This window comes from Panthera uncia (assembly GCF_023721935.1).
Source record: "Panthera uncia isolate 11264 chromosome C1 unlocalized genomic scaffold, Puncia_PCG_1.0 HiC_scaffold_3, whole genome shotgun sequence".
Taxonomy (NCBI): Eukaryota; Metazoa; Chordata; class Mammalia; order Carnivora; family Felidae; genus Panthera; species Panthera uncia.
The window spans coordinates 8,397,514-8,467,399 of NW_026057584.1; the positions used below are offsets into that span (position 1 = coordinate 8,397,514).

Below are 69,886 nucleotides of genomic sequence, written 5' to 3' on the forward strand. Positions count from 1 at the left end.
AACGAAGGCAGAGGAGCTGGTTTGAGGGAAGCTGAGGGTCTGCAGTGGTAGGCCGTGGGTGTCCTCAGCAGGGAGTGGTGCTTTAAGCTGTCTGTGGCTGTGCCTGGAACACCAAAAAATAAGATTCAAAAGTGGGAGTGGCCTGATGGTAAGTGAAAGAAGCCAGGCCCCAAAGGCTACCTGCTGTATGATTTCATTTCCATTACCTTCCTGAAAAGGCAAAACCATAGAGACAGCAAGTGGATCAGGGGTTGTGGGGGCTGGGACCCACTACAAGAGGGCATGAGGGAAACTTAAGGGGGGCTGGCAGCATTCTTTCTCCATTATACCATGACTGTACATGTTTACTAAAACTCATTGAACTGTCACCCAAAAAGGTTGAGTTTTACTGTATGTAAATTACACCTTAGTAGGTGACTTCTTAAAAAATGGAAGGAGGGGGGCGCCTGGGTGGCTCAGTCGGTTAAGCGGCCGACTTCGGCTCAGGTCGTGATCTCGCGGTCCGTGAGTTCGAGCCCCGCGTCGGGCTCTGTGCTGACAGCTCAGAGCCTGGAGCCTGTTTCAGATTCTGTGTCTCCCTCTCTCTGACCCTCCCCTGTTCATGCTCTCTCTCTGTCTCAAAAGTAAATAAACGTTAAAAAAAAAATTAATTTCTTAAAAAAAAAAAAAATGGAAGGAGGGTAACCTGGGTGGCTCAGTCAGTTAAGGGTCCGGCTGTTGATATCAGCTCAGGTTCATGATCTCACAGCTCAGAGCAGAGCCTGCTTAAGATTCTCTCCCTCTCTGTCCCTCCATCCCTCTCCTGTTTGTACGTGTCCTCTCTCAAACAATAAAAAAAAATTAAAAATAGAAGGAAGCCCAGGGGACACTGATGGCTGTGAAGCCGTGAGGAGAGAGCCCAGAGGAGAATGAGGGGAGTCCTGAGACTGTTTAGAATAGAGACCTTGAGTGTCAGATACCAAAGGGGTCAAGTTAAGGTAAGACCCAGGTTTCCAGCAGATGTAACAACCAGGAGGCCACTGATGACCTCACTGGAAAGATTTATTTTTCCCCCAATGTAGGGTCCCTGTCTTTCCCCTGTAGGGTCCCCGTTCTCCCCATGTAGGATCGCCATCCTTCCCCTGTAGGGTCCCCATTCTCCCCACGTAAGGTCTCCATCTTCCCCCTTAACAATTGTTAAGATTTCAAGATAGTGACAGTGAAGCACTAAACCAGTCCCAGGCCGCTCCAAAGTATGTATCACACACCCATGAAGCTGGCCCTGCTGCCACCTGAAAGTCAGGGCCCCGAAGAAGTCGCAGCTGCTTCAGGATCTGTCTGGAGAAGCCAGCAGGGTCTCTATGGAGAACAGGCTCACAGGCTTGGCGGGAACCAGAAATTGCCTTGGCGCTGCCACCTGCTGGCCATGTCATGCCACTGCACCTCCCTTCCGAGAACAGGACCTTGGATAGAGTGAGAAACTCAGCTCCGTAGGACCAAGTGACCAAGGCTGCCCCTCCTTCACTGAAAAGAAACAGTCCCCTGGGGCATTCTGCTGATGTCACACCAGCCACAGCACCCCAATGATGATGGCAGCACCTCACTGTCACGTTTAAACTTCTCTGTTCTTACAACCCCACAAAAGAGAGATGATACCCTGCACAGATGAGTAAATGAAAGGAAGAATTCGAGTTTTTGACTACTGTGTTTGCCTCCCATAACCCTTCTCTGTTGTCTTAGTCCCTAATAATTTTTGAGGGTACCCACTGGCCTAAGTGCTGACTCACTTGGGCCTGGGGCTCGGGCAGGTGGCCCAGGCCCACACTGACCAGCATAATCCCATTACTGGGCCACAGGGTGGGCCTCTAACCCAAGGCCAGTGGAGACGACTTTTTTTTAGCTGGGGCTGCTGGAAAAAATGTTTTTTAGCTCCCTCTAGACTCTAGGATGTATAGACATGAGGTTCTTTTTTTGACCGCAGCAAAAGACACTGACACCGTGATGAAAGCTAGTCTAAGCATGAAGCTGACACAGAACAGTGGGGAAAGAAAGATGAAAAAAAACTGGTACAGGACATCTTTGAGCTGCCGGATCAAGCCAGCCCTGAAGTGCTATGAGACGGGGCACCCAGAACCTTGTGGTGCTGAGAGCCAATGAACCCCTTGGGTATTTAAACAGTTTGAGCAGCTGCTTACAATGAAAGGTATCTAATCTTTCATCTGCATCTCTAGCCCCATCTGCTCTAGCTTTTCTTCCCATCCTCTTGATCGTGAGTCTTCAAGCCCCTCAGTCTCCCTTGAGTCCTCAGCATGGCACCAGCCCTCTCTCTCCAGGCTTTTGCACATTCCGTTGTGCCTGCCCAGGGCACTCTCCCCTTGCCCACCAGGCTGACAGATCCCACAGACCCTTATGGTCTCAGCCTAGATGACATCTCCTCATCGAGGCTCTTTCTGACTGCAGTTCCCTCCAGAAACATTTGCTGAGCTCCTGCTCTGCCAGACAGCAGGCTAGGGCCCCACACCCCATGGGGGCTCTGGAGATGCCGGTGATCTCAGGGGAGGCAACCTGAGTCAAAGACTCACACTCATGTCCTCAGACAGCAGAACGTGGCTGGGTGAATCTGGAGATTTCAGAGAAAACCGGCAGGGCTGGAAAGCAGAGTCAGGGAGCTGGGAATAGATCTTACTCTCACGGGAGTGCCGACATGGTGAGGAGGGTTAGGATTCTAGATCTATTGTGAAAGCGGTCAGCTGGCCTTCCATGTCTGCCAAGCTACCTTCCGATTTAGCTTCCGTTGTCAATTTATGAATAATACAGTCCTGGTACAGTGAGGGCTGTATTTCTCCTTGAAGGTTCATATACATACATTTTTAATTTAAAAAAAAAATTTTTTTTAACGTTTATTTATTTTTGAGACAGGGAGAGACAGAGCATGAACGGGGGAGGGTCAGAGAGAGAGGGAGACACAGAATCCGAAACAGGCTCCAGGCTCTGAGCCGTCAGCACAGAGCCCGACGCGGGGCTCGAACTCATGGACCGCGAGATCATGACCTGAGCCGGAGTCGGACGCTTAACCGACTGAACCACCCGGGCGCCCCTAATTTTTTAACATTTATTTATTTTTGAGAGACAGAGAGAGACAGAGTGCAAGCAGGGGAGGGGCAGAGGGAGAAGGAGACACAGAATCCCCAAACGGGCTCCAGCCTCTGAGCTGTCGGCACAGAGCCCAATGCGGGGCTCCAACCCATGAACTGTGAGAACCTGACCTGAGCTGAAGCTGGGCACTCAACCAACTGAGCCACCCAAAGGCGCCCCGAAGGAATTTTTTTATCATGATATAATTCACATACCATAATATTCCCCCTTTTATAGTATACAATTCACTGTTTGTTTTTTGTATATTCACAGCACAGCTATCCAATTGTAGGACATTTTCATGACCTCAAAAAGAGACTCCATACTCAGTTATTCCCCATTTCCTCCTTCCCTTAGTCCTTGGAAACCACTAATCCCCTTTCTGTCTCTAAAGATTTGCTGATTTTGGATATTTCATATAAATGGAATCATGAAATATGTGTGGTATTTTGCATCAGGGTTCTTTGACTTACCATAATGTTTTCAAAGGTCACCCATATTGTAGCATAGTACTTTTTTTTCTTTTTTTCAGTAATCTCTATTTCCAACATGGAGCTTGAACTCATGACCCAGAGATCAAGAGTCACATGCTCTTCTGACTGAGCCAGCCAGGCGCCCCACTTCATTTCTTTTTATCACTGAAAAATATTCTGTTATATGGATATTTTGTGTATCTATTCACTAGTTGTTAGACATTTAGGTTATTTTACTTTTTGTCTGTGATAAATAATGCTCCTATGAATGTTCATGTACAAGTTTTTGCATGGACATAGTTTGCATTTCTCTTGGCCATATATACCTAGAAGTGGATTTGCTGTGTTATATGGTAACTCTATGTTTAGCCACTTGAGGAGCCGCCAGAATATTTTCCAAAGCAACTGCACTATTTGACATTCCCCTTAGCAGTGTTTGAGGGCTCCAGTTTCTCCGTATCCTCATCAACACTTGTTAGGATCTGACTTTTTTTAAATTTTTTTTTTAATGTTTATTCAGTATTGAGAGATAGAGACAGAACATGAGCAGGGGAGGGGCAGAGAGAGGGGGAGACACAGAATCCGAAGCAGGCTCCAGGCTCTGAGCTGTCGGCACAGAGCCCGACGTGGGGCTCGAACTCACAAACCGTGAGATCATGACCTGAGCCGAAGTCAGACGCCCAACCGACTGAGCCACCCAGGCGCCGCAGGATCTGACTTTTTGATTGTAGCTGTCCTAGTGGGTATGAAGATGTATCTCATCGTGGTTTCAATTTGTGTTTCCCTGGTGGTTAATGATGTTGAGCATCTTTTCATGTGCTCATTCACTATTTGTATATCTTTGGAGAAATGTCTATTCAAATCCTTTACCTTCTGCACCCCCCCCATCCTTTGCCATTTTTTTAAAGATTTTATTTCATTTTTTTAATTTTTAAAAAATGTTTATTTATTTTTGAGAGAGGCAGAGACAGAGTGCAAGTGAGGGAGGGACAGAGAGAGAGAGAGAGAGAGAGAGAGAATCCCAAGCAGACTCCATCCTGTCAGTGTAGAACTCACAGAACCTGACTTGGGGCTTGATCTCACGAACCATGAGATCATGACCTGAGCCAAAATCAAGAGTCAGACGCTTAACTGCCTGAGTCACCCAAGCACTCTGCCTTTGCCATTTTTGTTGTTATCATTAAATTGCAGGAATTCTTTATACATTCTGGATATTAACCCTGATCAGATATATGATTAGCAAATATTTTCTCCCATTGTGTGGATTGTCTTCAACTTTCTTGATCATGTCCTTTGCAACACAAGAGTTGTGTGGCAGTGGTTTGTATTCTTTTTTTTTTTTTTCTTCCCCTGAAGTCCAGTGTATCCACTTCTTCTTTCGTTGCTTATACTTTTGGTGTTCTATCTAGGAAACCATCGCTTCCTCTAAGATCAGGAAGACACACACCTATGTTTTCTTCTAAAAGTTTGGCATTTTAGCTCATTTAGGTCATTGATCCATTCTGAGTTAATTTTTATAAACAGTGTGAGACAGGGGTCCAGTCTCACTCTTTTGCATGTGGTTATCCAGCCGTCCCTGCACCATTTGTCGAAGAGATTATTTCTCTGCTGAGTTGTCTTGGCACCTTTGTCAAGATCAATTGACCATAAATGTATGGGTTTATTTCTGGACTTTCCAATCTATTCCGTTGATCTATATGTCTATCTGTAAAAATGTTTTTTAATGTTTATTTATTTTTGAGAGAGAGAGAGAGAGCATGAGTGGGGGAGGAGCAGAGAGAGAGGGAGACCCAGAATCCGAAGCAGGCTCCAGGCTCTGAGCTGCCAGCACAGAGCCCGACACGGGGCTCAAACTCAACAGACCACAAGATCATGACCTGAGCAAAAGTCAGACACTCAACCGACTGAGCCACCCAGGCGCCCCTGATCTATATGTCGATCTTGATGTCAGTACCACACAGCCTTGGTTACCACAGCTTTGGGGTAAGTTTTGAGGTCAAAGAGTGTGTCCTCCAACTTTGTTTTTTTCCAAAACTTTTGTGGCTATTCTGGGTCTCTTGCATGTTCACATGTGTTTTGGGATCAGCTTATCAATTTCTGCAAAAATCGTTGGAATTTTTACTGGGATTGTATTGAATCTGTATATCAATTTGGGAAGTATTGCCATCTTAATGAAATTAAGTCTTCTAATCCATGAACCCAGGATTTCCTTTAATGGTGCTTTGTGGTTTTCAGTGTACAATCTTTTGTTAAACTTACTCCTAAGTGTTTTATTTTCTTTGATTCCAGCATAAACAGAATTGATTTCTTAATCCCATTTTTTTAAACGTTTTTTTTCAATGTTTATTTATTTTTGAGACAGAGAGAGAGAGAGAGAGAGAGAGAGAGAGAGAGAGAGAAAGAGAGAGCACAAGCGGGGGAGGGGCAAAGAGAAAGGGAGACACAGAATCTGAAGCAGGCTCCAGGCTCTGAGCTGTTAGCACAGAACCCGACGCGGGTCTTGAACCCACGAACTGTGAGACTGTGACCTGAGCTGAAGTCAGACACTTAACCCCCTGAGCCACCCAGGCGCCCCTAATCCCATTTTTGATTGTTTATTGCTATTTTATAGAAATAAAATTGATTTTTGCCCACTGATCTTATACAGTCTTGCTGAACTTTTCATTATCTCTAACAGGTTTTTTTTTTGGGGGGGGGGAATCCTGGTGGATTTCCTACATATAAGATAATCTCATCTGCAAGTAGAGATAGTTTTACTTCTTCCTTTTCAAACCAGATGCCTTCCCCACCCCCATTACCCTGGATAGAACCTCCAATCCAATGTTGAACAGAAGTGGTAAGAGTAGACATCTTTGTCTCGTTTCTGATCTTAAGGGGAAAAGCTTTCAGTCGTTCACCATCAAGTGTGTTAGCCATTTTGTCGATGCCCTTTAGCAGATTGGGGAAGTACCCTTCTATTTCTTTGTTGAGTGCTTTTATCATGAAAGAGTGTTGGATTTTGTAAAATGCATTTTCTGCATCTGTTGAGATGCGTATATGGTTTTTGTTCTTTATGGTTGACACTTTTTAAAAAGCAGTTGCCTGTGCAGGGTAGAGGAATAGGAACAAGGAAAATGGGAGACGGGAGGGCAAGAGACACTTTCTACTGTCTATGCTTTTATATTGTCTGGTTTCTTGAATGTATTTCTTATCAAAAACTTAAATTATCTTTTTAAAAATCATGGTAAAATAAACATAAAATAGAATTTACCATTTTAACATTAAGTTACAGTTCAGGGGCGCCTGGGGGATCAGTCCATTGAGCGTCCGACTTCCACTCAGGTCATGATCTCCTGGTCTGTGAGTCTGAGCCCCACATCGGGGTCTGTGCCTTCAGCAGCTGAGCCCGCTTGGATCCTCTCTCTTTCTCTCTCTCAAAAATGAATAAACGCTTAAAAAAAAAGCAAAGTCTTAAAAAAAAGTTCAGCTGCGTTAAGTATATTCACATCGTTGTACAACCAAGCTCCAGAACTTTTTCTTTTTTTTCTGTTTTTTTCCAAAGATTTTATTTTATTTTATTTTTTATTTATTTATTTTTTTTCTGATGTTTATTTATTTTTGGGAGAGAGACAGAGCATGAGCAGGTGAGGGGCGGAGAGAGAGAGAGGGAGACAGAATCTGAAGCAGTCTCCAGGCTCTGAGCTGTTAGCACAGAGCCCGACGCAGGGCTCGAGCTCACGATCCGTGAGATCATGACCTGAGCCGAAGTTGAGTGCTCAACCAACCGAGCCACCCAGGCGCCCCATCAGAGATTTTATTTTTTAGTAATCTCTACACCCAACATGGGGCTTGGACTTAAAACCCTGAGATTGAGAGTCACATGCTCCACTGACCGAGCCAGCCAGGCCCCCCTGGAACTCTTTTTATCTTGCAACACTGAAACTCCACACTCATTAAACAATAACCCTTCATTCCCTCTGCCCCCCAGCCTCTGGAAACTACCATCCTGTTTTCTGTTTCTGTGATTTTACTCTGGCTGGCTCGTGTAAGTGAAAGCATACTCTCTTTGTGACTCTCGTATTTCACTTACCATAATGTCTCCGAGGCTCATCATGGTGTAGCATGTGTCAGAATTTCCTTTCTTCTTCAAGCCTCAGTAATTTTCCATCGTGTGAATGGGTATGTACACGTCTACAAAATGTGGCGCATGTATATATATTTTTGTCTTTTGTTTGTTTACCCACATTTTATTTATCTATTCACTTACTGATGCACATTTGTGACCTTTTGGCTGTTGTGAATACTAGCCAGACGTGGCTATTGAATATGAGTGTGCAAATGTCTCCGAGGCCCTGCTTTCAATTCTTTTGGATATATACACAGAAGTGGGATCGCCGGCTCAAATGGTAATTCCATCTTCAAGTTTTTGAGGAGTCTCACGCTGGTGTCCATAGCAGCGGCAGCATTTCACATTTCCACCAACAGTGTACAAGGGGTCCACCTTCGCCACATCCTCACTAGCACCTTTTGTTTTTTAAGTGTGAGGGATAAATTATCTTTTTAAAGTTCAGGTTTCTGAACCTACAAAGCTAAGGTCCAGACCCTCGTCTATTTTCAAGCTCACCTTCTTTCAGTCCTTTGCACAGGGCACAGTGCCCTAGACCTGGGAGGACAACCGGAGGACTGGGCGGGAACAGAGGCTGAGGCCAGGTGGGGGCTGGAGATTCGGGAAAGACAGTACCTGTTTGGGAAGGGTGCCCCAGGTCCGATGAGGTGGCCGTGGGCTGGGGTTAGGCTGTGGGACCTGGAGGCAGCTGCCTTATTCTCTGGAGTTCCTGGGATCTCCACAGTCTCCTGGAATACCTGTTGGAATTCTGGGGATCTTCATCAATAATCCTGAAGTTCCTCCGGTGGCTCTAAGGCACATGGGCATCGTCCATGGAATCAGCAGTTATTGAGCACCAATAAAAGGATGAATCCTGGGGCGCCTGGGTGGCTCAGTCGGTTGAGTGTCCGACTTCAGCTCAGGTCACGATCTCACGGTCAGTGAGTTCGAGCCCCGCGTCGGGCTCTGGGCTGATGGCTCAGAGCCTGGAGCCTGCTTCCGATTCTGTGTCTCCCTCTCTCTCTGCCCCTCCGCCGTTCATGCTCTGTCTCTCTCTGTCTCAAAAATAAATAAACGTTAAAAAAAAAATTAAAAAAAAAAAGGATGAATCCTTTTAGGATGAATTCTACGTAGCCTCAAAAACTCATTGCTGAGTGGAGGGACAGAAATGCAAGCATACTCACCCATATGTGTTGTGACAGCTGGGGTTTTGGGGGCAAAGAGGAGCCCTCATCTCAGTCTAGGGGTAACAGGAGGACTCTTGGAAGAAATGGTCGAATCCTGAGAGCTGACCAGGAGGCTGGACATGGGGCAGGTCATTTCAGGTGGGGGAGGGGCACAGGAGAAGGTGCTAATGGGACAGAGACCAGAGGGCCCACTAAGAAAAGGACAGTAGTCCAGTTGGCTGAATCCTGGAGGCCATAGCAAGGCACAGGACCAGGACTAGGTTGAAACAAGTGAGGGAGTTGGGTGCAAAATTTAAGGCCGAAACCTCAGTAATCAATATGATATTTTTATTTTGTATTTTAAAGAGAGAGAGAATGTGAGCAGGGGAGGGGGCAGAGGGAGAGACAGAGAATCTTAAGCAGGCTCCATGCTCAGTGAAGAGCCGGATGCGGGGCTCGATCCCACAACCCTGGGAACGTGATGTGAGCCGAAATCAAGAGTTGGATGCTTAAAAACAAAAAAAAAGAGTTGGACGCTTAACTGACTGAGCCACCCAGGCACCTCCAATATGATATTGTAATGCAAGACTTAAAAACCAAAATTAGGGGCACCCGGGTGTCTCAGTCGGTTAAGCATCCGACTTCGGTTCAGGTCATGATCTCATAGTCCATGGGTTTCAGCCCCGCGTCAGGCTCTGTGCTGACAGCTCAGAGCCTGGAGCCTGTTTTAGATTCTGTGTCTCCCTCACTCTCTGTCCCTCTCCCGCTCATGCAGTGTCTCATTTTCTCTCAAAAATAAATAAACATTTAAAAAACTAATAATAAAATAAAAATAAATAAAATAAAAACCAAAATTAGGGGTGCCTGGGTGGTCAGTCAGTTCAGCATCCGACTTTGGCTCAGGTCATGATCTCACAGTTGGTGAGTTTGAGCCCCCGCATTGGGCTCGCTGCTGTCACCCTGTCAGCAGCACAGCCCGCTTCAGATCCACTGTCCCCTTCCCTGCCCCTCCCCCACGCGCGCTCGCTCACGCGCTCTCTCTCTCTCTCTCTCTCTCAAAAAAAAAACCCTAAATAAAACATTTAAAAGTTTTATGTAAATAAATAAGTAAATAAATAAGAACCAAAATTAGGGGCGCCTGGGTGGCTCAGTCAGTTGAGAGTCCCACTCTTGATTTTGGCTCAGGTCATGTCTCACGGGGTCATGTGTTTGAGCCCTGTGTCCAGCTCTGTGCTAACAGTGCAGAGCCTGCTTGTGGTCCTCTGTCTCCCTCTCTCACTGCCCTCCCCTGCTTGCACTCTCTCTTTCTCAAAAATAAATAAATAAACGCTTTTAAAAAATAAAAATAAAAACCAAAATTAATGCAAGAAAATACATGATGAACAAAACGTTAAATTTTAAGTAAAGACAGGATCAGTAACAGTGGTTACACCAGTTACAGTGGAGCCTAAGGCAAAAGTAACCCCAGTATTACTGATCCTGTGTTTTCAGTCGTGGGCTAAGGCACTCGATTTTATCCTGCCCACTCCCTATGAGAAGTCATTGGAATCTTTTTTTTTTTAAGCTTATTTATTTATTATTTGAGGGGGGAGGTCAGAGAGGGAGAGGGAAAGAGAGAATCCCAGGCAGGCTCTGTGCTGTCAGTGCAAGCCTGACTCTGGGCTCAGTCTCAGGAACCATGAGATCATGACCTGAGCTGAAATCAAGAGTCAGATGCTTAACCAACTGAGCCACCCAGGTGCCCCAGAAGTCATTGTTTGTATCTGTTGATTTGAAAACCGAGGTGCGGGGCTCCTGGGTGGCTCAGTAAGTTAAACGTCCAACTCTTGATTTCAGCTGAGGTCATAAGCTCACGGTTTGTGAGATCGAGCCTCACTTGGGCTCTGCACTGTCAGCGTGGAGCCTGCTTAGGATTCTCTCTCACTCTCTCTCTCTCTGCCCCTTCTCAGCTTGCATGTGCATGTTCTCTGTCTCTCAAAAATAAATAAACGTTAGAAAAAAATTTTTTTTAATTTTTTTTAACGTTTATTTATTTTTGAGAGACAGAGCACAAGCAGGGGAGGGGCGGAGAGAGAGAGGAGACACAGAATCTGAAGCAGGCTCCAGGCTCTGAGCTGTCAGCACAGAGCCTGATGCGGGGCTCGAATTCATAAACCGTGAGATGATGACCTGAGCTGAAGTTGGACGCTTAACCGACTGAGCCACCCAGGTGCCCCGAAAAAGATTGTTTTTAAAACCAAGGTGGTGGGGCGCCTGGGTGGCTCAGTCGGTTAAGCGTCCGACTTCGGCTCAGGTCATGATCTCGCGGTCCGCGGGTTCGAGCCCCGCATCGGGCTCTGGGCTGATGGCTCAGAGCCTGGAGCCTGCTTCAGATTCTGTGTTTCCCTCTCTCTCTGCCCCTCCCCCATTCATGCTGTGTCTCTCTCTGTCTGAAAAATAAATAAACGTTAAAAAAAAATTAAAAAAATAAAAATAAAAATAAAACCAAGGTGGCTACTGTATGGGTAGATCAAGATACAGGGCAAGACTGGTGTCGGGGAGGTGTTAATCCAGGCAGGAAATGATGAAGACTTGAAGAGAGAGAGGCTGTGGGAAGGGTATGGACGATTCCTAAGTCACTGGAAGGCCAGGCCTTGGGAAGCCTTGGCTGCTGGAGCTGAGGGAGAGAGTAGGATCTACCACACATCTGGCTCTTGGCTGGGAGGGTTAGGAGGGCTGCTGGCTGTGTTTCATTTACTGAGGTTTGAAAGATGGCAGTTCAGCATGGAGGAAGAAGCTGAGTTCAGTTTGTGGTGCTCTGCTTTCTGAGATTTATAGGACACCAAAGGGAGACGTCTGGCAGGCAAAGGGTTAACGAGCCTGGAGCCCAGGAGGAAGTTGCTTCTGAAGAGCACCCTCCCCCCATTTGCACACGTTGGGTGACAGTCCTCTGCTGGGAGGCGGCTGCTGCCACCAGAGAAGGTGCCCCAAGTAGAGGGGCCGGAGGCGGGGGCTCTACACATGCGGACATGGAGGTGATCCCGGGAGAGAATGGAATGGAGGCAGGAGGCCAGGAGAACTTGTGGGCAAGAGAAAGAAGCCACAGAAAGGTTCAGAAAGTTAAGGTCTAAAGTGTCCTTTGGGCTAGCAAGCAAGAGGGTGTGTGGGGTCCCCCCAGAGCACGGGGCTGGAGGCCCCTGCGGAGTCTGAAAGGGCCTGGCAGCATCTTTTCTCAATGATTCCGGAGGCTTGCTCCAGTGAAGGACAGCAGCGCAGAGGAGAGGAGGTGTTGAAATGGAAGGTGTGGCTGAGGAGATCACCGCAGTGGCCCCCAGGAGGAAGGCGGGGAGGGACTTGGGAGAAAGGATGTTGTTTTAGAAAAGATTCCGGGCCCTGGAGCCTTGGAGGGGAGCTAAGGACTTGGCTGGATGTAAATCAGGCTGTGGGAGTGCCCTGGGGAGGTCTGTTTTTCTCTGTGAAGTGGAGGGTAGGGTAACAGTCCAGAGTGAGAGGAGGGAGGTGGGGGGCCCCCGGAGAGAGGCATGGGTAGGTGCTAGGGAGGTGGGAATGAGAGCCCATGAGCCCTGGGAGCTCCAGGAAGACTTTCTGGGCCCTGCTGGGAACAGGATGGTTGTCATACAGGATCCCTCCTGGGGGCGGGCTGGGAGCTGAGGTGGGAGCTGAGGGCTGGCTCCGGGCTGCGAGAGAAGACAAAGGCTAGGTGGCTTCCGTGCACAGGTCGCCTCACACATGGGGACACTGGCCTAAACACCATGCAAGGCCTAGCAAGGAAGGAAGAGTTCTGGACAGCATCTGAAGGCCCCACGAAACAGAAAAAGGCAGAAGCAGGGTTCGGGTTGGTAAAGGGAAGTTGGCTCTGCCTGTCTTCACCTCTTCACAGCAAGCTTGGAGCCCTGGACTTGAGGCTGCGAATTCCTCTCAAGGCCAGTAGGGCGCCCTCTGCTGCCTTGCACCCTTCCCTCCCCTCCCCCTACTCAGAGCGCTGACCCTCTGGTTTGGGCATCTGCCCTGATCACTCCACCGTGGCCTTCCCTTCGGTGGACTGGCCTTCCCTTCAGTGGACTAGCCGTCCACGGGCCCCTGGGCTGAGGGTGGCAGCAGTTTCCTGCTTGTGCCTCACACCCCCATTTGCCTTCTCGGCAATTCAGTCAACCAGTTCCCTGCTTTAAACTCTGTTTTAAAACACACCACACACACACACACACACACACACACACACACACCTCCCTCTGTTTTAAATATCTGAGGCAATTTTTCTTTGCTGGTTGGAGCCTGACTGAGGCATTGGGTTCCTGAAGGCCGCATCTGGGAATTGGAGTTTCTCCTTCTGAAGATGCACAGACTTCCTCCGCTGCGCTGTGGGACCCCTGTGCTGATGTGAGGCTCACTGTGGCCGACTGGGCCTCGGGGTGCAGAAGTGCCCGTGGATGCTCAGAGTGGGCACCTCAGTGCAGACAGGTGCAGTGGGAGTGGGGGTTGGTAACGGGGCTGTGCCAGGCAGTGGGTAGAAGAGGTGGCCACTGGCTGTTCAAGGCAGTACCCCAGGCCCTAGGCTGTTGTCAGAAGTTGGTCGGATGCCTAGTATTAAAATTCAAGGAGGGGTGCCTGGGTGTCTCAGTCAGTTAAGCGTTCCAACTTCTGCTTAGGTCATGATCTCAAAGTTTGTGAGTTCGAGCCCCGCATCCAGCTCTCTGTTGGAGCGAGCTCTCACCGCGGAGCCAGCTTCGGATCCTCTATCCCACTCCCCCTCAATAATAAATCAACATTAAAAAAAAGAAAATATTTAAAAAAAGAAAATTCAAGGTAAAGAATTAGAGTGATACCCCGGTGGAAGTGGTGACCTCACACCTCTCTCCCATCTCATCCCTCCTCTGCAAAAATGTACAGTGCTGTCTCAGCCCTGGAGCTCCGAGGGCAGCAGATAACCCCAGCCAGCCAGACAGGGGGATCACCCCTGGCTGGAGCTGCCTCCAAGAACTCCAACCGAAGGCCACACTTGGGAGAGCACCTACCAAAATGTGAAAGGCTGTCCTCTTTGACCCCACTGTTCTACATTTAATTATTCTACAGATACAAACTGTATATGTGCAAAATAAAGTATGTAAAAAGTTTATTTACTGTGGCGGCCTTGTTGTGGAAACATACAGCAAACAATCCCAAATGTCCAGCAATAAGGACAATTGGTTAAATAAAGGATCCTCCCACAGGAGGCACACTCTGTAGCTCTTGAAAAGAGTGAGGCCGCTCTGCGTGCACTGATGCGAGTTACAAGAGAGGGCTGGTTAATAAAAAAGAAGGCCAAGTTAAGATGAGTGTATAGTATGCATATAGCATTTGTGTGAAATATAATAAATACATGTCTATTTGTAAATGCATTGGTCGAATCTGGAAGGATATGCAAGAGGCTACTGCTGGCACTTGTGTTGGAACAGGGTGGCCGGGGGACAGGGAGGGAGGAGACCATTTACTGTGTATCTTTTTGAACTTTATACCATGTGTGTGCTTTGCAATACAACAAATAAAGAAGTCATTTTTAGAAAACTGAAAAAAAAAAAAAAAGGCAGCATTTGGAAACAAAACAAAACTCCTGTGCTGCGGTTACTCTACTCTGGGTAGGTCCTGTGGTCTCAGTTACAGGTTAGGGATAGATGGAGAGGTTAGGGAGCATTGGGATTCTAGCAGCAAGAGAATAAAACTGGAGTTAGCCTTACTTAAGTTTCTGGGTATTTGGGTAGCTAAGGTTTCCTTTCCAGAATTTCAGATTTAGAACCCCCAAGGACGTGGATCTGAGCTGCCTTTGCTTTACTTTTAATAATTAGCCATATTGGGGTGCCTGGGTGACTCAGTCGGTTGAGCGTCCGACTTAGGCTCAGGTCACCATTTCGTGGTTTGTGAGTTCGAGCCCCACATCGGGCTCTGTGCTAATAGCCAGAACCTGGAGCCTGCTTCAGATTCTGTGACTTCCTCTCTGCCGCACCCCCGCTCATGCTCACGCGTGCTCTCTCGCTCTCAAAAATAAATAAACATTAAAAACATACTTAGCCGTATCCTTGGAAAAGGGAAAAATAATCCCTGCCTTCATTTAATAGATGAAAAACACAGAGGCAGAAGATCAGAGTGAAGAGGCAATATTTCATATTTCATATCTGCCACCAGGTTCAGGTTGCAGGTTCAGACTACAGTTTCCCCTCATCCAAGGTCCAATGTATTTGGGCCTTGCTAGGGAGGTCCACCCTGAAGGGCATCATCCTGTGTTCAAAGCAATGGTCTGCTCTGTCTTGTGCTGGCTATAAGCAATTTATTTCACATGGCGTTTACTCACCTTTTATTTTTTAATTTATTTTCAGATGCTCTGTGTTTCTTTTTAATTTCAGTGTTGACATTTAAAATTGTAAGATATTTAAAGTGTATGCATTGTGGTGATTCCATGTACATAGACGTTGTGAAGGATTCCCCCAATTGGTTAATTGACGACATGCGTCATCTCACATACTTGTCTTTCCTGTTTTGGTGAGAACATGAAAGTTCTGTTCTTAGCAAATTTCATTTATACAGTACAATATTATCAATACAGTATTACCAACTATAGTCACTGTGTTTTACATTAGATCCTCAGACCTTCATCTTCTAGCTGAAAGTGTACACCCTTTTACCAACCTCTCCCTATTTCCTCAAACCCCCACCCCCTGGCAACCACTTTTCTACTCTGTTTCTAGGAGGGTTTTTTTGTTTTTGTTTTTGTTTGTTTGTTTTTTGTAGATTCCACATACAAATGATAACATGCATTATTTGTTTTTGTCTGGTTTACTTTACTTAGCATAATGACCTCGGGGTCCATCCATGTTGTCCTAAATGGCAGGATTTCCTTGTTTCCTATGGCTGAATAATATTCCATTGTGTATATATATATATACATATATATATATATATATATACATATATATATATATATATATATATGTATATATATATATATCGCATCTTCTTTATCCATTCATCCATTGACAGACACTTAGGTTGTTTCCATATCTTGGCTATTGTGAATAATGCTGCAATGAACATGGGTGTGCAGACATTTCTTTGAGATCCTGTTTTCATTTCCTTTGGAAATATACCCGGAAATGGGATTGCTAGATCATATGATGGTTCTATTTTTTTTAATGTTTATTTATTTATTTTGAGAGGGGGTGTGGAGACAGAATCCCAGGCAGGCTCCACACTGTCAGCGTAGAGCCCACGCAGGGCTTGATCTCACAAACTGTGAGATCACAACCTGAGTGAAAATCAAGAGTCGGACGTTGAACTGAGCCACCTGGACACCCCAGTAGTTCTACTTTTTAATTTTTTGAGAAGCCTCTATATTGTTTTCCATAGTGGCTGCACCAATTTACATTCCCTTGCATATCTTTTGTTTTTAAAGATTTTATTTTTGGGGCACCTGGGTGGCTCCTTTTCTCCTACTACTCTCTGCTCTATAAACTCCCATCCCACCCCCTCCCTCTCCTTTAGAAGACAACAGACACGAGCTACCATGATTCTCACATCCACACTCCATTCATTGAGTGGATATTTACTAAGCACCTTTTTTTTTAAAAAAAATTATTTTTGTTAGCATTTGTTTATTTTTGAGAAAGAGAGAGACAGAGTGCGAGCAGGGGAGGGACAGAGAGAAAGAGAGACACAGAATCGGAAGCAGGCTCCAGGCTCTGAGCTGTCAGCACAGAGCCCGACAGGGGGCCCAAACTCACAAACTGCAAGATTATGACCTGAGCCGGAAGGTGGATGCTTAACCGACTGAGCCACCCAGATGCCCCTTTACTAAGCACCTTTTATGCACCAGGCACTGTCTGGGCACTCAGGAGGCACTCACTGCACCAGACGGACGGTTAAGCCTTGCTGCCCCCGCCCCTCAGCCTACATTTTGGTTTACACTTACTGGGTAGCTACATAGGTGCTCTTACCTTTACTCTCAAACTGGTCTGTATCAAGGGGTGACCAGCCCCTTTATTCAAGAATTCTTCCTCACTGAGTCTTGTCCTCTCATTTCCTTTCTGACCTCTCATCTCTCCCTCTACCGGCTCTTCCCCACAGGCTGTACAGATATGTTCATTTTCCTCTTCCAGCAGCATCAGTAGAGGGAACACTTCCTCTCCCCGGGGGGGGGGGGGGGTTGTTTCCTACACAGGCACCCTGCACTTAGCGCTGCCAGTTCTCTGTCCAGGGCAGTGTGGCTTCTCCCCCAGCACACTGAAACAAGTCTTGCCAAGATCTCCATCATTTCTCAGTCCCAAATCCAGCAGACTCCTTCAGACCTCACCTCATTTGACCCTTTTATGGCACTGGGCGCTGTTCTTTCTTCTTGAAACCCGCGGATCCCTTGGCTTCTAAAACTCCCGTCTTAGCTCTGCTTCTGCCTCTGGGCCTTCTCCCACTCCGAGACGTCTCTCATCACCGGGCCTGGGCTGCCCAGCCTTCTCCTCTCCTTGTTCTAGCTGCTATTCTGGGCATGTTCCTCATACCACCTGTGTCTGTGGCTGTGTGACCATTCCTGAAACAACGGGGATCCCTCATGCACGCAACATGTCCCACACTGAACTCATTAGCTTCCTCCAAAACCTATGGCCCTGTTTGTATCACTCCACTTACACACACACACACTCAACAGATAATGGGTAAATTATCCTCTCTTCCTCTATTTGGGTCACCAAATCTGTCCATAATGACAATAACTAATATTAGTTGAGGGCTGAGGGCTTAGTATGTGCTCTCGAAAAGTACACGCAGCATCTCACTTAATACACATTATGACCCAAGAGGCTGGTACTATTATTATCCCCATTTCATAGATAAAGCACCTGGGATGACAGAGTAGGGTCCTAGCTCCTCTACTTACTAGCTGTGTGACCCTGGACAAGTTAATTTACCTCTCTACGCCCTAGTTCTGTAAAACAGAGATACCTTTCTTGTAAAAGTAAATGAATCAATATGCAAAGAACTGGAATAGTGTTTGGAGCTCGGGGAACATTATATAAATACTAAGCATTACTATTTTTCTATCCCAGACTGATTCCAAAGCAAGGCACTTGAACACTAAACAACACTGAATCGTCCCATTACTTCTTTTACCTGAATCATTCACTCATTCACTTAGCAAATAATTTTCACCTCTACGGTGTCTGGCAATGCTTTAGGTGCCAGGAATACAGCAGACAACAAAGTCTATGTTCTCAAGGCCAGGGAGGGAGCAAACAGACAATTAACGGCCAAGAAAAATGCCAGTAATAAGTACTTGCAGATGACTCAATTAGGGGGATGTGATAGGGAGTCCCCAAGTGATACCTTTCATTGGAGGGTCAAGGATGATCACCTCTTAAGAGGTGATATAAACTGAGATCTGAATGACAAGAAGCCAGCCACACCAATAAGTTGTAGAATATTGTCACTTGATCATGCCCACCTCTCATCTCTCATCTCTCCAGGCTCTTCCTATGAGTACCCTAATCTTGCTCTGTGCCAAACTGCTTGAAAACACCAGAGTCTTCTTATTCCACCATGTCTGGGCCCATGCTGTTCTTTTTGTCCCCCATAACCCAGTAAGTGTCCCCTTGGTCCCCATCCCAGAGTTCAAAATATGAACTTCCTCAGGGGGTCTCCATAGGTCAGAAAAGCAGGGTGCTGACCCCAGAACTGGCCCCAACCTCCTCCCTAATCAGAGCCCCAGTGGCTAGCTGTGGGTTTCCTACACACTCAGTCCCAGGAGTATGCTAGTTAAGCATTGCAAAATAACTTGATTGCTCTCTAAGAATCCCCATGGGTCCTTGTTAAAATACAAAATCCTGGTCCCCAATTCAAACCTCTTTAATTAGAATCTCCAGAGGCAACTCTGGACATCAGTTCAATTGTGGAAATATCATCATAGCTGAAGGTATCCTGGTTTTGCAGAAACGTTTATTTTTATTAAAAAAATATTTTTTAGTGTTTATTTATTTGAGGGGGGAAGGGCGGAGAGAGAGAGAGAGAGAGATGGAGAGACAGAATCTGAAGCAGGATCCAGGCTCGGAGGTGTCAGCACAGAACCCGATGAGGGGCTAGAACCCATGAACCGTGAGATCATGACCTGAGCCTGAGCAGAAGTTGGAAGCTTAACCGAATGAGCCACCCAGGCAACCCTGAAGAGACATTTAGATACCAGATGCCCAGGATATATCCTAGGCAGGCTCTATACTGAAGGAAGTGCTCTGGGTCAAGTTTGGCACCAACTAAATTTGCCCGCAGTGACCCATCAGAACTGGCAAAAGCACCACCCAAAGAATCTCCTGTGCCTCTGCCATTGAGGAAACCTTTCCTTGCCTCTTGACTAACTCCTGGACCATTTGGTGAGACTGACTTCTAAGTCACATTTTAATTTATGTTTTAGTCCCAAATAACAAAAAGGGGAACTTGTGAGTGGTCAAAGGGTTGGCCTGTGGTTGGCCTCACCAAGTTCCTCTCCCCACCGCAGTTATAATGCCCGGTGGCCACCAGAAAGTTATCTCTCCGGTCTTGTTCCTCGTTGGGAGAAATACCCAGCTCATGAGGCTACTTGACACTAAATGTAATGTTTGTGCACTGTTCACAGACATAGGCGACTGTCTTTATTAACAGCTCTTAGGAGGCAGCTTCAGGCACGTGGCCTGGGAGAGAATCACCTGCAGACGGGGATTTTCTGGCTCGGGTTCATTGGCGGGCCAGGCTGAAGTGCGCCTCCTACGCGGGCGCTGTGAACCTGGTGGTCCCTTTATTTCGGGAGGTCTCGGGCTCATCAGCAGGGAAATGGGGACGAACTACTCTCTCCACGGCCGCCGGGCGGCTCAGCGTGGAGAGCGGGCTGCAGCCGCTCGTGGGGCCGCCCAAGATCTCCACGCACCCCTCCCTCCCCCGAGTAGACAGGACACCGACACGGTCAGGTACCTGAGACTACCCATATGCAGCCGCCCGCGTCTCGGGAACTAGCGGCGCCAAAAGCGTCAGTCCCACGGCGCAAGCGCCGCGAGCGCGGGCAGCGAAGAGGCTCTTTAGGAACCGCGCGCCTACCACCCAATCAGAGCCGGCCTTGCACAAAGCGAATCCCGCCCCCAGGGCGCCGCCACCGAATCCCCTCCCCCTCCCGTGCCCGCCTCGGCCCGCCCACTCCTGCCTGCGCCCCGCCTCGCGCCGTTCTTGGGTAGAGGCTCGCGATTGGTCCATAGGATGGACGCAACCTCTGGTTGGCCGGGACGGAGTCACGAGGACGCCGTCGTCGCCTTTCCAGAGGCGATTACGGGGCAGGCTCAGTCTTTCGCCTCAGTCTCGAGCTCTAGCTGGCAGCCAAGCATACGTGCTCCGGGATATTCTGTACCAGCGGCCGCCATCGCCGTCGCTTGGGTTCCTCTGGACTCGTCTGCGCCACTCGCCCGCCACACACTCCGCCGGCATACGCCGCCATCATGGTGAAGCTCGCAAAAGTAAGAAGCCTGCTTGCGCAAGCATGGACGTCGAGGCCTGCTTTCTGAGGAGGGCGCGCGCGGCGCCGCGAGGAGGAGGGCCTGCGCGCCGTCCCGGGCGCGTTCGAGGGCGCCATGCTGCGGGAAATCTCGCGCGGTTAGCGGGGAGGTCTCGCGTTTTTTGGCTAATCGGTGGCGAGGTGAAGGGCTTCGGCAGGTTCCGCGGGTGGTTGTGGTGGGGCGGAAAGACTTCGAGACTGAGTGGGGAGGGGGCGCCGGGCCTTGGGGTGGAGGGATGATGCCAAACTCCTGCGACGGGCCGAAGCGGGGCCCCGCCTCCTGACGCACGTGCCCCAGCGCGCGGCCCGCCACGTGGGCCGCGCCGCGTGTGTCCCGGCGTCTGCGGAGGGGACCTGGCCGTGAGTTGGGCAGAGGCGGGACTGCTTTAAACGGAGGGCCTGCGGCCTACGGGATGTCGGCTCCGGCCAGACGGGCGGGCACGAGGTGGGCTCCAGGAGGAGGCCCTGCCTCGTGCTTTTTATGCTGTGCTGCGCGCACATGGTGACCTGCGCGGTATCTTCACGTGGCTCCGCGGGGTCTGGAAGGGGCGGGGTTTCCACGGGAAAGAACTTAGGAAGAGCGAAGGTTGTAAGGGCTAGCGTGGTTTTTTGAAAACTTGTCTTAAAGACCCTCACCACCCCGAATTTGGATTCAGGCGAGAGTGTCGGTCGTGGTGCCAGAATTAACGAAAGGCTTTTTTAAGGTAGTTCCCCCCACGCGGTAAAGAGCTGTGGGTTGTTGGCCGTTAAAATGGGCCAGTTGTCTGTAGTGTTAAAAGCATTCGTGATGTTTGTAAATCACAGGAAAAATGGGGGAGCGGGGCTCAAGAGTCTTACCGCTTTACCGTTGACCTCAGTACTAGTTTACCTAGTAGTTCACGTGTCAGTATTTTTATCCAGCAGTCTGAAAAGCGGATTTAAAAAAAGCAGGTGGCTTACTACGCTTAAGAATGATGGGAAAATATGAAGGGTCTGAGATGTTGGAGGTGTGATGTGCTAATTGTTTGTTTTAGGCTGGTAAAAATCAAAGTGACCCCAAGAAAATGGCTCCTCCCCCTAAGGAGGTGGAAGAAGACAGTGAAGATGAGGAAATGTCAGAAGATGAAGATGATGATAGCAGTGGAGAAGAGGTAATTCTATATAGCTTCATGCCGAGTTGTGTTAAACTACGAAACGGAGAGTTAAAACAGGTGGTATCAGATGTCTGAAAATACTGGCAAAAATAGGATGATATTCATTCATCCATGGTCTGTGGAGATTGTTTCCCAAGCTCTTCATTGGCATGTTGAGATACAGGGTAAGTATTTGAATGAATTTAACAGAAAAGATTTAGAGTCCCCTTTTCCTGTGCTCTCTGTAGGGCTTGGTGCCATATGTTGTATTAAATCGTGACGTTTTTCTAGTTTTAGTATGTTAGGCCAACACACTAGATGAATAAACAGCCCGGACTGTTAAGTGTCTAGTAAGTGGCATTGCTGAGCATTGTTTTCAGGTCTCGGTTAGCCTTACCAGATCCTTTCCTAGCCTCCAAGGAGGATTGATTATGAGCTGTGTGATACTAGTTACTGTTAACCTCTTGGTGTGGGTTGACGGTGGCCACCTCTCTGTATTAACTGATAACATGCCTGGCTACTGTTTGCTCACGGTAAAGACCACTAATCCCTATATTTTTGCCTAGATTTGTTGAGGATTTGATAAAGGTTTTACTGTTAATTCATTACCTGATGAAACTAGGAGCAAAAAGTGGCTTTGAGTGTAAAATTAAGGTAGACGAATGGAAGTTTTTATCAAGCTTAAGATGCTCGCTCTTTATTAATTTTGCAAGGGTTGACTGTCCAGTCTGTTTGTTACTCATTTTATTTTCTAGTTCTAAGAATGAGCTTTTTATACCAGCATCCACTGTAAGAATTCTAAATGATTAAGTAGTACTTAACAAGTAGAGCTTTCTGTGTGCAAGAATTCTAATAGATATGCCAACTCATAATCTCTCTAACAGTATGGGAGGTTGATGTTGTTATCCTTTACAGATGAGGAAAAAAAGTTGAGGCTTAAAAGTTATTTTAAGCTTTTCCTAAGGCTGCTAAAGTGGCAGGTAGGATCCAAACTGACTGTTGTCAGAGTCCATATTAAGCTGTGCCACTTTAAATGCAGTTAGAATGTATGAAGTACAGGAATTCAGAGGTATTTTAACTGTTAAGAGCAGTTTTTTATGCTTCAGTATTGTATTTTATCTGAAGAAGAAGGCTGTGACTTCAAGCACATGGGAGGACCCAATGTCATGGCCCTGTAGTTTAACACACTAACATACATCTAATGTGTGTGGTCTTGAGCCAGAACCAGTGTGAGAATTTAGTACTTGCTCATGGGACCAAGGCACTCTTCGGGATTGGAAACAGATTTATGTTTGGTTTTATTTATTCTTCAGGTTATCATTCCTCAGAAAAAAGGCAAGAAGGCTGCCGCAACTCCAGCAAAGAAGGTGATGGTTTCCCCAACAAAAAAGGTTGCAGTCGCCACACCAGCCAAGAAAGCAGTTGTCACCCCTGGCAAAAAGGCAGCAGCCACACCAGCCAAAAAAACCGTTGCACCAGCCAAAGCAGTAGCAACACCTGGCAAGAAGGGAGCCACCCCGGGCAAGGCATTGGTAGCAACTCCTGGTAAGAAAGGAGCAGCCACCCCAGCCAAGGGAGCAAAGAATGGGAAGAATGCCAAGAAGGAAGACAGTGATGAGGAAGATGACGAGGACAGTGAAGAGGAGGATGAGGAAGAGGAGGATGAAGAGGAGGATGAATTCGAGCCGGCAGTGATGAAAGCCACCGCTGCTGCCCCTGCCTCAGATGATGAGGACGACGACGACGAGGAGGAAGATGATGAGGATGAGGATGAGGATGAGGATGACGATGGTAAGGAGTTCTTTTGTTTCCGGACTAGTTTTTAGAAGGTGCATTAGAGGTGAGGTTTTGGCAGTAATGCTACACATTCCAGGACGGTCTAGGAGTTAGATGAAAATCCTCCCAGGGATTTTCTGGGGTGTCTGTGGTACAGAAGTCTTAAGTCACCCAAAATGATTGCATGCCCCTGAGAAAATGTTTAAAATGGCCTATTTTGTGAGTATTTTTCATAAGGTGGGATTTGCTCCCAACAGATCTGTTTACTCCTTTCTGTAACTGCTAAGCACGGTGGCGTTGGTAGGATTGCATTTCTTTTCCTTTAGATTTTCCAAGAACTAAAGTTGGTTTGGGGAGAATTCTCTTGAGTTTTTGAGTAAGTTGCATCTCTTTCAGACTCTGAAGAAGAAGCTATGGAGACCACACCAGCCAAAGGAAAGAAAATCCCTGCAAAAGCCGTTCCTGTGAAGGCCAAGAGTGCAGCTGAAGATGAAGATGAGGAGGAGGATGATGAGGATGAAGATGAGGAGGAGGAGGATGAGGAAGAGGAGGATGATGATGAGGAAGAAGAGGAGGAGGAGGAGGAGGAGGAAGAAGAAGAAGAAGGTAATCAAGTTAGATTCTGAAGTACAGTGATAAAAATTATAGAGGTTACTTGGGGGGAAGAAAAGGCACTTCAATATGTGTGACTACTCACTGGTAACAGTGTTGAAAATCTTGTGTACAGAGCCTATTAAAGAAGCACCTGGAAAGCGAAAGAAGGAAATGGCCAAACAGAAAGCGGCCCCTGAAGCCAAGAAACAGAAAGTAGAAGGTAACTTGCAGAATGGGGGGTAGGGGAAGGGTGTGGCACCTGATCGCACAAGTGATGAACAGCAGAGGGACTTAATACTGAAGCCTGATGTGATATTGTGATGTCTGATGTGCTCTGTAGAAATTTCACACTGGAAATTTAAGTTCACGCCATACTTTATAAATAGACTAATTTGAATTCCTGTTTTGTACAGGTACAGAACCAACTACATCATTCAATCTTTTTGTTGGAAACCTGAATTTCAGCAAATCTGCTCCTGAATTAAAAACAGGCATTAGTGATATTTTTGCTAAAAATGATCTTGCTGTTGTGGATGTCAGAATTGGTGTGTCTAGGTGAGTATGGAGGAATTCTGCACATTACTCCTGGATTTGCAAGTTTTCAAATATTAGACATTAAGGAGTTAAGTTACTAGATTATCAAAACGTAAAATCCCAAACTGAAGTTCCTAAAATCTCCCTTACATTTTGTTACAGCGTTAATTTTTAGTAAGTTACAAGATTTGAATCTTAGGTTTCTAGAAAGATCTGAAACTACTGGATTTGAAGAGATGTAATGGTTCTAACTTCCATTTATTTTGAGAGAGAGCACAAGTGGGGGAGGGGCAGCAAGAGAGGGAGAGAGAGAATCCCAAGCAGGCTCCGAGCTGCCAGCACAGAGCCCAGTGTGGGGTTCGAGCACAGGAAACTGTGAGATCATGGCCTGAGCCGAAACCAAGAGTCAGACGCTTAACCAACTGAGCCACCCAGGAGCCCCTAAACCGGGTTCTTTTGATTGCTGTTAGTATCAGTTGTTAGGAGCAGTATGGCTAATACAGACCTCAAAGGTGAGCTTGCATCAGTTCCCTGATACCTTGCTCTATAGCAGCAGTTTAATAGAACCTTGACTTCTGTTAAGACCATAGGTTTTTCTTTGCTTAATTCTTGTTTGCATCATCACATCATCACATTTTGCCTGCCCGGAAGGGATTGTGTAGTCATGTTTTCATGGGGTTTTTTTTCCCCCATTCGTAATTTTGCATTTTTCATCTTACTGTCTTAAAGGAAGTTTGGCTATGTGGATTTTGAATCTGCTGAAGATCTGGAAAAAGCTTTGGAACTCACTGGTTTAAAAGTCTTTGGCAATGAAATTAAACTAGAAAAACCAAAGGGAAAAGACAGTAAGAAAGGTATGTAAGACTGGGTAATTGTGATAACTGACCTCTAACTTCTTAATGGTTATATATCTAGTTGGGAGCTAGTTGGCCAGGGTAAATAGCTTAACTTTTATTGGTTTCCTTATAATGTGAGGGTTTAAATGAGTTCAAGTGATAAATGTACTGCTTGCCGGTTTTCTAAATTCCCAAGCAAGAATAGACTTCTTTAAAAAAGAATTGGTTAATAGAGAGAGGTCTTTCCTCAATAGAACTAGATTAGATCCTAACTACTCTTTTTGTATTCTTTATCTTTTCTCTCTTTGTTTGTCACGTTTCAAAATGTATGATCGTAATCTTTTTTAATTCAAGAAGCATTTAGCAACTGTTTTAGTTTGAGCATTGCTCTGAGTATCCAACACGCAATTTGATTTCACTGGTGACAGCAGCTTGTGTTTTTGCCATTTGCTGCATCTCTATACTTCCGTGCCATGTATAAGTGTGTGTACGTATATGTACATGCCTTGTATATCGTAGGATCTCAAATTATTTGTTGAACAGAACTTTTCCATTAGTTCTTCGGGGAGGGGAGGGTATGTCTTTCAAGCAATACGCTTCATTTGTTTGTTTGTTTTTTTAACCTAGATCGAGACGCAAGAACACTTTTGGCTAAAAATCTGCCTTACAAAGTTACTCAGGATGAATTAAAAGAAGTATTTGAAGATGCTGTGGAAATCAGATTAGTCAGCAAGGATGGAAAGAGTAAAGGGTATGTTTTGTGTGTAAGGAATGTCGACTTCTATTAAAATTAATGTACTTCTCTGATTTTATAAAAGAAATTTTGATCTCACTTTCCTAGGTGTGTGATTGGTGCAAACTAATCTTTAACCAGTGCCTTAACTTTCTACCTGTGCAGTGGGAAAACATACTTTAGGGTCATTGTAAAAGACTTCAAATATATACAAAGTATTGTGAAATGTACCTAGCTTTGTAAGTAATAGCAGTTGTGCAGTGAGATGGGGTTACCATGAACAAGTTTTCTAGGTGTGCTTGGCAACCTTCTGTAGTGGAAGGAAAATTCTAATGGACAAGTGAAACATGGCAGGAAACCAGAACATTTCAGTTCTTTAAGAACATTTTTATTGTACTCATTTGAAACAAGGTTCTGTTGGTGAGATTAGAACATTTGTGTTAACATGGGTTTGTTTTGTTTTGTTTTGTTTTGTTTTTAATTTTTTTTTAACGTTTATTTATTTTTGAGACAGAGACAGAGCATCAACGGGGGAGGGTCAGGGAGAGGGAGACACAGAATTCGAAACAGGGTCCAGGCTCTGAGCTGTCAGCACAGAGCCCGACGCGGGGCTCGAACTCACGGACCATGAGATCATGACCTGAGCCGAAGTCGGCCGCTTAACTGACTGAGCCACCCAGGCGCCCCTACATGGTTTTTTGTTTTTTTTTTTTTTAAATCAGTGTTTTTTAAGTTCTTAATGTCTTTTTATTTTTTTTCTACTGTTGCAGGATTGCTTATATTGAATTTAAGACAGAAGCTGATGCAGAAAAAACCTTGGAAGAAAAGCAGGGAACGGAGATAGATGGGCGATCTATTTCCCTGTACTATACTGGAGAGAAGGGTCAAAATCAAGACTACAGAGGTGGAAAGAATAGCACTTGGAGTGGTAAGAATTTACAGAACTCCAGGATTGATGGAGGGACATCTTTGCATTTTTACTGCTGTTTTTTTTTTTTTTTTTTTTTAAGTTCACTAGTAAATTAGATATAGCTCTAGATCGGTCAAGTTCTGTACCTCTATGATAGTAATTCAGTGTCTTGAGTGAGGTGTATGAAGTCGTTTTGCATTGGAACATAGATCTCCCTGTGTGTTTGACCCTTTAAAGGACTTCGATGATACGCGTCTTTAAATTAGAATATTTGTTCTAGGAACATATAAACAAATAGCTTTTACATGTTTAGGTAATAGGAATATAATAGTGCATGGTAAGTACTCAGTATGAGTAACAAGTGGAAGTCCACCTGCATGTCCATTGACATGTTAATTCTTCCCAGTCATAGAAGTTCTCGAATAAGGTATAGCTGTGACTGAACTTAGGAACTATTGTTTCAGAGTCTTCATTTGGCTTTTTTTTTCTTTGTAGGTGAATCAAAAACTCTGGTTTTAAGCAACCTCTCCTACAATGCAACAGAAGAAACTCTTCAAGAAGTATTTGAGAAGGCGACTTTTATTAAAGTGCCCCAGAACCAAAATGGCAAATCTAAAGGGTAAAATAATTAGTATGGTTAGGATATTAATTATGGGCTTTAAGAGGCTGAATCATTTTAGCTCACAAATTGGGTATAAAGAGCATCATTTAAGGATCTCTTTGGTGGCATTAGATGTCTGCAGCCCAGCAACTATGTGCTTGGTAACTAACTCTAAGTATTGATTATTATTCTCAGGTATGCATTTATAGAATTTGCTTCATTTGAAGATGCTAAAGAAGCTTTAAATTCCTGTAATAAAAGGGAAATTGAGGGCAGAGCAATCAGGCTGGAGTTGCAAGGACCCAGGGGATCACCTAATGCAAGAAGCCGTGAGTTACGTTTGACATGGTGTTACGTTGAGGGTCGGCACTCCTCGGTGCTATGCTTCATCATTAACGTTTGTGTTTCCTGTTGCTGCTGAGTGAAAGATACTGGATATGATGATTGATTATCTGAGAACATAACTGATGAAATCCCAAGAAAATTCCTCTAGATAGTCAAGTTCTGATCCAGTGAGGTCTTCTAGCAGCACATTTGCCCACAGTTACTGCCCTATGTGGTGATTGCAACAGCTGCCCGCCTGTTTAGGGATTGCTGTCTTTGCATTGCTTCTCCTTCTTCCCATAAAGGATCTGAGACAGGACCTCAGCTGCTCTGGTGATCGGTATAAACTTGAGATGATTGATCTATGCCTTTTGCTTTAATTGAGCACTAGTTTGCTAAGTTGCTTTTATGTGCCTTTTTTCCAGAGATAAGTGAAAGGCTAGCTTCTGCTAAGCCGAGTATTCTTGGCCAGTAGTCCCATACTGGACGTTATTAAAAGCTACCATCTGGTTATTGTGGCTCTAGGTAAAATGTGCGATTTTTCTTCCATAGAACCGTCCAAAACCTTGTTTGTCAAAGGTCTGTCTGAGGATACCACAGAAGAAACATTAAAGGAATCGTTCGACGGCTCTGTTCGGGCAAGGATAGTCACTGACCGGGAGACTGGGTCCTCCAAAGGGTAAGATGAAAGGAAATACTTGTCCACGTAGCGGAGACCTCCTTTGTAGTATACCTTCTCACTGAGCTCCTTTCTGTCGATTGGTGGCAGTTTATGGATTCGCACGAGAAGAAGAGACAATTCACAGTTAGCATTATTTTGCCCTCTGTCTTCACAGAGGTATATTCTGCTGATCTGTGAGACATTTCTGGGGGTCGATAAAATGAGTTCCAGACTCCCACAAGGAAGCCTTTCACTCTGTCACTTGGGTCTTTCCTCCACTGAGCAAATCTACTTCCTGTGGAATCACTGTCCCAACATGTGAGGTTAATCTTGGCACTTGGCAGTATGTGTTCTTTCTATAACGAGTAATCTCATTTGGCATTTCAGGTTTGGTTTTGTAGACTTCAACAGTGAGGAAGATGCCAAAGCCGCCAAGGAGGCCATGGAAGATGGTGAAATTGATGGAAACAAAGTTACTTTGGACTGGGCCAAACCGAAGGGTGAAGGTGGCTTTGGAGGTCGCGGTGGAGGCAGAGGTGGCTTTGGAGGCCGAGGTGGTGGCAGAGGAGGCCGAGGTGGATTTGGTGGCAGAGGCCGGGGAGGCTTTGGAGGTAAGGAGGCTGGGCTTCCTCGATGTGTGCGCTGGACACTGGCACGTGTCCTTCACAATGTGTCCAGAGCCCAGGGCAGGGTTCCTGCATCAACCTCCAGGTTGTCACCGATCACTGTGGGGAGGGGAGGACTCCTGGCTGCTTTGTACTCATTCTTCAATGTCTTGGCTTCCTATAGGGCGAGGAGGCTTCCGAGGAGGCAGAGGAGGAGGGGGAGACCACAAGCCACAAGGAAAGAAGACGAAGTTTGAATAGTTTCTTCCATCCCTCTGTCTTTACCCTCTTCTGTTTGAAAGAAAAGGACTCTGGGGTTTTTACTCTGTTACCTGATCAATGACAGAGCCTTCTGAGGACATTCCAAGACAGTATACGGTCCTGTGGTCTACTTGGAAGTTGGTATAGATAACATTTCAAGGGAGATACCCTGTTGGTTTTGACTGGATATTCATATAAACTTTTTAAAGAGATGAGTGATAGAGCTAATCCTTATCTGTAAGTTTTGAATTTATATTGTTTCTTCCCGTGTACAAAACCATTTTTTTCCTACAAATAGTTTTGTTTTTGTTTTTTTGCGTTGGGGGGGTGTAAAGGAACGCAGAATGTTTTATCATGATTTTTGCTTCAGCAACTTTGGGACAAATTAAAAGTCCTAAACTCTGGTGCCAGACTTGTACTTCCTAGAGTGTCTCCTGGAATACCACTGCAGGTGGAGCGTGGCAGAGCCGGCTCTGTGGCTCCAGATCACCCCACCCCACCCCACCCCACCCCACCCCCTGCCCTGGAAATGCTTGTTACATTGGGTTCAAGTATCCCGGCTACAAGTTTTGGTGAGATGGTTGGTAAAGTGACTTGAAAGACTTGTTGGAAACCTGCTGTGGCTTATCCTGTTTGTTGCAGGCCTGAGGATCAGGTGTTCTGAAGAAGTACTCTGGAGAGGGGCTAGGAGCACATCGGTCAGGCCTCCTGAAACCTGCAGCTGAGAGCATGGATTCTGGAATTGGCGATAATTCAATAGAATTTGTGCTAGATGAATGGAACGGAGGGGGCTTGGGGATTATGGTGAGCCTGGGGAAGAAAAGCAAGTCCAGTAGGTGGGCCCTCGTGTTTTGTAAATCTTCCAACAACCTCTGGTTCAACCAACCAAGTAAGGGCTTTGGTATTACACGATACTCAGTATTCACTAATTTACTCCTTATTCCCTCTAGCACTACTAATAATCAAGGGCCCCAAGGTCTATGCCAGCAGATTAACAGGATTACTGAATGATGCCCTAGATGCTGCGGGGCAGAGATGTTAAAACAGCCATCCAAAAAGCCCATGGACTCTAACCACCTGTTTTAGACTAGTCAGAGTGCCAAATCAAAATGTAGGTGGGTGTCTGGCTGGTAGAGCATGTGACTTTTTAGTTTCAACACTTACTTTGAGAGTGCAAGAACCCCAAGCAGGCTCTGAGCTGTCAGCGCAGAGCCTGACCTGGGGCTTGATCCCACAAACCGTGAGATCATGACCTGAACTGAAATTGAGTGGGATGCTCAACTGAGAGAGCCACCCAGGTGCCCCATTAAAAACCATTAAAAAAAAAAAAAAAAAATCTTGATTTGGCTCAGGTCACGATCTCTGGGGTTTGTGGGATTGCCTGCTTGGGGTTCTCGGTCCTCTCTGTCCCCTGCTTGTGCTTGCTCTCAAACATTTAAAAAACCAACTCTTGCATTTTAGCCAAATAAAATCTTTATTTTTGAGAGCAGGGGAGGGGCAGAGAGAGGAGGACAGGATGGAAGTGGCCTCTGCGGACCGCTTGTGACGCGTAACCAATGGAGTCACCCAGGTGTCTCTTACAATATATTTTTAATGTGAGTGTACAAAGAAAAGGGGCTCCAGGGTGGTTCAGTTAAGTATTCGACTTCTGCTCCGGTCATGATCACGGGGTTCATGAGTTCAAGCCCCACGTCAGGCTCTGCTGACAGCTCAGAGCCTGGAGCTCTCTTTCTGCCCCTCCCTTGCTCATGTTTTCTCTTAAAAATAAACATCAAAAAAGTGTTTTTGTAAGTAAATGTTCGTTTTAGGCCTGGTTGAGTTTCACTGTGGGTTAAGGAAATCTCAGCTGTATGCATGTTTTTTGCAGCTTAAGCTAGTCTTGTGGGTATGGGGGATAGCTATGATGGCCTGCTTTGAGGGTGAGCGCACCAGTGGAAGCTTGTTGCTGCTATGAAGGTCAAGCCAGCAAGCAGATGTTCTTGGATAAACTTAAAAAAAAGCTTGGCAGCCTGTGTTTCTCTGGATTCAAAAGTTGCTGTTCACTCAGTGGAGTTCAGACTGCCTAATGTCAAAATTTGCATCTGGGCAAAACAGTGTCCCAAAACTGGGCTAGCAAGGCCTGTGAGGTTGGTGTTTGCGTCTCCTGAGACCTAGCAAAGGAGGATTCTAGGGCTGTCGTGACCCTACAGCCTTCTCTCGTGTAGGTGCTTGCCCTGGTTGGCTACTCTACCTGGCAGGCCTAGAGGTTTAAATAAACCTGAAAAGTTATTTGGCCATTAGGAACAGAGACCAGGGTTGCTATGAGTCCAGGCCCAGCACAGCCAGTGCTTAAGTACCTGTTACTAAATAGGACTTCACAGCCCTAGAGGTGTGGGGTGTCTGTGGGTTCCCTTGCTGAAGGGAAGGGAAACGTATTCCACCATTAGAATTGCTCTTGGGGTGTCTGGCTGGTGCAGTCAGTTAAGCATCTGACTTTGGCTCAGGTCATGATCTGGTTTGTGAGTTCAAGCCCCAAATCGGGCTCTGCTGTCAGTCCTGAGCCCACTTCGGATCTTCTGTTCCCCTCTCTGCTCCTCCTTTCCTGTCTCAAAAATAAACATAAAAATCTAGAATCACCGTACACATCTACTTTAATAAGCGAATGCTGCTGATGGTGTGCCTTCCCTCAGGCACTTCCCTCAGCCCCTCCATACACCTGATGTGGGCGGAAAAGTAAGGTTCGTTCTCCCTTTCTGCTGTTCGGTTCCTCACCATTAAATCGGGGACAGTCCAGTCCTGTTATTACTGGTTGTTCCAGGGGGTGGTGTGCTGACTTGTGTGGAATGGAGAGGAGGTTGGAGGGTAGTCCGTCACCCTGGAAGGCGAAGGAGGAGCATTAATGCTTACCTTTAGGGACTAGAATCCTGCAAATGTCTTAATTCTTCCCTCCCGGACACCGGTCTGGTCTCCAGGTTGGTGGGCTGGGTGAAGGTTTTGCAGCCATTTTAGAAAAGTAGCTCCCGTTGGCAAATGGTTGTCGCCACTTCTGTCATTCTTCCAGTAGGTGGCAGCACATCCACAAGGATGTGGAAACCTAAGGCTGCGTTTCAGGGCAATGTGTTTTTTTTTCTTTTACTTTTTTTTTTTTTCTTCTGTTTCATTTTATATTAGAGACTCTGAAGCACACTCCAGGCTCCGAGCTGTCAATGCAGAGCCTGAAGTGGGGCTCGAACTCACCAGCAGTGAGATCATGACCTGAGCCAAAGTCGATGGAGCCTCCCAGGTGTCCCGTGGTGTTTTTTTTTTTTTTTTTTTTAATGTTTATTTAACACATTAAAGAGAGCGCACAAGCGAGGGAAGGGCAGAGAGAAAAAAATCCCAAGCAGGCTCTGTGCTGTGCTGTCTGTGCCCACGAACTGGAAGATCATGACCTGAGCCGACATCAAGAGTTGGACACTTAACTGAGCCACCCAGGTGCTCCCAGGCCAATGTGTCTTTAACTTCAAATTTACACTTGGATTAAGTGATGGGGCTTGGGAGTCTGCAGGAAGTCCACTCAGCACACTAAGAGATGCTGTGGAATGCACAGAGAACTCAATTTCATGGAATGGTTGGCCTGTGCCCTTTCCCAGAGGTATCCCATTTTTGTAGGCTTGGTTCACTGCCTCTTTGTATCTCAATCTGTTTCCCCTCAGCCTAAAAAAGTGCCAAAAGTTTTCTCGTCAAAAGAATTGTCCCCTGACCCGACCTCCCCACCCAGCTGTTGCCACTTGCCTTCATTGCCAAACTTTGAGAAGGACCACACTCCTGCGTCCCACTCCTTGTCCCTAGCATTGTGACTTATGTCCCCTTGCTTCCTTGCAGCATTTGACAGATGAGCCCTCCTTCCTGCCTGAAACTCCCTTCCCCGCCCTTAGAAAACCTGGGCAGACAGTAGAGCGGTGTGCGCTGTGACCCTTGGCTGAGGTGGAGAGGGGAGGAGCAAGCAGCCCTCGGCTTAGAGCCTTTCAACAGGCTCATTCTCTCCAGTTTCTAGATAGGAGCCAGTGGCTATCCCCCGCAGTTCAGGTAACCCAGCAACGCCGGGAAAAGGCCTGGAGAGTTCCTCTACTGCTGGGCCCTCCACGTGGAAACATGAAAAGCACACATGTATCCCTGCCAACCTCTGAGTAGAGGGGCTTGATGTCATTGTTCTGTCCCGGGGGCCTAGGACAGTGCCTGACATGCAGTAGGTACTCAGTAAGTGATAAACGAAGGAACCCGGGAGAAAGTCCTTCCCCCAAATGCAGGGAAAGCTGTGATAGCAGCAGGAGAGAACCTAGGCCAGGAGTTCTTAACATTTGCATGTAGGGGGTCCTGGTAAAGACTTTGAACCTCTCAGAATAACGTTCTCAAGATTATTTGCTTTAAAAGAGAGGATTACAAGGGAAACCAATTATATTGAAGTAAATTTATTAAAGTATTTATGCACAACTTTTGTGATAGAATTATATGTGTTCACTAATGCATTAGATAAGATGTATTTGCATTTAAAATACAGTTAAGTTAGGGTTTGATTCTGGTAATGATGGAGTGTCTGAAAACAGACCGTTCTGTTAACAATTATAAACTGTACAAAATATAAATCAGCTTTTAAAGTTGTTGGACAGATAATACCAGATAGAAACTGAAGCAGATGTCTATCACCCTTAGAAGACAAGGGTACTGAGTGAGATCCATGTTTAGTCAGTTTTCTCCTGTTGGGTACCCATGAGTTAGCATGGATCCCCAGACACAGAGTTTAATCAGAAAGGGGGCCTGTCTTATTGCGCTGAGGAGTCCGTTTGGAGTTTAAGTCTGGAAATTTTCCTGAAAATAAAAGAGACACTGAGCCATAAGACCTGCACACTTAACTGCCTTCAAATTCTCAGCCAAGTCCTACATTGTGTATGCACAGGCCAAGATTCTAACGAGCCCAGGGGAAAACAACTGGAAAGTTAACAGAGCTGGCTATAGATGCCAGCAGCTGCCGAGTGCTGGGGAGGCAGAGTTTGGAGTTCAAATTCTGCCCAGTTAGATAGAGGCTTTTAATAAGCACTTCAAGCTTTTCTCTGAGACTTAGAAAGGTCACAATTCAAAAGTAACAGCCACATCCCACACCTAAGGACTGAGCCTAGGATGCGGGGCAAAACGCAAAACCAAAATAGGCTCACCCTAACAAAGCCTCAAGCCTGAAACTGAGCCCCTCCTCATGCTCAAGATGACGTGTTGGGAATTTAATTGCCTACAAAACTCAACAGTGTTCAGAGAAGGATAATAGAAATCAGACTGTCTACAGTGCATCATCCACAATGTCCAGTAAGCAAAAAATTGCTAGGGGCACCTGGCTGGCTCAGTCTATAGGGCATGTGACTCTTCATCTTGGAGTCATGAGGTTGAGCCCCACCTTGGGCATAGAGCTGACTTTTAAAAAAAAATTACTACAGGGGCACCTGGGTGGCTCAGTCAGTTAAGCGTCCGACTTCAGCCCGGGTCATGATCTCAGCTCATGAGTTCGAGCCCCACGTTGGGCTCTGTGCTGATGGCTCCGAGTCTGGAGCCTGCTTCGGATTCTGTGTCTCCCTCTCTCTCTCTGCCCCTCACCCACTCTCTGTCTCTCTCTCTCTCAAACATTAAAAAAAAATTAAAAATTACTAGACATGCAATGAAGTATGAAAATGTAGTCCGCGATCATAAAGTCGATAAACACATAACTCACATATTGAAATATGAAGGCAAAGACTTCAATCATAAATATGTTAAACAATTTGCAGAAGAGGAGTATATATAATAAAGAAATGGAGGTGTTTCTGGAGAGCTATGAAAACTCTAAGAAGGGAACCAAATGGAAAGCCTAGAACCGAAAAACAAAATATCTCAAAAAATTCACTAGAAGGGCTCAACAGCAGAAGAAAGGATCAGTTAACCAGAGGACAGTTCAATAGAAATTATTGACAGAGTTTGGCACACGCTATCCCAAAATACAGCAGCAGCTTGGCATATTGAGTATTTCAAGCGGAAGGAATGTGAGAGCAGATTCCGGAAGGACTCTGTGACCTTCCCTGAGGCGGGTCATAGGCCCTTCAGTGAAAGGAGCACCCTTATCTCTGAAGACAGGGACACTAAGAGGAGATGAAGGAATGGGATTTGCCCCCGTTGCATGAACTCAGGTCATACCTTCTCTTTCTTTGGTCCTGTCACATGTTCCCACAACCCTCCACTCTTTCTTTTTTTTTATTTTTTGAGAGAGAATGAGCAGGGGAGGGGCAGACAGAGAGGGACAGAGAGAATTCCAAGCAGGCTCTGCCGTGTCAGCACAGAGCCCGATGTGGGGCTCGAACCCACGAACGGTGAGATCATGACCCCAGCAGAAAGCAAGAGTCGGATACCAGGCGTGCCCACAGCTCTCCACTCTTTGTCAAACTTAACAACAGTTAGGCTTCACTGCTTAGGTCTTCATTTCCTTGTGAAGGCTCCCGTGGCACGTAAAACTTACATTAAAGAAATTTGCGTGATTTTTCTCTTAACTTATCTGTTGTTACAGGGGCTCCAAGCCCAGAACTTCCCCTACACTATCCAAACTGAAGCTCAAAGAGAAAAAAGATTGGGGAAAAAACTGAAGAGAGCCTCAGTGACCATATCAAATTGCCTCATGTACGTGTAATTGAGTCCACGGAGGACAGGAGAGAATGAATGGAGCTGAAAAATATCTCTTTGAAAAATAATGATTGGAATTTTCTAAATTTGATGAGAAACAACCCCCAGAGCCAAGAAGAAAGCCACACCTCTGCACATCATAACCGAATTGTTCAAAAACAAAGACTAAAACAGCCACTCAATAAAGACCTATTACCTGCAAAGGAACACGGGTAAGAATAATGGCTACATTCTTATCAGAAAAATATAAGACAGTGGATGATATCTTTAAAAACTTTTTTTTAAGTTTATTTATTTTGAGAGAGAGAGAGTGCACAAACATGGGAGGGACAGAGAGAAGGAGAGAGAGAATCCCAAGCAGGCTCTGCACCATCAGCACAGAGCCGGATGCAGGGCTTGAACTCACGAACGGTGAGATCATGACCTGAGCTGAAGTTGGACACTTAACCAACTAAGCCACCCAGGAGCCCCTGTGCAATTTTTACTTTTAAAACTGAGCATCAGCTTTCCAGGGACACAAAATACAAATTTTAAATAAACACTCCACAATGGAGCAGGTCAATTCCAGATAAAATCCTACAGGTTCTGCTGATTGTCTCACCAAGAGGCAGGGCTCAGGTCATTATTAGGAGAAAATTTTATTTCTAAAGTGTCATTTTACATGCAGAGATGTCTATTAAACATCACGATCATACCAGAGAGGAGGTGGGGGGCGGGGGTGGGGGGTGGGGAGATGGGTTAAATAAGTGATGGGGATTAAAAAGTGCACTTGTGACGGCCACTGGCTGTTGTACGTGCATTTTGAATCACTAAATTCTACACCTGAAACTAATTTGATACTGTATGTGAACTAACAAATTTAAAGTCAAAACCTGTAAAAGTAAAACACATCATAATTAAACGTGCCAAAGGAGAAGCCAAATGTCAAAATGCCTCCTTTAATCCACCCAAACATCTCAAATCCACCCTTTGCTGACCTTTCATAACCCCATTTTTTAAAGTTTAAAAAAACTTTCATGTTTATTTTATTTATTTTAAGGGGGCGGGAGGGGCACAGAGGGAGAGAGAGAATCCCAAGCGGGCTCCGTGCTGTCGGTGCAGGGCCCAATGCGGGGCTCAATCTCACGAGCTGTGAGATCGTGACCTGAGCTGAAATCGAGTCAGACGCTCTTAACTAACCGAGCCACCAGGGTGCCCCTAAAAAATTTTTTTCTTACACAAGAGAAGGTGGACTGATACACGTTGGTAAATGCCAACCGTCTATACGCACACATGGAGACGCAGTGTAATCTCTTAGCCCACAGACAGAGATAGGAGGGGAAAAGCTAGACTTCTATGCCCTTCTACACAGGGGCCTAGTGCCCTTCAGCGGCCAGCGAATTAAGGGAGCAGAAGGTGGTTTGGTTTTGTTCCCCGCTCCCCGGTGGTGTTGATTCCATAAAGTTTTTGTTGAGACAGGAAGGGATGAAAATGAATTTGGAACAGAAAGGAGTAGAGATTTTTCCCCCCCAATGTATTCTGCTCAAGGTTTTTTCCTCCCCAGATAGTTGAGAGCCTTTGCTGGTGTAAAAGAGAGAAACGGGACCTCAAAAAACAGGGCGACAGAGCACAAGAGGAGAGGGGGGGAAAAAAGGCTGCAACTTGCTCCCAGGAACTGGAGACGATTTAGGAAGGAAGGCTGGAATCCATCCCTGTTCCATGAGTCTGCTTCTCCCTCCTCGTCCTTCCCCTTCCTCCCGCTCAACATCATCTTCATCCTCACTTTGTCAATATCTTCCATTCCTCCTCCTCCGTCATCATCTTCTCCTTCCTCTTCTTCATCATCCATGTCGGGAGCCAAGGAGTGCTGCCATGGATTTGCCACATGTCCTCTCTGATTGCCCTGCCCCGCTCACCCGCACCTGCGCAGACTGGTCAGTAAACCAGAGGAGGACACCCTCTGGCTCCCACGCTCTCTCCTCCTGCTGGCTTGATTCTGAGTCTGACTTGAACGTTTTGCCAAATCCTTTCCAGATTTCCACTTGACTTCCGTGAGCCCTGGGGGTGGATCAACACTCCGATGAACTTCTTTGGAAAGCACTTTGTTTTCGAAGTGAGGTTTTCACCAAGATAAAAATCTATTCTGTCACCTGATTTAATACCTTGAAGTTCTGTCGCTTCCACTCTTGGCGAACAATGCTCACATCTTCATCCTCCTCCCTAAAAGGTGCAGATACTTGAGGATGGCTGACAAATGTCGTTCCCCCCAGATGTGGAATTTGGGCCACCAGCTCCGACCCCTCCTGAAAAAATGGTTGGCGGGGTTTGTTATGTTTCTGTTGTCTTTGCAAAGTCTCCTTACTGGCTTGGCCATTAAGTCTGACTATTGCATTTTGTACTTCATCCATATGTTCAGTTGCTTCTTGCTGTTCTTTTTCTGAGGGCTCGTGCGCCCCCTTGTGGTTAGCGTCGGGCGCCCTTTCATGGATTTTGGCCCAAGGTGCTGCTCAGGGTCTCGCGTGCGGACCGGAAGAGAAGGGCAGGCAGAGGGGGGGCCCACTCGGCTCTCCAGTCCGCGCACCACCCCGCTCTCGGGCGCCGCCCTGGCGGCCGCTACTCGCCGCTCCCTCCCTCACCACACGCGCGGCTGCTGTCCCGGCGGGAGCCTCCTCCCATGCATCTTCCTCACCGCCAAAATAACTGCAGCAAAAGATGAGAAGACATTGCGAGAACTGAAATAACTAGGGAACTGGAGAGATATACCCCGTTTGTGGATGAGAAGACACAATATTGTTAAGACGTCATCCTCTCCAAATTTATTTATAGATTCAATCCAATCATCATATCTCGGCAACGTTTTTAGTGGACGTTGACAAGATGACTTAAAAGTATGGAAATGCAAAGGACTAGAATAGCTAAAATAGCCTTGAAAAATAAAAGAAACAAAGCTGGAGGACTCACACTAAATGAATTCAAGATTTATTAGAAAGCTGCAGAAACCAAGGCAGTGCCTTACTGTTGTGAGGATAAATATATCAATGAAATAGAGAAGGTATTCTGGAAGTAATTCCTCATATATTGATTTGATTGATTTTTTAAAATGGCATTAAGGCATTCAATGGGGGGAAAAGACAGTCTTCTCAACAAATAGTGTTTAGAAAACTAGGTTATTTATATTTAAAAAAAATGAACCTCAACTTTTACTCCACCCTATATATAAAAATTAATGCACGGTGGATCACAGACCTGAATACAAAACATAGAACTACAAAACTTCTAGAAGAAAACAAAGGAGAATATCTTTATGGCTTAGGGTAGGGAAAGATTTCTTAGGATACAAAAGGCATTAACTATAAATGGGGAAAAATGTTAAATGGGACTTCATCAAAATTAAAATGTCTGCTCATCGGGGGGCGCCTGGGTGGCTCAGTCAGTTAAGCGTCCGACTTGGCTCAGGCCATGATCTCACGGTCCGTGAGTTCGAGCCCCGCGTCGGGCTCTGTGCTGACAGCTCGGAGCCTGGAGCCTGCTTCGGATTCTGTGTCTCCCTCTCTGTCTGGCCCTCTCCCGTTCATGCTCTGTCTCTCTCTGTCTCAAAAATAAATAAACATTAAAAAAAAAATTAAAATGTCTGCTCATCGGAAGGCACTGTTTGTTTGTTTTGTGTTTTATTTATTTATTTATTTTTTAAAGATTTAAAAAACAATTTTTTTTTAACGTTTATTTATTTTTGAGACAGAGAGAGACAGAGCATGAATGGGGGAGGGTCAGAGAGAGGGAGACACAGAATCTGAAACAGGCTCCAGGCTCCGAGCTGTCAGCACAGAGCCCGACGCGGGGCTCGAACCCACGGACCGCGAGATCATGACCTTAGCCGAAGTCGGCCGCTTAACCGACTGAGCCACCCAGGCGCCCCTATTTATTTATTTTTAAGATTTTATTTTTTAAAGCAATCTCTACACCCATCGTGGGATTCTCACTCACAACCCAGAGATCAAGAGTCGCACGCTCCACTGACTGAGTCAGCCAGGTGCCCCTCATCAGGAGACACTGTCAAGAAAATGAAAAGACAACCATAAGTTGGGAGAAAATATTCACAAATGAATTCCCGATAAAGGATTTGTACCCATAAACTATAAAGGATTATAAGTCCTCAAGAAAAAGATAACCCAATAAAAAGACTAGTCTTAAACAGACACTTTATAAAAGAAGACATCTGAATTTGCAAAAAAAAAAAAAAAAAAAAAAAAAGCACATGAAAAAGTGCTCAACATCATTAGCCATCAGAGAAATACAAATCAAAACCACAAAGAGATACCACTGTCTACCCACCAGCATGGCTAAAGTTAAGACTACTGGCAGGGCAAATGTTGTCAAGGCTATAGAGTCAAATCTCTTACTCATTGCCAGTAAAATGTCAAATGGTACGGCCATTTTGGAAAGTGGCCGTTTATTATAAAATTCAACATACAGCTACACCGACAGTTTATAATACTGTAAAGTTAAACATATACCTACGCTATGACTCCAGTTCTGTTTCTAAGTATTTACTCAGGAGAAATTAAAATGTGTCCACACACACAAAAATTGTATGAAAATGTTTGTAACAGCTTTCTTTTTTTCTGGTATAAGTCCAGAAAATCTTGATTTGGATAGATATATATCTAAGCATCCAAGGCTTGCTTCACTAGGTGAAGACAGGGTTTTCTCAAAGAATAGTAACATTCTGGGGTGCCTGGGTGGCTCAGTCGGTTAAGCCCCCGACTTCACCTCAGGTCCTGATCTCATAGTTCATGGGTTTGAGTCCTACATCGGGCTCTGTGCCGACAGCTCAGAGCCTGAAGCCTGCTTGGGATTCTGTTCTCTCTCTCTCTGCCCCTCTCCTGCTCACTCTGTCTCTCTGTCTCTCTCTCTCTCTCAAAAATAAATATTTAAAGACATTAAAAAATAAAAAAGAACTTGTTCTTTAAAAGCCAGTGAGAAGCCCTCTATAAACTGTTTTCCCATTTCCTCGTAAACTTTTTCAAATGCAGTGATGGAGGGACCTGCTTCCGACAGAGTTGATGACTTTGATGAATGTTGACAAGACATCTCGCAGAGATATTGGGCAAGTCTCTACTGCCTGTGCGTAAAAAGCATTGAGCGATGACGACGTGCAGAGCTCTCTTTATCACTCGAGTTTGCAAAATAAGCTTTGCGGGAGGTCCATCTGGCCAGAGAATGAAGCGTTTCTTTCCAGGCACAACCGATTTGGCAAAAAACGTGTTTAGCGCTTCCAAAACGTCGACAGCCTTTGTAGTTTGCACGGGGCGACTCACAAAGTAAGAAAGCGGCAGCGCGTCCCTCGTGACCAAAAGCAAGGAGATGCCCCCTCGCTGAGAGGGGTCTGCGGTTTCGTCCATTTGCCTGCTGGAGGGGAAAGCGAGGCTGTTTCCTCAACGACCTGCTTCCACTGGTAAAAGAAAGGTCATCTATTCTAGAACATATCACACCGTTCGACAAGGAACTGCTTCCACTGCTGTCCTCTGATCCAACCCAAAAAGTAGCTCGTTAATTTCCTCGCGCACGCCCTTGCCTTCCACACGTCTCTCGAACAGTGTGGGAGATTTGTCTTCGGCTGAGCAGTTTCAGAGCCCGCGGCAGTAAAAGCTTATTGTGAGCCCATCCAGTGTCGGGAGTGTTCCAATTTTTCCCGAATTGAGCTCTCCTTAAACAAAACCCCCTGCATCTTTAAATGCATTTTTTTGGGGAGGGCCAGACGTGCCATGCCCTTTCAGTGTCGCCGGTTTTATTCTCCCATTCATTCGCGAGATTTTTCCAGCACAAGAACACTGGCTCTTGTGTTCTGTCATGTTCGTTATTAAACGTGAAGCGGGATAATACGTAGCTTTTATCATAGTCCTCTGTCTTCAGTATTGCAGCTACAGCGTGGTTTCGTCCAGTGACTGTGATGGCCTTTTGATGTCTCAACCTGGCTAGGCTACAGCCCCCAGTTCTGGAGTCAGAACTAGCCTAGGTGTTGCCAGGAAGGTGTTTGGTGAGGTGATGAAAGTTTATAGGCAATTGATGTTAAGAGAGATTATCCTACATAATCTGAGGGGGCCTAATTCAAACAGTTGAAAGGCTTTAAAGAGCAGGGTGGAAGATTCCCGAAAGAAGAAATTCTGCCTGTGTAGTTCAACTCTTGTGGGCGTGGAGTTCTAGCCAGCCCTTCTTGACGGGTTGCCCTTGTGGATTCTGGGCTTGCCAGCCCCCTCTGGCAGCCCCCACAGTCGTGAGAGGCAGTTCCTTGTAATACATTTCAGTATATACAGCTGACCTTCATTATTCTTAGATTTCATATTTGCAAGTTCAACTACTGATTACAAGTTAGTATATCCATGGGGCGCCTGGGAGGCTCAGTCGGTTAAAGCATCCGACTTTGGCTCCGGTCATGATCTCATGGTTCGCGGGTTCGGGCCCCGGGTCGGGCTCTGTGCTGACAGCTCAGAGCCTGGAGCCTGCTTCAGATTCTGTGTCTCCCTCTCTCTCTACCCCTCCCCACTTGTCCTCTTTCTCTCTCTCTCAAAGATTAATAAAAAATAAAAAAGATATAAAATTTAGTATATCCATACAATGAAATACCACTCAACAATGAAAAGGAGCTGTTGAGGGGCGCCTGGCTGGCTCAGTCCATACAGCATACGACTCTTGATATCTTGGTTGTGAGTTCAAGCCCCACATTCAATGTAGAGCTTACTTAGGAAAAAAAAAAAAAAAAACAAGACTGAAAAGGAGCTATTGATATGCACAACAGGGTGGGTGGATTTGTAAATAATTATGCTAGGTAAAAGCAGTTAGATGAAAAAGAGTAGGTGCTATATAGATGATTGCACAGCTATAAAATTCCAGAAAATGCAAACTGATCCATGATGGTAGGAAGCAGATCAGTGGTTGCTGAAGACCAGGGAAGGGAGAGGGGGAGGCAAAGAAGGAAAGAAGGGAGAGAGTGCCTAGGGGCACAAGTGATGGGTGGTCCGCTCTCTTGACTGTGGTCATGGTTTGACATGAGTATGCATGTCAGACTTATTACGTTATCCACTTTCAGTACGTGAAATTATTGTATGTCCGTATGTTTCAATAATGGCATAAAAGACTCCCCACATTTTGGTTAGAATTGTATTAAAACACTAACATTAATTTGGAAAGACCGACATTCTTACAACCGTCAGTTTTCCATCCTGGAACAGGTGACTTATATCACTAAGAAAAAAATTTACCTTTCTTCACACATCTCTTACATTTATTATTAAGGCCAATCCAAATAATGTTTTTTTTATCCTAATAATTTTTTAAAGGAGAATTGCATGTTTCTCCTCTTATTTTATTAAAAAAAATTTTTTATTTCTTTTGAGAGAGAGAGAGTGTGTGAGATAGCGGGGGAGGGGCAAAGAGAGAGGGAGAGAGAGAAAATCCCAGGCAGGTTCTGCACTGTCAGCACAGAGCTCAACTCGGGGCTCGAACTCAAACCATGAGATCATGATCTGAGCCGAAATCAATAGATGCTTAACCAACTGAGCCACCCAGGCGCCCCCTAGTAATGTTTTTTCCTGGTTATTTTGATAGAGTCTTTCCCACCATTATGTAATCTAATTGAATATTATTAACATATCAGAAAACATGTCTTAGGGCACCTGGGTGGCTCAGTGGTTAAGTGTCTGACTCTTGGTTTCCACTCAGGTCATGGTCTTGAAGTTGGTGGGTTCGAGCCCCGCGTTGGGCTCTGTGCTGACAGCTGAGAGCCTGGAGCCTGCTTCGGATTCTGTGTCTCCCTCTCCCTTTGTCCCTCCCCGCTTGTGCTCTCTCAAAAATAAACATTTAAAAAGAACAAAAAAACCCACATGTCTATTCTTCTCGCATTTAGTCTCTTTGCTACACTGTCATAAGTGTGACGTATTTCACTTGATTTGGTTTTTCTGTAGTAGTCAACTGTGTCATCTGCAAATCACATAACTTCCTTTTCACTAGTCCTATTTCTTGTGTCCGTTTTCTTGTTTCACATCTTTTTGCTTTGTGACTTCCAGACCTAGTTAGCTCATGATTGTGGCCTCGAGGGAATACGTTTGATCATGCTGAGAACCACCCAAGTGTTTTACCATTACATAGGATGCCAACTTTTATGTTCAAATTGATGTTTTAAAAAAATCTTTTGGGGCGCCTGGGTGGCTCAGTCGGTTAAGTGTGCAAATCTTGATTTTGCTCAGGTCATGATCTCACCGTCATGAGATCCAGCCCTGAGTTGGGCCATAAGCCAGGCATGGAGTCTGCTTGAGATTCTCTCTCTCAATCTCTCTCTCTCTCCTGTCTCTCCCCTGCTTGCTTACCTGCATGATCTCTCTCAAAAAATTCAAAAAATAAAAATAAAAATAAATTTATTAGAGACATTGTCAAGCACATATTAAAGTAGAAAGACCAGAAAAAAGAACCTGCTACCCCACGGCCCCCAGCTTTGTCCAAATTTGTTTCATTTGTCCCTCATCCTTCCCACAACCCTCAGAAATTTTTGAAATATATTTTCTATATTATATAATTTCATCCGTATTTCCAATTTTCCCAATATTTTGTCCACATATTTCCAACATTATATTAATTTGTTTAAGATATTTCAATATGTATCTTTAAAGGTTAATGATTCTTTTAATAAAACAATAATTCCATTATCACATCTTACAAGTTAAACACTAATTCCTTGCTGTCATCAAATATTCAGTGTTCAGATTTACTTGATTAGCTCATCATTTTTTTTTTTTTTTCACTTCCCTTATCAAACCTGCATTCAAAGGAGGCACACATGGCTTTGGAGTTTCTTTCTTTCTTTCTTTCTTTCTTTCTTTCTTTCCTTCTTTCTTTCTTTTCGAGTTTATTTGTTTTGAGAGAGAGAGAGAGAACGGAGGAGGGGCAGAGAGAGAGGGAGAGAGAGAATCCCAAGCAGACTCTGTGTTGTCAGCTCAGAGCCCATCTTGGGGCTCGATCCCATGAACTGTGAGACCAGGATCTGAGCTGAAATCAAGAATCAGACGCTCAACTGACTGAGCCACCCAGGAGCCCCTGGAGGCTCTTTCAGTCTGTGAATTTTCCTTCCCTCTTTTCATTTTTCTTGCTGTTTCTTCATCGATGACATCAAGTAATTTGCCTGCAGAATGGGCCTCCTCTTGGTTTTGCTGATTACGTCCCTGTGGGTGGTGTTTACCATGTTCTCTGCCCCCTCGTATTTCTAGACAATAGATCAGATTGAGGTTCAGTTTTTTGGACCAAGTATAAGGGGAGTCACTGGGCAGGTCTCCGGGACCCAGACTCTGAGAGGGAAATTTGCAAAAGGAGGTTTACTGGGCAGGGCTCTCAGGCTCAGCGCCGGGGGGTGGGGGGAGGAAGGGTGGGAGGAGGAGGGGAGAGGGGGGAGGAGGGGGGAGAGAGGGAGATGGGGGACAGGAACAGCTGGGCTGGGATGCAGCTGAAATGGAGGTCTCAGTTCCCATGGGAGCTCTGGAGCTGGGACTATCCCTCAGATTGTTCCGGATGGAGGCAGGGGTAGGGCTTTTGTACCCTCTCATTGGCCTGTCTCTGGGGCGGCGGGAGTACAACCTGTGGCCAGACTCCAGGAAGGGACCCAGCACTGGGCTCTGTGCTGACAGTTCAGAGCCTGGAGCCTGCTTGGGATTCTGTGTCTCCCTCTCTCTCTGCCCCTCCCCGGCTCACGCTCTGTCTCTGTCCCTCAAAAATAAATAAACATACAAAAAAAATTTTTTTTTTAATTATCTATCATCTATCTACTATTGTGGTAAAATATACATTACACAAAATTTGTCATTTTAATCTTTTTAAAGCGTACAGTTCAGTGGCCTTAAATACATTTACAGAGCTGTGCAACCATCACCAGCATCCAACTTCAGAACTTTTTCATCATCCCCAACATAAATTCTGTGCCCTTTAAACACTCCCTCCTCTCCTCACTTCCCTTGGTAACCTCGACTCCACTCTCTGTCTCTATGAATTTGGCTACTCTAGGTACCTACTCTAGGCTAATCTAGGTACTCTAGGTACTCTAGGTACCTGATTCATGTAAGTGGAATCAGACGGTATTTGTCTTTTTGTGTCTGTTCTATGTCACTTAGCGTGAGGTTTTCATCCGTGTTGCAGCGTGTATGTACCACGTTGTGGCAATTTCATTCAGTTATCCCACTGTATGGATAGACCACGTTTTCTTTATCAATTCATCTACTGATGGACTTTGGGGCCTGCTTCCACCTTTGGGTTATTGTGAATAATGCTGCATGAGCACCGATGTACAAGTATCTGTTTGAGTCCCTGCTTTCAGTTCTTTTGGGTATATACCTGGAATTAAAATTGTTGCATCAAGTGGTTTCTGAGGAACCACCAAACTGTTTTCCATAGTGGCTACATCGTTTTACATTCCCACCAATCAACGCACGAGGGTTCCAAGTGCTCCGTATCCTTGCCGACACTTGTTCTTCCCTCCCCCTCCCTTTTTTCCCCCACAAGTGGGCTCCATGACCAATGCGGGGCTTGAACTCATGACCCTGAGATCAAGAGTCACATGTTCTACCAACTGAGCCAGCCAGGCCCACCCCCCTTTCTTTTTTTATTAGCCATCCTCATGGAGAAGAGCCATCCTAATGAGATACCTAAGTGATACCTCATTCTGGGTTTGATTTGCTTCCCTAATGACTAGTGATGTTAAATATCTTTTCGTGTGCTTATTGGCTGTTTATCTTCTTTGAGAAATATCTATTCAGATCCTTTGCCCTATTGAACTTTTAATATGCTACTAAACTGTATTGTATAATCTTTCATTTAGAACTTCTGTGTTTGGTGAATCCACTTAATTTGCTCCCAAGTTCCAGAGATGTTTTTTGTTGTTTTGGGTTGTTAAAGTTTGGTATAGTTTGTTAGGTACCAATAGCTCACTACCCAGGTTCAGTTCTGGAAAGCAGGCCCCCTTCTTGCGCAAAGAGAATGGAAATTCCTGTTCTTTCTGCTCTGGGTTCCTCTTTCCTTCACTCAGAATCTGATGTCCAAGCTGCAATTCCAGATTTGCATAGACCTGAAAGCCCCATGGGGAGATCCATGAACCTGTTTAAATTGGAGGTCAGTCACGAATGAACAATCCTGATGGGCTTTGGGGGGCAGAGAATGGAAGCCAGATTGCTCAGTCTGTGGAGCACGCGACTCTTGATCTCGGGATCATGAGTTCAAGCCCCACCTTGGGCACAGAGATTACTTTAAAAAAAAAAAGTTCCCAAGAGGAAAACAATCTCTTGAGAAAAGGGTTTGGTGGAGGGTCCAGGCTCATCTGGGGGCCAAGGGTGTGAAGCATCAGATCCTGAGCAGAGTGTGAGGGTCAGCTGTAATCTGTCCCAGCCTGGGGCGCTGCAGGCTGAGTTTGTCATTTTTGTTTGCTCTTAACCCCTTCCTTGGGGAATCCATCCTTCCTTGACAGCCCCCTTTCATTGTAATCCTGCTTGGGCCATGTGGATTGGATGGGCCTAACCCTGTCCCGGGCCTCAGTGATATCCTGGTTAGTGGACTCCGTTCTCCTCGCCATAAACACTGGTCCGGCTTGGATATGTGATACACGCCGGCCTAAGGAGAATCTCTCCTTGAGTGTTTGCCAGAAATATCGGAAAGATACTCATTTCAGAACTGAATGAATGCGAGTTTGCTCCTTGGTGACGTACAGATAGAGATAACATTGGGCGGAGCTGTCAGAGAGGAAAATTTATTTGCGGCAAATAAGGAGATGAGGGGGGAATAAATTCCAAAGCCATGTGGCTCCCTGAGCAGGGGTGAGTGGGTTTCTTTTCTTTAGGCTTAGGATGAACATTCAGAAAGGAGATCTTTGTCATCGTACGTAGAGACGGGCATAAGGTCATGCCTGTGTCTTAAGGAAACATGCCTACACATTGTATGTTATGTTAATGAGGTTTGTGCTCCTTCTTGGGTAGAGGTTTTAAATTATAAAGAGGCAGAGATAACTGGACAAGGAGAAGGGTCATGGGGATGCTCCAAGAGCCTAGAGCTGGAATAAACTGGATGAGGTCTCGGGATCCTTATCCTGGGTAAGGAATGCAGGGCCTTGCTTACCTTTGAAACAGCACTGGGAGTTTGACCACTGATTTATTGTCTCTGTTATGGTTAGACTATTTCCTGGCCTGGTAGAGACGATTCATCTTTGCATTCCCTTTAAATCCTTAACTATCGAGGTCTTTGCATTTTTCCCCCGTTCTGACACCTTGTAGAAAGTTCTGCAAGAAGTGTGCATGGGCAAGTAGGGCAATGGGCATGGGCAAGTAGGGCATATCACAGTAGGGCATAAATAGCTGGAGGTCTGAAATGACTTCTCTGGTATCACAAAAGCTGTATCTCCTTTTTTTTTTTTCTTCTAACTCTGCTTACTTTTTTTTTCTTTTGGGAGTGTGATCTGTAAAGACCACCTAAGTCTGAAGCTGCCTGCTAGAGAATCAAGTCAACTCAGAGAAAAAAAGAGCTAACAGATGAAAGGCAATCATTTAGGCACCTGGATCCAGCCATACCCGAAGCCCTAGAGATTTGTTACATCCACTTAAAAGTTCTTTTTTTCTTGACCAAGTTTGGAGTTGGGTTTCTGTCAGTTACCAGTGACTGCAACCAGAATAGGGGAAAGCTTTGTGGCAAAACTGAAAGAACCATATTTCCCCCAGGGACTTGAGCCATTTCACTGTGGGATCCACATCCCTTGTAAGAGAACAAGGCATGAGAAGGGGAGATGTGTCTCAGGGAGGTGCAGATGCAGAGGTGCTGGTGAGACAGCTGTGGGGTGAATACAGAGGTGGGGGGTGGGGAGGGCATCGGCAATGTCCAGGGGGGGAGGATGGTCACTGTCTAGTCTGCTGTCTCTAGCAGAGACCTAACAGAGGCAGCCTTGGCATGCAAAAGGCCCCCAAGGGGGCCTTCTGCTCCGTAGCTGGTCAGCAATGCCCATGGGTTGCTAGAGGGTCAGAGGCACTCAGCGGCAGTGTGGGCACAGGGTGTTGGGTGAGTAGGTTAACCGGGTCTAAGTCACTAAGTGTGATGAGGAAGGCAGCGAGCAAAACCCAGCTTTGGTGAGAATGATCCAGCACACAAGCCCCTTGGGGGGATTAAAGTGAAGGCTAGGTCTGCCCTGGAAAAGGGGGACTATTGATCAAAAGGATTTAGGGACAAATGGGAGGGCAAGAACCCGGGAGCTCAAGACCAGGAAATGGAAGGGGGTTCTGGATGTGTGTCAGGAGTCTGGCATCGTGCAGCTGGGCTCGCTCTGCTGGGTTTCGCATCCGGGTTGTACTGACTTCATACAAGGGGTTGGATAGTTTGTCCTTTTCCACATCAGCAGTGGCTTACATAGGCTGGAGTGAGTTGTTTCTTTGGAATCTGAAAGAACTTACTGACCAAATGATCTACAGGGACTCTGGGAAGGTGATTTTTTTTTAAGCTTATTTATTTATCTTGAGAGAGAGAGAGAGAGAGAGGGAGGGAGCTCGACACAGGGATTGATCCCACAAACGATGAGATCATGACCTGAGCCAAAATCAAGAGTTGGCTGCTCCACCAACTGAGCCACAAAGGCGCCCCTGGGAAGATGATCCTCTGATAATGCTTTGAGGTTCTTCCTCACTTAGGGGAACATAAGGATTTTCTTTTCTTTGTGAGTCTGTTTCTTGTATTAATTTGAACCATACTTTCCAATAAGATTTAAAAACCTATTCACATGTTCATGTGGGAATTGTAATTCTTATAATTTTACATTATAAACTGTGTTAATTACATCAACTTGCTAATTGCATTTGTCTTTTCTCTCCTTTTATTCAATTTGGCAGAAACTGTAACTATTGAAGTGCTTAATTTTTTTGTTTAAGACTCTACTTTTGGGGGCGCCTGGCTGGCTCAGTCGGTGGAGCATGTGACTTGATCTCAGAACTGTGGGTTCAAGCTCCATGTTGAGTGTAGAGATTACATACAAATAAAATCTTAAGGAGTACCTGACTGGCTCAGTCAGTTGAGCGTCCGACTTTGGCTCAGGTCATCATCTCATGGCTCATGAGTTCGAGCCCCACGTTGGGCTCTGTGCTGACAGCCCAGAGCCTGGAGCCTGCTTCAGATTCTGTCTCAGTCTCTCTCTCTGCCCCTCCCCTGCTCGTGCACTGTCTCTCTCTTTCTCTCTCAAATGGAAACAAACAAAAAAAATTTTTTTTAAGTTATTAAAAAAATCTTAAAAAAAATCAACTTTTGAATTTCTTTATCAATTCTACTGCTTTCACATTTATTAAAGTTAACTTTCCTCTTTATTATTTCTTATTTCTTTTTTCTGGCTTTGTTTTAAAGTTCTTTCCCTGACATTTTGAGTTGAAATATTAGGTCAGTTATTTATAGTATTTTTTCTTACAAAAAATGAATGCATTTAAAGTTGGTAAATTTTACAATGTTCAAATAGTCACGACTTCAGGGCTAAGGCCTGACATATAACACCTTTGAAGTCATAATGACGTAAATTGGCATTATCTCGTAATTATGTGGTATTCCTAATTCAAAACAATCAACCATTATAGTTTCTATTTTCTCTTTGACTCGACAGTTACTTAAGAAGGAGGCTAGGATTGTTGTTTGCTTTACTTTTGTGACTAATCTCTGGTTTATTGTATCCTGGACATAGTGTTTGGCCTGTCAGATTTCTGCTTTGGAGGATACTTGATGTTTTCTTTCTTCTTAATACACACATGTGGTAAACGTTTCATGTGCAAAAGGAAGTATAAGCTGTGTGTGGTACAGAGTTTGACATGGATTTTTTTTTTTTTTTATAATTTAATGTGTTTTGAATTTTATTTTTAAGAGAGAGACAGCATGAGCAGGGGAGGGTCAGAGAGAGAGGGAGACACAGAATCCAAAACAGCTCCAGGCTCTGATCTGTCAACACAGAGCCCGATGCAGGGCTCAAACTCATGAACCACGAGGTCATGACCTGAGCCAAAGCGGACACCAACCGAGCCACCTAATGCAGGGCTCGAACTCACAAACTGTGGGATCATGACCTGAGCCGAAAGCAAGAATCAGACACTTGACTGAGCCACCCAAGTGCGCCAAGGAACTTTCTATTTAAAAAACTTTTAAAAAAATGTTTGTTTATTAAAACAATTTTTTTTAACATTTATTCATTTTTGAGAGACAAAGACAGAGCATGAGCAGGGGAGGGGCAGAGAGAGAGGGAGATACAGATTCTGAAGCAGGCTCCAGGCTCCGAGCTGTCAGCACAGAGCCCAATGCGGGGCTCGAACTCACAAACTGTGAGATCATGACCTGAGGTTGGATGCTTAACTGATTAAGCCACCCAGGCACCCCGGGAACTTTCTGTTTTTTAAAGTGCCAAACAGCACAGCTGTAAATCACATAAAACAAATCTAGCAAGAAACGTTTGATGGGATCTGGATGAGCTGAGCTGATGTGAGTCCCACCTTTCCACTGGCAGCTGGTTTTAGCTAACTGCAGGCAGCTCTGGGGGATGCTCCGCTCCTTCTGGACCTGCCTCAAAGCCTTCCAGACCACGTGCATGGCTTCAGCGTGGTGGGTAATTTTCAGCTTCCGCGCCCCAGCTGCCTGAGCACAGATCTCACTCCATCGCTTAGGGCAGCCTGCTTCAGCAGGTGGGACCACTGACCTATGTGTCTCTCCTGGATGATTAGTGGACTCAGACCAATCATGCTGCAGGTGGCCCTTGGTCTTTTACTTGAGCTGAGTTTTATGTCACTTGCAACCAAACATATCCTAACCAATGTTGGCTATATCCAATGTTAGCTTTATATAAAAATTAGAGTATTGCATCATGTGTCTGAGAGCTCAGACACTAAACAATTACGGTAATAGCAAACTATTCCCTGATATGTAAGGCCTTCATTCTGACGTCAGAAGGCCTGGGAGGGTGGGCGAGCTAGTGGCTGGTGCTTTCTCCCGGCAGGCTGGAGAGAGAGGGCAAGTTGGGTAGAGGGGCTGATTGAGAGAGAGAGAGAGAATGGATTCCAAGCAAGCTCCATGCTCAAAGCGGAGCCCTACTCGGGTCTCCATCCCAGAGACCATCTGAGCCAGATAGATGCTCAACCTACTGAGCCACCCAGGCGCCCCTTTTCATCTTATTTTTTTATTAAAAAATTTTTTTTAATGTTTATTTTTGAGAGAGAGACAGAGAGTGAGCAGAGGAGGGACAGAGAGAGGGGAGACACAGAATCCGAAGCCGTCTCCGGTCTCTGAGCTGTCAGCACAGAGCCCGACATGGGGCTGGAACTCACGAACTGAGAGATCATGACCTGAGCTGAAGTCAGATGCTTAACCCACCGAGCCACCCAGGAGCCCCTATTTTATTTTTTAAAGCAGGCTCTAGGCCCAATGTGGGGCTGAAACTCACAACCCAGAGGTCAAGAGTGGCCTGCTACTCACGGAACCAGCCAGGCGCCCTGGCCTGTGATTTTTGTCAACTGTAAAGGGCTGCAATTCATCTCCTTGGTGGGTAAAATAAGAATAAGTCCTCCTTCCCCTGAAATAGCGACCCTAAGGTGGCCCAGAAGACCTCACAGCCATCTCACTCCCTCCAAAGCCACCATGTCCGTCCGGATGTTGGCACGTTTCTACCTCTTAAACTTTACCTCTCAACTCAGGGCTACGTGCTAGAAAGCCTCACACAGAGAAGCCAAAGGAAAAGGATAAAACCTCGAAACAATTCCTGTTACACAGTTTGGTGTGGGGCTTTCCAGCGTTTGTGGGGCACACATGCCCTCAGGTGACGCCGGGGATTTGGGGTACAAATAACGCAAATTACAGATTTCACAAAACCGGCGCAAATCGTCCCTCCCGTCCCGTGGTCACGATACCCTACGTGGGCAGTTGGGGGCGCTCCCCGCCCTCTCCTGGGATTGCCCGGGAGCCGAGGACTCCGCCGTCCTCCCGCCGCACCGCGCCCTCGGTCCTCGCGGGGCCCCGCGCCCGGTCCGCCGCTGCCGAGCCGGCTCCGGGGGTAAGTGCGCCGCCCCCACCGCGGAGCCGCGGGCCGGCAGGTGCGTCCCGCCCGGACACGCCTCTCTGGCGGAGCGGAGCGCCGCGCTCTCCGTCCTCTTCCCGGACCCCCGGGATTCTGCGGCTTCCGCCACCATTCACCGCCCTCCTCTCCGCCCCCAGCCCGATGGCAAAGCGCGATTGTCCCCACTAAAGCCCGGGGCGGTTCTGGGATGGCCTCTGGGTCGCCGGCTGGCCTGACCGCCCTGGGACGCCCGCGCCCTCCAGCACCGCTTTTCTGCACCGAGATTACAAGCCCCGGGGCGGGGGGGACGGCTGCCCAGCCTAGGGGCGGGGGCAAGAATTCTGGGCATTCCTGGTAGATTCGGCCGCACCGGATTAAAATAAATTCCTAACAGGTCACCTGCTGCACTGCAGGGTCAGTAAATGCTCGTCCGGCCACTAGTTCCCCCTGGGGTGCTTGTCCGAGTGACCTGGGCAGCTGTTTCAAACACCTAGACTCTCGTCCACTCTCGAGGTTCGCAAGGAACCGCTTGGGTTGGGGCCTGGACGCCAGCATTTTTCAAAGCTCCCTGGGGAGCTTTTCAGACAAGCCTGGGGGCTTGAGTCCTGTCCAAAAGGATTGAGCTGTGTGCCTGGGTTCACCTAGGTGGTGTAAAATTTGTTCCAAGATGTAAATTTTGTACTAGAAATACATGCAAAAATTGCATTCCGCTCCATAATATGTGTCGTTTTATTTTTTTATTAAAAAAATCGTTTTTCAGTGTTTGTTTTCGAGAGACAGTGAGCGGGAGAGGGGCAGAGAGAGAGAGAGAGAGAGAGAGGGAGGGAGTCACAGAATCTGAAGCAGGCTCCAGGCTCTGAACTGTCAGCACAGGGCTGGTCACCGCCTCCAACTCATGAACCAAGAGATGGTGACTGAGCCACCCAGGCGCCCCGAGTTTGTGTTCGTTTTAATATAAAAACTTGTTAAGAGAAGTTTCTGAGAAAGATAAATTTATAATTCGTACAGATCTAAAAATGACCCCCGAGGTAAAGTTTTATTTTATTCACACGAGAACAATCAGATGATACAGCCGGCACACAGGAGACATTGACAAGCACAAATTTATATGGAGTGACAGAATTGAATTGCAAACGGAGGCAAAACTGGTTTTTCCACAGGGGGGATAGAAGTCAATGGAAGCTCTTCTGGACAAGTGTTTCCATAGCCATCAGTACCTGCAATTTTTAAAAAGGTGCAAGATAGCTCAAGGACAATGAACTGGGCTAGAAGGAGATAGCTTGGGGTTGTGCTTTAAAGCATATATATATATATTTTTAAGTTTATTTATTTATCTTGAGAAAGAGAGAGAGGGAGGGTGAGAGCAGGGGAAGGGCAGATGGAGAGGGAGAGAGAGAATCCCCAGCAGGCTCCGCACTTACAGCGCACGGACTCAGGGCTCGAACCCACGCCCCGTGAGATCATGACCTGAGCCAAAAATCAAGAGTTGAAGGCTTACCCGACTGAACCACCCAGGTGCCCCAAGCATAATGTATTTTTGAAACAAGCTTTTCTTCCCAGTATTTTAAGTAACTATCTGGATTTTTTTTTTTTTCTTATAGTGCTAATACTCCTGGCCTCCTCCACACATCAAAATATCAGATTTCAAACTAGTCATTGGCTATAACATTTTTCTACTCTCTGGGCTTTGGGGCAAAAATCCACAAATACACCTGGAATTACCACTAAGGGAAAAAGGAAGGGTTGAATGAAGGTCTTGGGAGACAGCAGGTTGAGGGCTTTAGGGGCACAGACCTAAATTCAAGTTGTGTCCTGTCACACAGTAGCTCTGGGCCCCTTCTCCTGGGAGTGGTTTCTTCACTTGACTGTGGTGTGTAATGGGGCTCCAGAAGCTTCCCTCCCCACTCCTTCTCAGTCTAAGTGGACAGCGTAAGTCTTGTGGGAACAGGCTTTCTTTGTTAAGGCTGGGGTTCTTTCAGTGATCTCCTATAGTTCTGTAAACATGGCTGAGTGGCCGTGGGGACCCCTTTTCAAGCGGCCTTGAAGCTGACAGCATGGGAGGGAAGGAAGCAGGTTGTATTCAAGCCCAGGGCCTTTGGGGAGGAAAGAATTTGAGACCCATCCCCCTGTCAGCCTGCTCCAGGATCAGGTTGAGGACTAAAATCTATTGTCAGGAGAGGCCTGGAAATTTGCTTGCCAGGGACAGAGAGCCTGAGAGCAGATTGTGTAAGGGACTGAGAGCCACAGGACTCAGTACCCCTAACTTGCTACTGCTCTTTGGGGAAGGAGGGCTGCACTAGTGAGGGTGATTAAGAGAAGGATCACTTTGGGGCGCCTGGGTGGCTCAGTCGATTAAGCGTCCGACTTTGGCTCAGGTCATGATCTCGTGGTTTGTGAGTTCGAGCCCCCGCATCGGGCTCTGTGCTGACAGCTCAAGAGCCTGGAGCCTGCCTCAGAATCTGTGTTTCCCTCTCTCTCTGCCCCTCCCCCTGCTTGTACTCTGTCTGTCTCTTCGAAAGTAAATAAAAATTTTCTAAAAAAAGAGAGGAGGATCACTTTGTGTGAAGCATGGGCCTTGCTACAGCTTGTGCCCCGGGGCAGGCTGCGCCCCACAGCATGACCGACCGTGTGGAGGGGCAGGCAACAGACTTTCCAAAGTCTTTGGACTTTCCACTGAGGAAGACTTTGGAGTTCTGTACAATTTGGGAGTAAGTGGGCTCCGAGAGGGAGAAAAAATAATTTTTCTTTTTTTTTTTTTAATTTTTTTTATTTTTTAATGTTTATTTATTTTTGAGAGAGAGAGAGAGAGAGAGAGCACGAGTAGGGGAGGGGCAGAGAGAGAGGGAGACACAGAATCCGAAGCAGGCTCCAGGCTCTGAGCTGTCAGCACAGAGCCCCACAAGGGGCTCGAACTCACAAACTGTGGGATCATGACCTGAGCCGAAGTCAGAGGCCTAACCAACTGAGCCACCCAGGCGCCCCCAAAAATAATTTTTCTTAGACTTCCGGTAATAAAAGACAGATAAACAGAAGTTGAGCAACATGGGTGCCTCCTGTATGCATGGGAGATAACCTAGGAAAACTGAGTTAAAACTCTACGAAATGGCCGAAGCCGCCACTCGAAATACCACCTTCAGCCCAAGATTAGAGAAAGATGTCGGGACAGGTGGTGTGTGTGGGGGGGGGAGGGGAGGGGGAGTGGTGAGTTGTGAGAAGTTACCCGGAAAAGCACAGCAAACAAGGGGCAGGTTGTCAGGCAGATTTAAGCCCCCGCCCTCTGCACTGGGAATGCTATAGCCCTTTCCAGCCACCTTCCTCTCCCTGGTACAGAGAGGGAGACCGAAGCGCAGATTTCTTTCACAAGATGAAACGTCCCCTTGCAAAAGAGTAACATCCACTCATTCTTCAGAGCTGCTCCTGTGTTTGCTGTTTCTGAAGAATAACCAGCTCCAGATAATTCTCACGCCAAAGGGGCGTATTTTGGAATGTCCTCCTCCGCTTCAGTTTTCTGCCAGTGGGGGCACAGGAGGAGCGGGCGCTCCATCACTCAACGAGAAATGCTGAAATGTATCCGTATTTGTACCCTGAGTTAAGGTCATACCCATTATACATGTGAAATGCCAGGCATATTGACTAAGCCCCATAAAATGGCAGTTGTCGTCACTGTTACCTGCAAAGCTTCCCCGAGTGGCCTTTGTGCCTGTTTCCCCAAGTGATCGGCATCAGACCAAGGTCACACTCCCAGGCAGACTGAGGAAACCAGGGCCGGCTGAGTGGAAGGGGCAGAGCCAGGCCGGGAGCTGGCTGAGGGCTGGTCAGCTGGGGTGCCCTCTGGGCTGGAGCCATGCTTCTGGGCAGCCGGCGTAGGGTGGGCATGGTCTCAGCAATGTCCCCAGTCACCAACTCCTTCTTTCCTGGAGTTCTGTTCCTGCTGAAGGGACAGAGGAGCCAGGGACAGTGGTGGGGCGGCCTTGGGGCTGTGTCAGCCTGATGTTCTTGGGACCTGGGACTGGCTGCCTCTCCATGCCCCAAACGGGACCGGGGTCATGGACATGTCTCGAGGGTTCCACCCGATCTTGTTTGTTCCCGGCTCTGGAAGGTGCCTGCGGAACCTCCATGCCTGCGGAAAACAACCTCACCCCCAGCAGATGCGCCTTTCTCACCAGGACACTGCCACCCCCGTCTCTCCCATCTCCAGCCCTGTCCGCCAGGCCGCTGGCCGCTGTCCCTGATGTCCTGCATGTTCCCAGCCAGGACTGACCTCCTTCCCCTTCTTGCGTAGGAATGCCACCCCTCCTTCAGGACGCAGAGGCACTCTCACCCCCAGGGCTGAAGGCTGCTCCCCATCCTGTGTCGGGCGGGGTCCTGACATACTGGCCCCCTTTGGTGGGCAACCTGACCTTCCTCCCTTCCTCCTGCCATGCAGCACAGAAGCCCCACTCCTTTGCCAGTTCTGCCAGCTCAGGCCTGGGCCCCTGAAGTCTGAAATGGGGTCAGCAGCAAGGCCGCCCTGGGGGCCCACGGCTGAGCAAATTCCCATGCTGGGAAGTGCAGTCTCCGCTTAAAGCCTCAGGTCCACGGGGCCCACAGGAAGGGGGTGCACACCCAGGGCCCCTGCACCTTGTCCCTTTGCTCTCAAGATCGAGTCTGAACATCTTCCTGCAATGCAGGCCTGAGACTAGGCCCTACCTCCCTCGCAGGCTCCTGTCCGTTTTTCTTTTCTTTCTTTTTTAAAGTTTATTTATTTTGAGAGAAAGTGTGAGTGGGGGAGGGGCAGAAAGATAAGGAGAGAAAGAATCCCAAGCAGGTTCTGGGCTGTCAGGGCAAAGCCTGACTTGGGGCTCGAACCCACGAACTGTGAGATCATGACCTGAGCCAAAACCAAGAGTCTGGACACTTAAACTGACTGAGCCAGCCAGGCGCCCCTCCTGTCCCTTCTCACACCCCACCCTAGCACCCCCGGAGAGGAGCTCTTTTCTGCTTCAGGTACAACGGCCTCCTCTAGCTCTAAACTTCATTCTTCAGGTCCTAGCCGAACACAGTGCTGTCCCTGGAACCCCGCCCAGGGCTCGTCGCTTCCACCTTCCACCTCCCAGTCTCCTGAGTGTCCCTCCCTGATGCCCCTGTCCTCTGTGGACTGAGCTCGGGTTAGACAGAGGACCTACTGCCCCCCTCTGCTTTCTGGAGCCCCTGGCTTCACAGGGTATGAGGGACACAGGGCGCTGACAACTTGGGGGTGTGACCTGTGCTCAGCAGGCTGTGTGCTTGGTTTAACCCTCTGTTGTGGCAAGCTGGAAATTCTTAACTTTTAAAACCAGGGGCCCTGCATTTTCATTTTGCACCGGGCCCTTCAAATTATGCAGCTGGTCGTCTGAGACATGGGAAAATCTGGGCTGAGGAGGAAGAGCTGCCGTGTCCCTTTTCCCTCTGGGGGCTTGGACCCAGGCAGCCAGGGCCGCGAGGGACAGCCGTTTAGTCCCGTGCCCCCTTCTGCACTCCTAGATGTTGTGTGACGTTAGGACCCAGCCATTCCTTCCACTTCCCTGGAGGAGAGGCCCAGTGTAGACAGCCGGGGGCACCTGACCTACTCCGTGATGCCTGGAGCTGGGCCCAGGCAGGGAGCGGCTGGTTTGCTCACTAGGGCCCCAGCGACTCTTCTGGGGACAGCTGCTTTCCCCAACCTAGAGGTAAGCAACTTAGGCCAAGGTTCCCCATACCCTGCAGTCCCCTGAACCACCAACCCCCGACCCCACGGAGCCACTGTTTCAGTGTTTCTCGTCAACCGTATCAATGCTTCCAGGTTGACCCAAGGGACATCAGGGAGCCCGCGAGCTCGTGCACACCCCCACCCGACACCGCTCACGGGCGCATCAGGCTCCACGGGAATGCACCATTAGCCGGCATGCTTCTCCCCTCCAGCGCCCCGTCCAGGGGGCGTCTCTCTGTGGTCTCTGCTTTAATCCTGGCACCCACATCCCTCTAAAGCCCTTCAAGCGGTCCTGTGTACCCACCAGCAAGAGGGAGGAACAAGCCGTGTCTTCAGAAATCTCTGGCAACCTGGGCCCTGGACACTCTCTGATGGCAATGGTGACAGGAAGTTTCACACCGGAAAACAACCACCTCCTTTTATTGAGAAAACAGAGTTGATCCCGCAGTCGCTTCCCAGGTGACTCCACCCTGAGAAATGAGGTGGCATCCTTCTGCACCCATCCACAAGGACCCCCGGCCCCGGGCGAGGCGGAACACAAGGGTCCCTCCATCCCCTCCCAGGGGCACACGCTGGCCTGCTCAGGCCCTGGAGAAGTAGGCGTGCAGGGAGGGCAGGGTTCTGGGGGGGGGGGCGCTGTGACGGGCATGGGGGTGCTCTGGGGGGAGGCGAGTGGCCGAGGGAGGTGGACTCTTGCTGGAATGAGGGAAGGGGAGGGAAGAATACCACCATCTCCCGAGGCCCGGCACTCTTTCCTTCCAGATTCTTCATAAATAAAACTTCACAGTAATAGAGGAACGTCCATCTCCAGGGCCAAACCAGCTGGTTTCCGGCCGGGGAGCCAGGCCTCAGCGGGACCGCACGAGGGCCCTGGGCCGGTGGGGCAGCACCGTGACCGCGGGGGGCTGGAGCACTGCTCTCTGGCCCTGTGTCAGGGGCGGGGGGGGGGCGGGGGGGGTGCTGCGGCCCGCCCGGAGGTTCTGAGGATGGCTGAGGTAGTCGGAGCGGCCAGCCGCGCGTCCAGACAGAGGCAGATGGAGCATCACAGGCCACGGCCAGGAGTCAGGCCGCCTGGGAGCAGACACTGAGCAGCAACTCCAGGCGGGTGTGGGGGGCGGGAGTGGCGCTGAGGGCCTTCTGAGGTTCCGTCTCCTGGAGACCCAGGGGCAGGGACCGTGGGGGAAGGGGGGGGCCTGTGAGCCTGCACAGGGCTGAGCCTCTCCTGAAAGGGCTGCTTGGGCCCAGCGGGGGGAGACTGAGGCATTTCATGGGAGAACGAGGATCTTCTCTGTGAAGATGAGAGGGCCGCCACAGACCCGTCCGGGGTCAGGCCTAACCCGGGTACCTGAGCACCGGCTTCCTTCAGAGACCGCCAGGGCCTCCGCCAGGTCACGGGGAGCCACGCAGGTCACCCAGGTTAGGAGGGCGACCGGTGGCTGGTGGCCTGGTGCCCGAGATGATCCTCCCGCGGTCCGGGCAGTTCCCAACAGTCCTGGGCCTCAGCTCCACTTTCTGGGGAGTGTCCGCGCAGGGAGGCCTCCTTCCGGCTAACTGCACCCCATCACACCCAGGGGCGCACACGGCCCAAACCCTCCAGCTCCCTGCAGGGGACCACAGACCACGTCCTGGCTTTGCGGCTCCGGCCCCATGATTTCTGGGGCTCAGGAACACCTGCCCTCGCCTGGCCCGGTGGTCGGGCCGGGGTCAGAGCACCTGCAGCTTGCGGGAGCAGGTGAGGTTGCCGTGCACCAGCCCCCACATAGCCAGCAGCTCGGCGGGCAGCAACTTGTGCACCACAAGCACGGAGCGGAAAAAGCAGGGCTCCTTGTTCATGCGGCTGTTGCGGTTCCGAGAGATGCCGAAAGTCTTGAAGCCCTCGTGGGCCGTGGGCTGCACGCCCAGCACCTCCAGACACATGCCCAGGAAGACGTCGTCGATGGGGTACAGCTCCAGGGTGTCGCAGGCGTGATGCAGGCGCCGGGCCAGGCTGCCGGCCATGAGGAAGCCCCCTCCGCCCGCGTACGGCGGGTAGCTGGCCTTGCTGTACAGAACCCCCGGGATGTAGTATTTGTTGTCCTTCTTGCGGATCGGCCTGGCGTGCTGCAGGACGTCGCCCACAAACAGGTCTTCCTGTGGCTGCCGGTCCGCCAGAAATTCGAGCAGGTTGGGGGGATTGACGAAGACATCGTCGTCGCCCTTGAAGATGAAGTGAACTTTGGGGCAGTAGATGTCAAACCACTTGAGGAAGTGGATCTCCTTGAGGGTCAGGTTGAAGAAGCTGTCGAGAAAGTCCCACTGCAGGATGTCGCCGTAGAGGCGGTCTTCGTAGGCCAGCAGCTGCTGGTAGTGGGCCCGCTCCTCCTGCTTGGAGGCCGTTCCCAGCAGGAAGAGGGTGCGCACGGCGCCGCGGCCCCTGCCCACCGTCTCCTGCTCACGGCCCCAGGTCTGGCGGATGGCCTCGCGGCGGTCGTGCTGTGTGATGACCGACTTGACCACCACCAGCAGGTAGACGTCACCGTGGCACTTCTCCGGGTGGTTCAGCAGCATGGGGAAGTATCGGCAGTGGCGATAGGACAGAAACTGCCGGAAGTGTGGTTCCAGGCCCTGGAACCAGGGCTGGTGGGTCAGGTTGACATTGACCGAGCAGTTAGTGATGTTGATGTCCCAAGTCTGGGGCCCTCGTGAGGCCATGGGCGTGGGGGCAACCGCATCCTTCGGGTTCTTCCAGAAACTGTTGGGGTTCACCAGGTGTCCGCTTGGTTTCTGAGCCTTTGGTGGCTCTAGAGTGGGGGGCGGGGGTGCCTGCAGAAACTGGTTGGGAGTCAGACTGCGCTGGAATACCGTTACGGCCACCAGCAGGGCCAGGGACAGGCACACACTCTTGTAGACGGTTTTCTTCCTAGGGGTGAGGGGATGGAGGGTGGTTCAGAGGAGAGAGGAAGGGGTGAGTCCCCTGTGACTCTCCAGCAGCCTTGTTCGGAGCTGCAGTCCCAGATGGGCATGTGGAGCCTGGACACAGACTCAGGTCCTGCGGCCCGAGTGGTCAGAGGAGGGTCCTGCCTTCTCCCCCACCCTGACTTCCCTCTTCCAGGACCAGGGCAACCTCGATGCACGAAGTTTAAGTACAAGCACTGTGGAGTCAGGCTGCAGGGGTTTAAATCTTGGCTCTGCCACTTATAAGCTTAGTGACTCTGAGTGGGTCCCCTTAACCTCTCCAAACTGTCATTTCTTTTTCCCCGGCATGAGGATAACAACAAGGAATTGGAGTGCTGTCTAATGTGCCTGGCACACAGTGGGTATGCAGTCCGGGGATGCTGTGCGTCTACAAGGACGACCTCTGGTGGAGACTTTCTGCCTGTTCCCCGACCCCGGCAAGGCACCCGGTTTGCTTTCATTTCTCTGTGCAAACTTCATGACCCATTGGGGTGAACCATCCTGGGGGGGGCAGAGACAGCACCCGCTCTACAGCTTGGGAGCTCAGGAACCTCTGGGGGGACACCAGGGAGAGTCTCTAACGTGGGACCTGAAGAAGCCTGTCCCTTCCCCTTCCACCCCATCCATCTGATCCAACGCACAATAGCTGCCCTCATGGCCGAGCGAGGCCCGAGAATGGGACAGGGGTCTCCTGCCGTCTTACCGGCTCTGCTCAGCTTGGGCCCCACTCTCCCCCTAGGAGAGATGGCGTTCCCCCAGCTCTGCCTCCCCGGGGAAGGGAACACATTCAGACCTCCACTCTCCAGGGACCCTCTTTGTCCACAGAGCTCCTACCACACCCATTTCGGAAGCAAAAATTAGAGCTTTTTGCTAGAGGTGCTGGCAGGCCCAAGGCAGGGGGCCTGAGCCCTGGGGCCCCAGGACCCTCTCTCCTCAGCTCACACTCTGGAGGTGGCTAGGCCTCCTGGCCTGGTCTCTCTTGTGGAGACACAGGGGCTGGGGGCTTTGGGGACACAGGCAGTCCAGAAGTGTGGCGTCACAGGGCAGGCCAAGAGGGAGACAGCCCCGACCTCCAGAGGGGGAGCCGCAGGGCAAATGGAAGAAATAGACTGCAATGTGGCATTACAGGGATGCTGGAGAAGTTGGGGGTGGCCCTCATGCCTGACTAGTTGAAGGTTCAGGCACCCAGGGCTGGTAAATGCAGAGCCCCCTGGAGCGATGTTTTCCCATGGAGTCCCAAGGGTTCCGGTTTATGGGGTAGGAGGAAGACTGGGTCACCCCAGGTGCTGGAGTGGGGGGTGTGACCCAAGACTCGACCCTGCCAAGGGGGACAGCAGAATGTTCTGGGTCAGGGTCTCTTGCCCCAGGCGTTTCAGCGAAACACCCCTTCCCCTGAGTCGGGGAGGTCGGGACTGGAGGAAGTCCGGCGGGGGTCACCCCAGGGGAAGGGGATGCGGGCGAGGCCCCTCTGCCCAGGCCTATCCACCTGCACCACCCCACTCCATTTGTAGGACTGAAGTCCCTCAGGGGAGTAAAGAGAAGGGGACAGGGGGAGTGGGGCTGGAGGCCCGAGCTCCCCCGGAGGAAGGAAAGCCCCTCGGGGTGGGGGGGGGGGGAGCGGGGAGAGGACGGCGGTCGCCCAGGACGCAGGAGGCCCTCAGAACGGGGGACGCGACCGGGCTGCCGGAGAGCCCTTGAGTCCCCAAAGCCCGGGGTCCCGAGGTGGGCTCAGGGTGCCGCGGGGCCCGGGCCGGGCAGAGCCGAGGGGCCGCCGGCGAGGGCAGCGCGCACGGGCTCCGCGGAGCCCGGCCGCGTCCGGCTGGTGCGGGCGCCGCGCACCCCCGGGCATCCCGGCCGCCGCCGCCGCCGCCGCCGCCGCCGAGCCCGTCCGTCCCGGGAAACTGAGGCCAGCCCCGGGGCACCCGGCGCGGCATCCTCCCATCCCCGAGAGCCGCCCGGCTCCCCCCCCACCCCCGTGCATCCCGGACCTCGGGGGAGGGAGCCCAGGGTCCCCGCGCCCCCCGGCCCGGCCCCCCGCCCGACTGCCCGGCCGGGTCCCCCACTCACCACAGAGACATGGCGGCCCGGGCCGGGACGGCGGCGGAGCGGGGCGCGCGGGTCGCAGCTCTGGGCGCCGCGGCTCGGGGACGGCGGGCGGGGACGAGGACGGGGCGGGCGGGAGCGAAGGCCGGGCCGCGCCCCCGCCGCGACTTTCCACTTCCCCGCGGCCGGAGGAGGGACCGGGAGGGGCGGCGGCGGCCCAGGTGCGTTAACCCCTTCGGCGCCCCCGGTCCTCCAGCCCCTCGGCCGCCGGGCCAGCGCTCTGCACTGCGGCGAGCGCCGGTGGCCCATTTCCTAGAGGCGGAACCAGAGGCCCGACCGGGAGTGGGGACCTCGGAGCCCACGAGGATCGCTCCCGTCACCCCTGCCCCCGGGTACTCGGTTTCCCCCGCGGAGCTTCCATGGGGTCGTCGGCCCTTCTGGAAGACTGTGAACCAGGCAGGACACCACCCACCTGCAACCTTCCTGGCGCCCCGCGGTCCCCACCGGCTCCCTCTGGCCCTATTAGGACTTTTTTTTTCCGTGGTAGGGGAGGCAGAGGAAGACAAAGCTTCCTTTTCCCCCTCCGATTCCCTCTGCCTTCTCCCCATTCCCCCTTCCCAGGGAGGCCTCCCTGCACCCTGCTGTTGGGGCCCCTGGGCCAGCCATCTAGGGCTTGTCTGCAGGGGAGAGGGGCTGCAGGGGGGCGCAATGTCTGTGAGATAAGACGCCCCAGGAGGCTAGGCTGCCCGTGTTAGGGGCCACAGCTCCGGAAGCCTTTTTCTGTGCCCCAAAGTGGAGGCCCTCTCCCCCTCTGGGGTCCCTCCTGCCTCAGAGGGCTCCCCTCACTACCAAGGGAAGGCCTGCTTGCCTGGCCCCAACCATCTCTCTTTTCATCCATCAACAAATATTTCACTCAAACCCCTTTTTTGTCCCCAGCCTTTATTAATCTGCCTGTGTGTGTGCCAGACCCAGCGTTTCCTAGGGAGTGGGCTCAAGTGACAGAAGACACAGAAGGGAATTCTTGGCTCAGCAGGGTCTGGGGAGATGGGTGTTTCCATCCGGGTGACTTCCAGAATCGTCTAGCAGGTAAAAACCTCTGCTGGTTTGGCCGTTGCCCACAGGTCTGTTCTAGTCTTGCTCCATGATGAGGTCCCATGGCTGAGCTGACAGCAGGACCTCAGAAAATGCCCATAGAATTGAAATGGAAGCATTTAACAGGGCAATAAAGAATAGCTAACATTCATCAAGCAGTTACAATATGCCAAGCATGATTCTAGGCTCACACATGAATCACTTAATCCTAGAGGCATGTACTATTTTATTCCCAGTTACAAAGGAGGAAATAGAGGTGCCCAGAGGAGGAAAACCCAGGGGGTCAGGTCTTATAGTAAACAAAGCCAGAAGGCTTGGCTGGCTCGAGAAGCAGGCCCCTGAGCCCTTCTCCAGGGAACAGCAGTGGCAGGGAGTTATTTTCCTGCCAAGGGGTTCCCTAGGGAGGCCGGGAGGTCCCTGAGTATAGAGGCTGGAGGTAGGAACTCTGATAAGGCCATGCCTGCCAAGCTGGGCCCTAAACCTAGGACCCTGAGCCTGGGATGAGGAGCCTCTTTATTTATTTTTTAAGATTTTATTTTTAAGTAATCGTTACACTCAACATGGGGCTCAAACTCACAACCCTGAGATCCAGAATCACATGCTCTACTGACAGAACCAGCCAGGAGCCCCCAGCTGTTTCTTTAAGGCTCCAGAGGCCCTTGGAGGAGGAGGAAAAACCCAAGATTTGATAGAATTTGCCGGCATGTTGCAAGTTCCAATCAGGGAATGTGAAGGGCCTTCCAGGCAGAATTCCAGTCAAGAACCCTGGGGCCAGTGCTGTTTCTAATGGCCCCTCCCAAGTAGGGAAGGAGCAGAGGAGGGTCTGACCTGCAGCCCAGAGCCCCTCCTTGGCTTGGCTGCCTGCCCCTGCCCCACTGGCCACCTGTCCCACAGGTCACCCAGCGCTGCACTCCACTGCCCAGGCTTCTGGGTTCTGCCCCTTCACCTTGCAAGTGTGGCCTGGAGGGAGGGCCAGGGCAGCCTGGCCAAGGACATCCCATCCAGGGTCAGCACTGACCTCTCACCCAGAAGCTATGGGGTTTCCTCAGGTGCCTGGGAGGGGCAGACACAGCCGCCCCTGGGAAGGGGCTTGGAGCCCAGGTTCCGAGACTGGAGGGGTGGGGGTGGGGTCAGGGCTCTACACTTCCGGGCTGTCAGTAGGGGCAGGTGGCTTATCCCCTTGAGACCTCAATTTCCTGCCAGCACAGGGTTACGCGAGATGACGCATGCGAAGTGCGTAGATTAGTGTCTCCTACGTGGTGGCATTATGACAGGTTGGCTGCTGTTGATAGTATTGTTAATATTTGGCCTGACCCAAAGGCCCCAGAACCCACCGGGGCTCAAGGGGGTGGTGATGGCTGGAGCCGCTAAAGGCCAACTGAGTGTTTGCCAGTGGAATTTGGTTCATTGAGAGGAACAGTTTGTCATCGTGGATTCATTTGATCTATGCGTACCTACGTGGAACTAGGATGGGGGGAAACGGATGAAAGTTAAATACTCAGTCCCTGACTGCCCGGGGTGGGGTGGGGGGATGGGGATGTGGGAGCCGGGCCAGCCCCTGGTCAGGTCTCACCCTGCAGGCTGCTTGGGCCTGTCCCTATCAGGAAGCGCTGGGAGGCTCACCCAGTCTGGCTCATTCCACCTGTCCCAGCCCCTGTGGGCAGAACCCCAGCGGATTCCTGCTGATTATCTCAAACCACAGTTGAGGTGGTTGAGCAAGGCCCTGAGGAGGGGGAGGTCAGTCTGCAGATGGAATCTTCTCCGGGGCCCACAGCCCTGGCTAAAGGCTATGGAAGCTGCAGAACCCAGGTCCCAGGAGGTGGGGTGGGGCTGGGCTTGGGGAGGTGGTCTGTCTGTAGCCTGGAGGGATGGTGGGGGAATGGGAAAGGTAGTTGGGTAGGCAGAGGGAGTCCCATGCAGCGGCGGTGGGTTAGATGTCCCTGTCACTGTCCCCTCTTTCAGGCTGAGGCGCTGCCCTGGAAGAGGGAGCTCAGAGAGCCCCTGATGTGGGAGAAACTCCCCTTCCCTCAGTCCCTCTTCCTTCCCCGCACCTCCTTTGTACCTTCCCTCTCCTTTCCTCCCCATCCCTGCTCCTTTTTCCTCTGCCATTTCCCTTTCTCCATCCCTATTCCCACTTTCTGTTGTATCTGCTCCACGAACACTCTAGAATTGGTTGGAATCCAGATCCTGCTGGTTTGACGCAAGAGCATCGTGGCCGTTGACGGGGGAAGGGGTGGGGGGTGGAGGGGAGGCCAAGGACCCGCAGACATTCTGGTGTGGGGAGACATCTGAAAGGCCAGAGGTTGTCCTGGGTCAACCTTTGACTGGACAAAGTGGGGCTGACTTGGGCCCCAGACAACCTGAATGCCGGGTGTAGGGAGCCCTGGGCTCCTTACATAGACTGCCGTGAACAGAGGCCGCGTTGCCCTGGCTTTAATCACATCAGTGCGGCCGTGGGGTGTGTGTGAGTGTGTGATGGAATTCATTTTCATGGTCAAAGACTCTGAGGAGCTACCCTACACTGGCAGCCATGGCCAGTGCTTCGAGTGTGGCCGTCTACACTTGCAGAGGGCCTGCTGATTAGCAGTGGTGTATCAGAATTAGAAGCCATCCCTCTGTAGTGAAAAGAGTGTCCCTGAAGACGTGTGCTCGGCAAGAAATATAGCACAGACCCCTCTCCCCATGACTGAACGAGTCCAGCAGCCCAGCAGAGCAGTGCCCTGCGTCCAGAACTTTCTCTAATTGGTCCTGGGTGCCCCACACAATGATCTCACTGGAGTGTTAGCCAACCTTCGGCCATCATGTCCTTGAATCTACCCAGAGAGGAGCTTTCCTGCACAGGATGGAGAGTGGGGCTCCCCCAGGCTCCCAGGCAGGGATGGGGTGGCACTGATTTCATTGTAACTTACCGTCCTGTGAGGAGGTGTGGGGTGAGGCTTACCATCTTCACTGCCTCTGTCCCTGGTGGCCACCCACATCTACTGTAGAGGATGACCACCCTGCAGGGCATCCTGGGAAGAACTGCTCAGTCAGGAGGACATAGCACAGAGGAGGAAGAGAAAGAGAGACCGAGAAGAAGCTGGCAGAGAGGTGGGGAGGTGGAGGAAGGGAGGAAGAGTTCAGGAGGGCAGGGAGGACAAGGTTTTCAAAGCATGGGGGATCTGGTCTGGAGTCTGGGAAGTCCCCGCACCCAAAGGAAGATCGGGCCAGAGAGAAGCTCAGATCACAAGGCCTCCAGAGAAGATGGGCGGGAGAGTTAAAAGGGGCTCCACCTGAGCAACACAATGAACAACATCCTGTTCCTGGGGACCCCCAGATGTCCTTTGATGGCCAAGTGCTGCTCAAGCCAAGACTGAATGAACAACCAAGAAGGTAACATGGCCATGACCAGTGAAGATGTTTTTAAATTATAATTTCAGGGCCTGCCTGCAGAGAATCTGGTGGAACCTGGGAAATTGTATTTTTTTTTTTTTTCAGTTTCCCAGATGATTCTGAGGTACAGGCAGGTTTGGGATCCACTGGCATTGAGCCCTCCAGTTCCAGCTCTCTTAGGTGTGAGCAGGGGCAGAGGAGGGACGCTGTCTCCTGTGACCCTGAATAGAAGGAGGCCAGGATGGGGAGGCAGCTGTTGAGGAAAGTGGGGGTAGAGGTGGGGAGAGCTGAGGAATTCACTTTTCCCAGCCCAGCAGGTGGCAGTTAAGGAAGAGCTGGAGGAGAGAGGGAAAGGGTGGCCGCGGCCTCTGTGTGGGGTCTGCGGGAGGCAGGGAGAGACAGCAAGGAGTGTTCAGTGCCATTTAGGGCTCTTCTGGGTGTGAGAGACAGAAGCCCAACTCAAACTAGCTCAAGCAAAAGGAATGTATTTACTCCTATGGGGGGAAACCACTCTCTCTTGCTCTCTCTTGTTGTCTCCTCACAACCCACACCCCTGGATAGTCCGTCCATCTCCTGGCTCTTCTACATCCGCAGGCTCCTTCCATGAAGAGTAGGAGAGAGGTAGGTGTGCAGATGGCCTCAGGCCTTTATCGCTCTATCTTGATGATCCCAGAGGAAAGAGGTGTTTTTTTTGTTTTTTGTTTTTTGTTTTTTTCCCCTCCCAACCTCCATGTATAAAATTCCAGGGAAGGACTCTCGTTGGTTTTGCCTCAGTCACACGCCCAAACCTGGGTCAGTGATCGTGTCTGGGGGCCTGGATACTGTCACCGGCTAGACCTGTCTCATGCGTCCCCTGTGGTGGTTGGGGCAGGGCCTTGGGACCAGCAGCCCCACAGGAACAACCTGGAGGGGCAGGTCCCTCAAAGGAAGCTGCTGTTATCAAGAAAGCAGGGGCAGGGGTGCCGGCCAGTCTCCTCACTCGTGCCGAATCCCCTTGGACTCTCAAATCGCCCTCTCAAACACACCTGTAAGACTGGGGGCCCCAGGAGGAAGACGAGAGGGGTGGGTGGCTGTGTGGGCAATGTTCCCACGTGGTTTCCTGACAAATCCTCTCCTGGGAGAGAGGAGCTCCCAGGCTGGCCGGTGGAGGGTAGACGCAGCTCCTTGGAGGGCTGGCCGCTCTCTGGCCCTTTTCCCTTGCCTGCGCCCCCACTGGCTGGTCTGGGGGTCAGCCAAGGCCACCCGGGGCTAGGGGGTGGGGGGGGTGTGGGAGCCAGTCAGTTGAGGGCGGGGCTGGGCAGCTGAAAGAGAAGCCAGGGTTCACAAAGGCTCGGAACCGGGATCTGGGCAGGCTTGGGAGAAGTGGGGTGGAGCGGCTGCACAGGAACGGAGGAAGCGCTCCTACACGCGGCCAGACAGACGCACGGACACGTTCACACGCAAGCACGCGCATTCGGAGAGACGCACGCATAACGCTCGTATTCGTACACACAGGAGACGCGTGTGCACCTAGTGAGAAAGGCACATAGACACCCCCTACACGGGGATGCACATTTCTGGAGAGATGCACACACACACACACACACACACACACACACACCTGGACATAACGGCAGACACACATACACAGATACTCATCACACAGGGACACGCCTAGAGAGACACGTACCTTCACACACGTACACTCACACACCCGAGGTTTTTCCTGGGAGGGAGGGGCCTCCCC

General features: G+C 48.9%; 2 protein-coding genes, 3 non-coding genes and 1 pseudogene across 6 annotated transcripts; 4 read left to right on the forward strand and 2 right to left on the reverse strand.

The window, feature by feature from the left end:
• The first annotated feature begins 20,129 nt into the window (after positions 1-20,129).
• Positions 20,130-29,709, forward strand: NCL (nucleolin). Of its 2 annotated transcripts, none has more exons than XM_049614700.1 (14): positions 20,130-20,320; positions 21,372-21,488; positions 22,784-23,261; positions 23,643-23,852; positions 23,974-24,060; positions 24,254-24,395; positions 25,104-25,228; positions 25,838-25,961; positions 26,714-26,871; positions 27,349-27,472; positions 27,650-27,783; positions 28,331-28,457; positions 28,827-29,050; positions 29,229-29,709. In XM_049614700.1, the coding sequence occupies exons 1-14, from the start codon at positions 20,303-20,305 to the stop codon at positions 29,303-29,305; spliced, it is 2,145 nt and encodes a 714-aa protein (XP_049470657.1). In that variant the 5' UTR covers positions 20,130-20,302; the 3' UTR covers positions 29,306-29,709. The 2 variants fall into 2 exon arrangements, with proteins under 2 accessions (XP_049470657.1, XP_049470658.1); XM_049614701.1 differs by lacking the exon at positions 20,130-20,320 and adding an exon at positions 20,610-21,062.
• Positions 24,105-24,173, forward strand: LOC125912003 (small nucleolar RNA SNORD82). The gene has a single exon (XR_007454571.1). It is a non-coding gene; the product is annotated as a small nucleolar RNA SNORD82 (small nucleolar RNA).
• LOC125912004 (small nucleolar RNA SNORD20) lies at positions 27,887-27,967 on the forward strand. Its single transcript, XR_007454572.1, has one exon. It is a non-coding gene; the product is annotated as a small nucleolar RNA SNORD20 (small nucleolar RNA).
• LOC125911999 (small nucleolar RNA SNORA75) lies at positions 28,510-28,644 on the forward strand. Its single transcript, XR_007454567.1, has one exon. It is a non-coding gene; the product is annotated as a small nucleolar RNA SNORA75 (small nucleolar RNA).
• A 7,772-nt stretch (positions 29,710-37,481) lies between the features above and the next one.
• On the reverse strand, positions 37,482-51,556 carry LOC125910936 (protein SET-like; annotated as a pseudogene).
• Positions 51,557-59,119: 7,563 nt separating this feature from the next.
• Positions 59,120-63,842, reverse strand: B3GNT7 (UDP-GlcNAc:betaGal beta-1,3-N-acetylglucosaminyltransferase 7). Its single transcript, XM_049614702.1, has 2 exons — positions 63,721-63,842; positions 59,120-61,618 (listed from the first exon to the last, which is right to left on the reverse strand). The coding sequence occupies exons 1-2, from the start codon at positions 63,729-63,731 to the stop codon at positions 60,424-60,426; spliced, it is 1,206 nt and encodes a 401-aa protein (XP_049470659.1). The 5' UTR covers positions 63,732-63,842; the 3' UTR covers positions 59,120-60,423.
• Between the last annotated feature and the right edge of the window lie 6,044 nt (positions 63,843-69,886).

Bases quoted from the DNA above. Each gene is read 5' to 3' on its own strand.
- NCL (XM_049614700.1), top strand. The intron at 24,396-25,103 runs GTGAGTATGGAG...ACTGTCTTAAAG, and splicing joins GTCAGAATTGGTGTGTCTAG to GAAGTTTGGCTATGTGGATT. The intron at 25,962-26,713 runs GTATGTTTTGTG...CTACTGTTGCAG, and splicing joins AAGGATGGAAAGAGTAAAGG to GATTGCTTATATTGAATTTA.